A 71,181-nucleotide genomic window follows, 5' to 3' on the forward strand; every position below is an offset into this window, starting at 1 on the left:
GATCTGGGCACTGTCCCTCAGCTCTTCAGCTCAAGGCTAGCGTTCTACCACTTGAGCGACAGTGCCACTTCCGGCTTTTTCTACTTATGTGGTGCTGAGGAATTGAACCTGGGGCCTCATGCATGCAAGGCAAGCACTCTACCACTGAGATACCTTCCCAGCCCCGCATTCCATATTTTTAAGAAGTATAAGGGAGTAAGAGATGAGAAAGTAAGAGGATAAAATGGAGAGTAGACATGATCAAAGCATGATAACATCATGTAAGGAGGTGTAACAACAAAATTCATTAATATTTATAACTAATTTGTGCCAATAAAAATTTATTTTTCAGTTTTTGTTTTCTGGTTGATTTCTCGCTTTTCCTTACTGCCATTTACTATCTCAAGCAGCTGCTATGTTCATTATGAATAATTGTGTTTGATAGTTACCCCTGGGGAAAAAAAGCTTTTCACTCTGTATACATTCTGGCTCAGGTTGTTTTTACACAGAATTACAAATAGTGCTTTTGAATCTTCACTAAACAACTCAAACAATGACAATTTCTGAAACGGGAGAGTTTGAAAGTGTTCTAGCCCCAGCTTGCTCCCTTGGGATGTCCCCTCACCATACTGGCTACCACCCTAAAAATAAAAATAAAGAAGAAGCTGTTCATTCTAAGCATCTGCAAACTTTTGAAGAGTGAGCGTTAGGGAAATTTACATTATACATAGTCATTGACTTAACCAAAATGAGCCACTGTGTTTTCCTTCCCACACTTTTTGCTACCATCAATTTGTTGTACAAAGGGTTTGTTTTTGACATGCTCATATATGGATACAGTGAAACTTGATCAGATTTAACCCTTAATCATTCTCCCTATTCCCACTTCCCCTTTCCTAAACCAATCTCAGCAAGGTTTACTGTTCTTCTGTGTGTGTGTGTGTGTGTGTGTGTGTGTGTGAGAGAGAGAGAGAGAGAGAGAGAGAGAGTATATTCATTGCCACGATTCACACCCCACGCAGGACCTGTTTTCCAATCCTGTCATTAATTTTTAAGTGTATGTTAATTGTTCAGAGATTTCACTATGGCATTCTCTCAGCACATACAATAATTTAATCAGGTGGGCTCCCTTTTTACCCTCATTTTCCCCATCTCTACTACCCCCCCCCTTTCTTTTTAACAAAACAGTGTATTATTTTACAAGTGTTTCTCTAATTAGTTCTGGATTCTCTAATTACTCCTAAATATTCTACTATTGAGTACAAGTAATGCAGATTGCTCTAAGAGGACAGTAGATGTTTAAGGAGTAATAAAAGAGATTAATTTAGTTCATTAACTTAGCTAATTGATTGTTAGGTACAGCTAAACTGCTGAGGCCATGGATCCATATTCTGTTAATTTTATGGAAATTCATGGCTTTCCCATAGTATTTGCTATGGATGAAATTGTATTGAAACTGAAATTCTAAACACAAATCGAACCTTATGGTCTTCAGAGGTAATGGGAGATACTTAGAAGGTAAAGAAATAATGTTAAAAATAACTGAGGTCATAAAAGTATGATTCTAATTCATCAGGACTGTTATAAAGACTGTCCTTATAAAGAAAAGACTTAAATCAGTCACCTCCCAAAGAAAGACCGTGTTCAAAGAGGCCTCTCCAGAAACCCTGCCCACTCTAGACCTGGATGGGAAGCTTCCAGCCTGTGAAAAACACATTTCTTGTGTTTCAGCCATTCAGCCTATGGTATTTGGTTATGGTCACATTGGCCAACTAATATCAGACCCAGTGGAACCAGTGATGGAGACATAGCAACCGGATGGTACAATTTCTTTTTTTTTTATTGTGAAAATACCGTACAGAGGGGTTAAAATTACATGGGCAAGATAATGAGTACATTTCTTATCAAGCATTGTAGCCTCCTCCTTTGTTTACCCTACCCATCCCTTCCCATCTCCCCTTTCACCCGCCCCCCATCCCCACCTGGCCAAAGTTGTAAAGTCCGTTTTTCCACATAATGTCTTGTACATCTCATTGTTGCAATGGGTCCACCTGTATCCCTATTTAAACTATTTGTTTTTTTCCCTTCCCCTCCACAAATTATACCAACATCAAATACAATGAAAACAGGGGTTATACCGTAGGGGAGGGACATACAAAGCAATAAAGAAATCATATTATAAATATGTTAGAAACAATAGCAAGAAAGAAAAAAAAAACATTTGAATCCTTATCTTGGGGTTCATTTCACCTAACATCAACTTATCTGACCTTTTCTGCTTGTCTCAGACGTATACTAGTTATTGCAATTTCTTAGATTAGAAATGATCAACTGCAGACTGATTTCTGACATATGAAATCTGAATTTGCTTTGCTAAGATTGTGATTACAAACATAGTAATAAAAATTCTGCACTTAAAGTTTTACTCTTTATGCACCTTAGTTTTGTCTGCATTGTTCCTTATTAGGCAATTTTAAAAAAGGGGCAATTTCCAATTGTGATTTAAGGGTAGCCTCCTAATGATAAATACAGTAAGCATGAAACTCTATTTAAAAGTGAATGAAATTGAACAGCACACTCTTTAACAATACCTGGGCAACAGAAGAGATCAGAGAAGAAATAAAGCATTTCCTACAACTCAATGAAAATGAAAACACCTCACAAAGAAACTTGTGGGACACAGCAAAAGCAGTCCTGAGGGGCAAATTTATTGCCCTCAGTGCCCACATCAAGAGAATGGAGACAGACCAAGTAAATAATCTCATGTTGCAACTAAAACAGCTAGAAAAACAAGAAAAAATGGGACCTAAAGCTACTAGACGAAGCCAGATAACCAAATTAAGAGCAGAGATTAACCAATTAGAAAATCAGAAAACCATAACCAAAATAAACCAAACAAAAAGCTGGTTCTTTGAAAAAAATAAACAAAATTGATGGCCCGTTGGCAAGATTAATTAAAAAAAGAAGAGAGGAAACCCATATTAATAGGATTAGGGATGCCACCGGGAACATCACAACACGTAACCAAGATATCCAAACAATTCTAACAGACTACTTTCAAAAGCTATACTCTCTAAAGGAAGAAAATCTGGCAGAAATGGATGCATTTTTAGAGAAATACAAGTTACCCAAACTGAGCAAAGAAGAAGTTAACCAATTAAATAAGCCAATATCCTATAATGAGATACAGGAAGCTATCAAAAGTCTTCCAACAAAAAAAAGCCCAGGACCAGATGGATTCACAGCAGAATTCTATAAGACCTTTAAAGAAGAACTAATACCCATAATCCTCAAGCTCTTCAGAGAAACAGAGAAGGAGGGAGCTATCCCAAACTCATTCTACGAAGCCAATATCACACTCATCCCCAAACCAGGCAAAGACCCAACCAAAAAGGAGAATTACAGGCCAATTTCCTTGATGAACACAGATGCAAAGATCCTTAACAAGATTCTAGCTAACAGAATCCAGAAACACATAAAAAAAATAATACACTATGATCAGGTAGGCTTCATCCCAGAGACACAGGGATGGTTTAACATACGTAAATCAATAAATGTAATCCAGCATATCAACAGAGCCAAGGTCAAGAATCACATGATTATCGCCACAGATGCAGAAAAGGCCTTTGATAAAATTCAACATTCATTCATGCTAAAAGCTCTGGAGAAAATAGGAATAGAAGGAACATTTCTAAAAACAATAAAAGCCATTTATGACAGACCAATAGCCAATATTATACTTAATGGGGAAAGGCTACAACCAATCCTCCTAAAAACAGGAACAAGGCAAGGATGCCCACTGTCTCCACTCCTCTTCAACATAGTCCTAGAACCCTTAGCCAGGGCAATAAGGCAAGAAAAAGACATTAAAGGGATCCGCATAGAGAAAGAAGAAGTTAAACTATCCCTTTATGCAGACGACATGATACTATACCTCCACGATCCCAAAAACTCCATCCCCAAACTTTTAGAAATCATAAGTCACTTCAGCAAAATAGCAGGATACAAAATAAACCCACAAAAATCAGTTGCCTTCCTATACACTGATAACGTACAGGAAGAGAGGGAAATAAAGGGAGCAACCCCATTCACAATAACCTCCCCAAAAATAAAATATTTAGGAATTAACCTAACCAAAGATGTAAAAGAACTATTTAATGAGAACTATAAAAAGTTAAAGAAAGAAATTGCAGAAGACACTAGGAAATGGAAAGACCTCCCATGCTCCTGGATAGGCCAACTTAATATAGTAAAGATGGTAATACTTCCAAAACTAATATACAAATTCAATGCAATTCCTATTAAAATCCCAATGACGTACATCACTGAAATACAGAAAACAGTCCAAAAATTTATAAGGAACAACAAAAGACCTAGAATAGCCAAAACAATTCTAGGGGATAAAGACAATATGGGAGGGCTATCCATGCCGAACTTCAAACTCTACTACAGAGCTATAATAACAAAGACAGCATGGTACTGGCACAAAAACAGACCCAAAGACCAATGGAACAGAATAGAAGATCCAGAAATAAATCCACAGGCCTACAGCCAGCTGATATTCGACAAAGGAGCCAAAGACATACAATGGAAGAAACACAGCCTCTTCAACCGCTGGTGCTGGGAAAACTGGGCAGCCACATGCAGAAAACTAAAAGTGGACCCCAGCCTATCACCATGCACCAACATCAACTCAAAATGGATTAAAGACCTTAACATTAAACCTGAATCTCTGAAACTACTGCAGGACAGAGTAGGAGAGACACTTGAACTAATAGGCACAGGAAGGAACTTCCTGAACAGAGTCCCAGGGTCACAACAAGTTGGAGAGAGACTTGACAAATGGGACTCCCTTAAAATAAAAAGCTTCTGCACAGCTAAATCTATCGCAACTAAGCTAGAAAGACAACCAACTAATTGGGAAAAAATATTTACCAGCAATATATCAGACAAGGGGTTAACATCCTGTATATACAGGGAACTCAAGAAACTAATCCCTCCCAAACCTAACAAACCAATTACTAAATGGGCAAGGGAACTAAAGAGGGACTTCTCAAATGAAGAAATAAAAATGGCAAAGAAACACATGAGGAAATGTTCATCATCCCTGGTGGTGAAGGAAATGCAAATAAAGACAACCCTGAGATACCACCTTACCCCAGTCAGAATGTCCCACATCCACAAATCAGCCAACGACAAATGCTGGAGGGGATGTGGAGAAAGAGGAACCCTATTACACTGCTGGTGGGAATGTACACTTATACAACCACTTTGGAAAGCAGTCTAGAGGGTCCTTAGAAAGCTAAAGATTGCCCTCCCTTACGACCCAGTCATACCACTTCTAGGCATCTACCCTGAACAACAGGAACCAATATACAAGGACACGTGCACCTCCATGTTTATTGCAGCACTGTTCACAATAGCTAGGATATGGAAGCAACCTAGATGCCCCACCACAGATGAATGTATCCAAAAAATGTGGTATCTATACACAATGGAATATTATGCAGCCATTAGAAATGACAAAATAATGGCATTTGCAGGGAAATGGATGGAGCTAGAAGGAATCATGTTGAGCGAGGTAAGCCAAGAACGAAGAGACAAACGGTACATGGTCTCCCTGATAAGTGGATGCTAAATCCAAAATGTTAGGTGATACGATAAAACTAACAGGACTTAAGAAACAAAGAACTCCTGCTCATCTGGTTGAACCACTACTAAATATCCCCATGCTGCTGATCACAAATATGGTGTATAACATGTGAACACTGTTATATATTACAGACTGTGGTAGACAATTTGCTCCAGGGAAGTTAGAATGAACTTGTGACTTTGAAATTATGTAATCACTTAATCACAATCAAAAAAAAAAAAAGAACCTCGGGGAAGGGAGGGAGGGAGGGGATGGTGGGGGGAAAACAATGGAGGGGGTAACAATGTTCAAGAGGAAGTGTACTCATTACCTCACTCATGTAACTGTAACCCTCTGTATAGTATCTTTACAATAAAAAAAAAAAAAAAAGTGAATGAGTCCAAGCCCTAGGACTGGCTTGAGTAAAATAAAACTTTAAAAAATCTCCAAAGCCAAACATCAAGCATTAATGAAAACAAAAAAGTGCTAGAGCATGGAATTCTATGCCTCCATCAGAAAGTATGGCTCAAAAAAAATGGCTCAAGTAGTATTTACCAAATGAGTGCAAGTCCCTGAGTTCAAAGCCCAGGACTGCCAAAAAACATTTATTAATAATAAAAATATTGTATCAAATGGTTTTTGAGATATTTTAATTATACCCAATATTTGTGCAATTTAATCATATAAAATGTTTCCTTACTGATACAGTTATCTTTTTATTTATTTATTTAATTTTTTGGGTTGGTCCTGAGGTGTAAAGTCAGAGTCTGGGAGCAGCTGCCCCTGAGCTTTTTTCTGCTCAAGGTTAGCATGCTACCACTTGAGCCACAGCTCATTCTGCTGTAATTGGAGATTTTATTTAGATAATCGGATACAAACTTTCTTCAGATCTCAGATCTCAGCTTCCTGAGTAGGTGGAGTGCAGCTGTGAGCCATCGGTGCCCAGCTTAGTTTTCTCTTTTAGTAAATAAGGAAATATATTGAGAACTTTAACAACACATTCATTTTTTTTCATTTTTTAATGTTTTTTATTGTAAAAAAAATAGTGTGCAAAGGGGTTAAGTTACATGAGTAAGGTAATGAGTGCATTTCCTATCGAGCATTGTTACCTCCTCCTTTATTTTTCCCCTACTGTCCCTTTCTTCCCCACCTTCCCAATCCCTCCCTTCCCCCCCCCCACCCCTCTGCAAAGTTGTAAAGTTCATTTTCGACATACTGTCTTGTATGTATCATTGTTACAATGGGTCATTTTGTATCCTTATTTCAGCATTTTGTTTTTCCCTTCTCCTCCCCAAATTAGAAAAATGTATGTATATGATGCAGGGCACCAACATCAAATACAGTGAAAACAGGTGTTGTACCATGGAGGAAGATCACATAGGACATTATAAGTACATTAAAAACAATAGCAAGAAATAAAACAATTGTGTCCCTAAATTGGGGCTCATTTCACTTAACATCATCTTATATGGTCATATGTATATAGCTTTTGACCTTTTCTGCTTGTCCTCAACTTATACTAGTTATTGCAAATAAGGGACACCATGGGACCTATGTTTCTTTGGGCCTGGCTTACTTCACTAAATATAATTTTTCCAAGTCTTTCCATTTCCTAACAAATAGGGCAATGTCATACTTTCTGATGGAGGCATAGAATTCCATTGTGTATATATACCACATTTTCTTGATGCATTTATCTACTGAGAGGCATCTGGGTTGGTTCCACATCTTAGCTATGGTAAATAATCCTGCTATAAACATAGTTGTGCTGGTAGCTTTAGTGTAGCCTTGTTTGTGATCATTTGGGTAAATGCCCAAAAGTGGGATTGCTGGGTCATAGAACACGTTCATTTTTAACAAAATGATTTATTTTTGATTTTCATAAATGATTTGTATTTACTTATCCCAAAATACAATGTCAGTTATAATACACACACATACATATATGTCCAAAAGGATTACTACAAGAATGTTAATGTTCAAGCTCCAAAACTACCCTCCACATTCTGCATTTATAATTGCTCAGGTTGGACTACATTTTACATTTGCCAGCCAAGCTACCTGTTAGAGTCTATCAATAGGAGGAATTAGAAGCAGACTGAAAATTCAAAAGAAGGAAAAATTATGTCCTTTAGCCATTTATTCTTTATGTTTCATATCACTCAAACCGTATTTTGTCCTACCTAACAATCAGTTTATTTCAGCAGCAGTTGCTTTAGTTTGCAGCTTTAATGTATCTATTATTTCCAACCAATATCTTCAAGTCCCTCAGATTTACCAAGAGAACATGCTGGGAACTTCTGCCCAGAGGTCTGGGTCCAATTAAATCAGTAGCCTCCTTGAAACTTCGGACAACCAGAATCTTCTTCCCAGGAGTGTCTCTTAATCTCAATTATGGCCTAAATTCGAAGGTTATTCTGAAAGAAAGGTTATTCTGAAAGCAATTATTCATGGATCTAGGTTCTTAGACCTTCCATTTTTAATAGTTGAAATTAGGAATAACTGAATATAAACATAATCTCATTGCATCAACATTATCTTAAGGATACATGAAGACATCCGAAGGAAGAAAATAAAAGTCCTATCACTGTCATTAATAAAATTATTTCCAAATATTTTTAATAATTTATGAAATTTATAGATCTTTTCATTGCTTATTATTTATATATCTTGGTAACATAATATTGCAATATCTGGAGTTTACTGTTACAGGAAACAAAACTAGCAATTCCAATTTATATACATATTATGAGTTATCATAATGACATATTTAAGCAAAAATAAACAAATAAAGATGTAAGAAAATGGGCCAACTTCAAAAAATAAAGCAACAATATTAAATTCTGAAAGTTCGAACTAACATGTTGGTGTGTGTCTAGCCTTTGCTCATGGATGCTTAAATGAATAATTGTAAGGTAGGTAGAAATTTCTGAATATAAAATTCCATTGGGTATATTTAAAAATACTTATATGAATGTTTAACTTCTAAATTTCAGTAGTCACAATATAAGGAAAGTCACATCCCTGTTGTTCTGTTTAAATTTTTTTCAATTATAATTTCTAGATATAAAGCTTTTGAAGGATTATATAGCAGGTTAATATTTCTTCTAGAAATTTTATCCCTGAATGTGTACTTTGTAAGTGAAGTTCTGCATTTATTCCTGAACCTGTGTGTATTTTATAAGTGAAGTCTGATTCTCCATATCCAGGACAATAACATCATTTGCAACACCACTCACACAGAATTCTGATGACCGACAACAGGTGAGAATTTAAGAAGACTCACAGAAGAGAAGGAAGCAAAAGGAAACAGAAAGAAGAAAGAAAGTACTAGACCAGGATGGAGAATCAGACAACTGCACTAGACATTTAATATACATTTTTTTTGAAAAGTTACTGGAAATGTTTCCTTACTCATTTCTTCCTCATTGATGAACTACAAATTTTCTTTGTCTTTCACAACAGATATACCACAAGTCAAGTCCCTCAGGGAAAGACACTTAAGTTTCCACACCTGAGCTTGACAGACACTCAATAAATAACTGCATTTCCCAAGCCCCTTGACCAAAGGGGAGGAATAGAGAGAGCTGAGCTAAAGACATTCGGTGAGCTCAGAAAACTGAGAAAGGAGCAGATGACTCTAATAGTTTACACACTGAGTCCTTCTGCTGGCTCAACATGTTTTGATTCTCTCTACAAGGATACACAGCACTCATTCGCTTCCCTAAACTAAGCTCTGCATTTAGGCACAGAGCTGCTACCATTGTACCAGCATGCTCCTCTCCCATACAGCTCTGTGCCATACAATAGCGCTTTCCCTGGAGCAGCTTTGCATCTAGATTATACAGCTTAACTTGGGGGCGGCCCCTAACTCAGCAAACACCACAGAAGATGCATGTCTTTCACACAGGTAAGTTCTTAAAATCATGTTCTCTATCATTTGAGTTCAACTAACTCAGAGTTCAGTTATGTATTGAAGTTGAGGGCCAACAGTGAGACCTCAAAAACTCAATCATTATAATAACTAAGAGATGCTGAGAGAAGTTTGGGAGGGGTGCCACCATTGGGAAATAGTGGTATTCAATACACTTTTCCCACTGTTCCCAAAAATGAAGAAGAAGAACTTGAAACCTACTCTTACAGCAATTATTCTGTTCTTTCTAGCTCTGGAGATGCTGACAGCGTAGCTGGTATCTTATGACACTGGTGTTATCTGACAAATCTTGAAGCAAATAAGACGGGGCTCTCTATCTCTGTTTATCTCTCTCGAGTTCAGATAATGAATAATATTGTATGTAGCTTTAGAAATAGATACTAAATAAAATGGATGGTTTGGAAGAGATAAAATTTCAAATCTTGGCCCTATTGATAGACAGTGGGGTGAGATGAAATACTAAACTCTGAATCTGAGCCTATGAGACCCAGTTTTAGGTTTTCCAGTAACATGCTTGGGGACTTATAACTGCATCAAGACACTGAATCCAGCCACAGGGATTTTTCTAAAGAAATGAAAAAATAAAATAAAGATCTCTATGGAAAAGGACAGAAAGAATACCTGCCCTAAAATAGAAAGAGTAAACAAATAATAAAGCAGGGAGAAACAAACAAAAGAGATTCCAAAACACATGGGAAAAGTCGTTTAGTGGAAGAAGGAGGGAGAAGGTAGTCTGAAGGCCAGTTGGTGGTGTGTGAGGTACAGATGACAAAAAGGATCAGACAAGGAAATACTTAGCTTGATCAGATGAGCAAATACTCAGCTGGATGTGTTAGGTGTGGAACTCTAAACATTATTGTTGAATAATAAAAAAATTTATATCTTGATTATATACTGATTATATACAATAAAACTCTTTTCAGGTGCTTGAACAAGTGAAAAATATTTGTCTCCATCTACAAAGATTATTTCCTAGAAAGTCAGTCATTCTATGTACATCAATTAGACGACTAATGTCACAGGGTAAGCACGCCATCACCTGCTAGACAGAGACCTTCATCTGTGAAGACAGATGTCAGGCTCTAACGTCAGTGAGTATGGTCTCCCAGCCACAGTCTTCCTGACAGGGATCCCAGGCCTGGAGTTTGCCCACTTCTGGATTGCCTTCCCATTCTGTGTCATGTATCTTGTAGCCCTCATGGGCAATGCTGCCCTCATTCTGGTCATTGGGACTGACAGCACTCTTCATGCTCCTATGTATCTCTTCCTTTGCCTGCTCTCACTCACTGACTTGGCTCTCAGCTCTACCACTGTGCCCAAAATGTTAGCCATTCTGTGGTTCCATGCTAGCGAGATTTCCTTTGGCGGATGTCTGGCCCAGATGTTCTGTGTGCACGCAATCTATGCTCTAGAGTCCTCGGTTCTTCTCGCCATGGCCTTCGATCGGTATGTGGCTATCTGCAACCCACTGAGATACACAACCATCCTCAACCATACTGTCATCGGCCAAATTGTCTCTGTGGGGCTATTCCGTAGTATAGCTATTGTCTCCCCCTTCATCTTTTTACTGAGGCGGCTGCCCTACTGTGGCCACCGTGTCATGGCTCACACATACTGTGAGCATATGGGCATTGCCCGGCTGGCCTGTGCCAACATCACTGTCAATATTATCTATGGGCTGACTGTGGCTCTGCTGGTTGTGGGTATGGACTCCATCCTCATTGCCATTTCCTATAGATTTATCCTCCGTGCTGTCTTCCGCCTGCCATCTCAAGATGCCAGGCTCAAAGCTCTAAGTACTTGTGGCTCTCACCTGGGTGTCATCCTTGTCTTCTATTTCCCCGCCTTCTTCTCCTTCCTCACCCACCGCTTTGGCCACAACCGAGTTCCCAAGCACGTGCACATCTTCCTGGCTAACCTCTATGTGCTGGTACCTCCTGTACTCAACCCTGTCATCTATGGGGCCAGGACCAAAGAGATTCGGAGTCGACTTCTGAGACTACTTCACTTTGGGAAGGCTTCAGTGTAAACTCAAGTTGAAGATAAGAAAAATAAAGGGTACAATGGGAGCCAGCTAGATTCATTTACCTGCACGGAAACCTATGATCTGAAAAGGCAGGGTTAACTGGTCTAAAGCTCTGGGAGGAAGAGCATTGGCCAGAGTGAATGGAGAAAGGAATGATCTTGTATAACATTATTTTTCTGAGGCATGATTTACTAAGGAGCCAATCAGGTGCTGATCAAGAGAAGACTGAATGTCATTATGGAAATGCTTTGCTGAGGGTCCAATGGGAAGAAAAAAAGTGTTGGGAGTGAATTTGAATCTGAATTACACAAACTCAGGTAGCAGTTAAGAACCCAAAACATGGAGTCAGAGTGCCTAGATTTGAGTCTTACTTTGTTCACCACTACTTTTTTAACCTTGAGCATATCACTGTTTTTATACCTCATTTTTACCAAATTGTTCAATGGGGATCATCATAATGTCTATCTCTTTTTTAAATTGTATTTTTGTTATCTTTAAGTAGCTGTATAAAGGGGTACTTAACTCTTCATGTTGTGGTACGGAACACGTAAGTTAGTAAGTGCAGAAAACCTAAGACAGAGCCTTACATATCAATTATTTAATAAACAAAATGAGAATGCAAGGTGACCTCTCTAAGCCTTATTATGCAAGTTACCTAACTTTCTTAAAACTTTTAGAATATTATCTTGTATCACAAGGTTATTGTGCTAACTACCTTACTTAATAAAACTGTGTAATGAGTGTTTAGTAAAAATGTATTTCCTCCCATTCTTCTACTCACGCATTTAGAGTTCCTTTCCTTTTAACCAAAAAGTTATTCTTTAATGGTGGACAAATAGAGTCATAATACTCAATGTACATGTGCAAAAAAGGATGTGGAGAGCTTGATGTGACTGGTGGAGAAGGGCAGGTGGGAAGGGAAAGGAGAGTGATGGAAGGGGTAAGTCCAAGCAAAAGTCATTTTATTTCTTTTCATTTTGTTAAGAGCCCATAATTCAGAGACACTGAGAGTCTAAAATGATAAAAGTCTACAAAAGAAGAGGGAAGGGAAATAGAAAAATACTGAATGAAATAAGGACACAGGTTGACCCATTCTAACAATGAGATGTAGGAGACAGCATGTTGAAAAACAAACTTTGCAGGGGGAGGGAGGAGTTGGGGAGGTGGGGAGAGAAGGGATGATAGGGGAAAAACAAAGGAGGAGGTAACAATGCTCAATAGGAAATGTACTCATTACCTTACTCATGTAACTGTAGCCCTTCTGTGCAGTATCCTTACAATAAAAATATATATTAAAAAGCTCCCCTCTGGGTATTTATATATTTTTTTTTAATTTTATTTTATTTGAGAACATACTGTGTACAGAGGGGTCCTCTGGGTATTTATAAAAGAAGAGAAAATAAAGTAAAAAAAAAAGAAGAAAAGATACTACTAGTCTAAGGTTATTCCCTTGAATAGACAACATTTGGCATAAATACCCTGCCTTTTAAAGTGGAAATGACAGAAGATCTGGATCCAAATGTCCTTGGGCTTCAGTATCATCTTTCTTATCTACTAGCTTCATGAATTAGGGCATTCCACTTAACCATCCCCAGCCTTGGCAAAGTGCTTATTGTAAGTATTTGAAACAAAGTCAATTCTCAGTACAGTGATAGTTGACAACATTTAGGTAATGAACATTGAATTCATAAAGTATATGATATGTCTTATGTCTTATTGTGTCTAACTTAATGTATACTATTTGTTGACTTTCTGATTGGCTCATTTGTATTCTAAAACTGTCACAGCAGGTATTTGATTGGTGGCTTACACATAATTAGTAAACACATAGTAAATATTATGAAAAAGTGCTATGGATCAAATCGGTATGTATCATATTGTTTATTGGTTTAATAAATGGTGTCTTTATTATGCTACTTTGATGAGTAATGAAAATGTATGTCCAGAATAGTGGCTAGTACTTAGTAACTTGGTTATTTCTTACTCTGAGACAATTCATCTAGATGCACATCCATAAACTCAGGATAGTTTTACCCGGGTTTAAAAAAAATAAAAACAGGAAGGGGAAAAACAAAAGGGGAGGCAACAATGCTTGATAAGAAATGTACTCATTACCTTGCTCATGTGATTGTAACCCCTCTGTACAGTATTTTCATAATAAAAAACTTATTAATAAAGCAGGAAAGTAACTAGAAGAAAAATGATCACAAATTCCACAAGGGACACAAAAAGTATCAACTTTGGCTGTGCCAGCTCCAAGTCATGCTGGAGGGGCAAATTCATGATACGAAGTCCTCAGGAACCAGGAGTCTTCATACAGAAAATCTCAGAGCAGAAAGACCATAAGAGGAAACAGTAACTGGTTTGAACAAGACCTAGTCAAACTACATTATATCCATGTATAGAAATATCACAATTATACGAGTAAAACGTGCCCTTAAAAAAGAAAATATCTTACGTGTGCATTCAAAAGAAATGTTCTAAGGAAGTTGTCCTTAAGGATAGACAAAGTCATTAGTCCTAGAATGTATGAAAAGGATTTATGATTACTCTCTCTCTTCCTCCCACTCTGCAAATGTATTGTTCTATTTTTCTCTGGCATGTGAATGACAATTCTTATTACCTTATAAACATTAGATGATTTCCTCATTATGGCTTAGATTATTCTCTTTCAAGCACAGAAAGAGCTGAAAACATAACCCATCCCTCCCCTGTATTATGGTAAGGCAAAACACACTCTCTGCTTGCTAATTCCATGAAAAGGGATCCACTGTGGCTGGGAAAACAGCATAAATCGAAGAGCTAGTCCCTACATTCAGTATGAGACCCACAATCCTGCCTGCCATCTGTCATAGCTTATTCCATCCTCCTGTCTCATTGAGGGATCAGACTGCATCGCTGTTCCTATTTTAATTTTAGGTTTCGATTTTAGTTTTATATCCTGCAGAAAAAGTCACTTTATCATTATATTTAGTGATTTTCCTTTAGTTTTTGCATTTCTGTGTGATGAGAGATGTGTGTCTTCTGTGATTAAAATCATGTAGTGCCTCATTGTTGTGTTATACATCATCACAATGTATATTTCAACAGTAGTCATTATTACATTCTCTTAATTAATCCACATTATAAAAATCACGTGACTGAAGAAGGGTCCAATAGATGTTTTAGGTAGCAGAATGATAGCTGGTTTACTAATAGAGAGCTGGAATTGGTTTGTGGGGGTTATTCAGAAATGTTAAAACAAATCTTTAGCAGGTGCTGGTAGATCACACTTATAATCCTAGTTATTTAGGAGTCTGAGATCTCAGAATTGCAGTTTGAAGCCAGCTCAGGCAGAAAGGTCATGAGACTCTTATAACTGATTAACCAGCAAAGGAAAAAGAACTGGAAGTGATGCAGTGGCTCACGTGGTAAGGTACTAGCCTTGAGGATAAAACCTCAGAGACAGTACCCAAGCCCTGAGTTCAGCCTCAGGACCAGCACAGGGGGAAAAAATACAGTGCTGTGTTTACTTTTTTATCACCCTGAAGCTAGAATAAATCTTGTGATGTGGAGAATGATATGTGGAAATTAGTATGCTAGCAGGTTTTAGCAGGATCTAGTGCACAGTGAGACCACTAACAGTGATGGTAATATGATCCTACTTGGAGTCTAGCCACTGGGGCCTGAAGAAGAAGATGAAGATCTGGAAGTATTTCCTTCTACCTGTTTTACGAGTAACATTGCTAAAAGACCTGAAGTGTACAGAAGAGAATTGGTAGGCTGGGACACTACAGATGACTTTCACTGAGACACAGAAAATATAAGATGTGGAGTAGAAATGGATGAGGGAAAAAGTGATGGACTGACTATATTTGGAAATTCTGGACCAGAGACACCCCTAGGTGTCTTCCCAGAGAGAAGGCCAGTGTGCTAGGAAAAGTACTAAAGTACAATGACATTAAGGGATTTACAAAGTATAGAACTGTAGAAGAGCTGTGACTAGAAGTAAATGTGTCTAAACTCTCTGAGAGATTAATAGTCTAATATACCAACTACTACTAGGTATAGTATATACCATACTACTAAATATATACTGGTATATACTAATATGTAATATGCTACTAAGTATAATATACTAAGCACTACTCTATTAGGGAATGAGTTAACTCAAGGGAAACATCACTAAGAAACATAAGCCTGTAAATAAAATTTGGTAGAATGTTATGTTTGGAAGATGAGGAATGAGAACAGAAGAACATTTATGATAGAAAAGGAAATACTTGCAAGAAATCAGAGACTAAAAATCAGAAATAATTTTCAAGTTTTTAGATACTCATAAGGCAGCAGAATCAAGCTGTGTGCATTCTAGTAGTGGGGCTTGAACTCAGGGCCCCACACTTTTTGACTTTTTCACTCAAGGCTGGAGCTCTATTAGGTTAAGCTACTTTCCCACTTCTGGCTTATGTTTTGTTGCTGTTTTTCATTGGAAATAAGAATCTCATGGAATAAGGCACTATGCTCAAAAATGATCTTTACCATGTCAGCGGGGATGAGTTAGGGAGGTGGGGAAGGAAAGGATAGTAGGGAAAAAAACAAAGGAGGGAGTAACAATGTTCAACAAGAAATGTACTCATTACCTTACTCATGTAACTGTAACCCCTATGTACAACATCTTTACAATAAAATAAAATAATCCCATGGATTTGTCTGCCTGGGCTGGCTTCGAATCACAATCCTCAAATCTCAATTTCCTGAGTAGCTGGAATTACAGAAGTATGCCACTGGTACCTGGCAGAATAAAGTATTTTACAGGATTTAAAAAAAAAAAACTTAAATAGAAGGGGAGAGTGATCTTCAGAGGATGGAAGCTAACCTCGCAGACCAGGATTCTTACATAGAACCAAAGAAGAACTCTAGTTCCGAGATTGGCCCTATAACCAGAGAAACCCAAACACAAAACTGTGCCTTTAAGAGGCCGTAAGGAAAGCACGGCCTTGGGGGGTGATCAACAGCTAGGATTCTTTCATGGCTACTCTGGAAGAAAGTAGGACTGACTCATGGTGGGTTGCTGATTGAACAGGAGTAATAATAACAAGTTTCTGTTGGTAGGGATAGGAGAATAGGCAGAGACCATTTCTAAAACCACATAACCTGATCAATACCTCCCCATCATCTACTCACCCTCAAATTGACCACACACATGAGGATTCCAAGCAATCTTTTTTTAATGTAGAACAGTCTTGGGCATTGACAGAGGGAGGAATTCCTAAATAAGTGAATTCTCCCTCCTCCCTTTCCCCTCTCTCTTCATGGATTGGTGCACTGTGAGCACAGCCCTAAACCAGTGGCACCCTTAGAAGCCTCTCCATGGCAGCATGGATGTCTCCGTCTGTGGCGATGAGGGCCTGCAGGTTCGCATCATGATCAGCAAAACCCAGGGCCTTCAGCTGCTCCAGTTCTTGTTGGTAGCGACTTTCAGTAAAGAGGGATGGAGGGGATGAAGATTGGGTAGACTGGGAACAGGCATTGGCCAGTGCATGGAGGAGCTGGAGAACCGCCAGTGTGGGTTGTGCATGGTCTTCTCCATGACCTTGTCTTCTACCCCTGGTTTCTGGGACTCCTCTAGCCACACGTGGTCTAGCTGGGTCTCGGAAGAATGGTCCCAGTCCCGGTACCTCCTTGGACAGTATCTGTAGGCCTTGCTCTATCTGTATCAATGCCTGCAGTGCTCGTGGGTTGGTGAGAATAGGAAGAAGCGGAATATGACATAGCAGGGGGCTGCCGGTGGCCAGCTGGTGTAACAGAGATGGATTCCGCTGCAGGACATGCAAGGCTCGGCGCAGAACAGAGGGTGAAAGTTTCTGCTGACTGGCTTTCTCTATGGGTTGCTGGCTGTCCTGGGAGGGAAAATCTTGCCCTGGGTGTAAGTCTGGCATACCAATTTTGCACCCCGAACTGACCTGATTTGGGGCTATGTCCCTGACATGGGCACCTCCTCCTGTACTGACCTCTTGTACCAATGGCTTGGTAGGTGCAAAGGTGGTGGTGGTGGTGGTGGTGGTAGTATCCGAATTGCTTTGACCATTGGCTTCTCCTCTGTAAGATTCAGAACCTGAAACGTAGCCTTTGGAGGCAACCAATAGGGCCAGAGGGGAGAACATGAGCTGCTGGATGTCAGAGCAGATTGGGTGCATAGCATTATCACCACCTGGCACTGCCTTTAAAGAGTCCAGGGTCTGCTTTTCTTCCTGCAGTAGCTCGTGTTGTCTGACTGGCTTCTGAAAGGTTTCCAGAGTCTTGAGAGCTGGGTCACGTTTCTGCACAGGTCTTGAAGGTTCAGGAACGTGGCTGCCATTGGCCAGTTTCTCACCTGCCAGGCCTTGAATTAAAGGGTCTTCCAAGAACTGCACCAAAGACTCTGGTGCCATCATCAGCAAAGGAGCCAGCTGGCAGAAGACATCAGCTAGATCGGGGAAATTCCGGGCCAGCCGGCCCAGCCTTGTTGGAATCCCCGCACTCTCAGAGGCTGATGGTTCAGAACGATGGGCGCAGTGGGCTGTAGGGCCTGGCAGAGTTCCCGGACAGGATGGCCCTTTCAAACGAGACCTCACCACTAGGTGAACTGTAGAGCCATCCAGGATGCCACGCTGGCTCAGGATGTCTTGATCACGGAGGATCTTTCCAGTGAAGATGAGAACCAGTCGGTCAGGGTCACAGTGTAAGCGTTTGGCAATCTGCTTCTTAAAGTGGCAAACATTGCTGTTTTCTGCCAGCAAAAAATCCTGATAGTCCTGTGGGGTCTTGACAGACACTCGGATGGTACGTGATGATGTCTCCCGACCAGATACCAGCTGGCTGTCCCCTGCTTCTTCCCTAGCCCGTGCCATCCTTCCTTGCAAACAGAAGGCTGGGTTATCTGAGGGGTACTGTGGAGCACAAACCTGTAGAAGCCTAGCTGTGGCACTGAGCACACCTGGGTGCAGGGACCCGTGGGTTTCCAACGATGTCTTTTCACCCACGTCCCGCAGATGCCACCTCCCAGTGTAGCCCTGCAGCCAGCTGGCTCCCATAAGAGGGAGCAGCTTGCTCCTGCCTTAGACCAGCCTTTGGGGGTATGATGTCAGTAGTGAGGTCATAGTTAGGAGTCAGGCCTGAATGGGGGGAAGGGCAGAAGTTTTACCACCTGCTTGGGGTTAGGCTGTCTTCATGATTTGGTTTAAGCAACAGTAGAAAAATGTTGCCACTGTCTTAGAAACCTTTTGCATACCAGTTTGTTCCACCAGTTGAAAATCCTCATGTTCGTGTTTGATAAATGTTTGAACATGGTGGAGTCGGAAAGGGACTAATCTGAGCATTCAGAAGTACTGATGCCAGTCACGCAGCATTCAATAAATCACTGTAGACTGAACTACAGTTCAGCCAAATCGTCGAGTCCCTGGTTCTGTAGAACAGCATGTAGATGTGTATAATTAGTCCATACAGTCTCAAAGGGGTCTATAGGTAGCTTGTACCCTGAGGTCCTCCTGGCTGAATAATCTACCTCCATAGTTTTAAAATATCATCATATTCCCAAAGAACTTGCCAGCCAGGTTGCTCTCAGAGGGATTCTATCATCTCAGCTCAGAGGAAGAAGACTCAGACCAGAGAAATCAGAAGAAGGTAACCGTTTAAATCTAGGCCAGTATGATTTAACAGCTCCTAAAGAGGGTAACATCTTTAGGAAGAAGACATCACTTGGTAGGAGATAAATTTTTCATTGTAAAAAATAGTCTCTAAAGCACTGTTCAGGCAACTGAAGCCCTGGGCTAATTATTTCTCACAGTGAGAATGGACGCATCAGGCTATCGAGGTTTGTATCCACTTATGATTGCTGTTAAGGTACTTGATCCTTTTATTCTGATTCTGAAAGTTCCAAAGATTATAAAATCTGAATTTTGATGTTTAGAATGCCACCTCAAACAACACAAACAAAACATGAGTGTCACAAGCATCTAGATCTTTCTATGCTATTACACACTGATACATGTTCTTAAACTTTGATTTGTTTGCATGAGTATTTCCAGTGTCCAGCCTACATCAAGACTGGCCAAGTTGTCATTTCTAAGGTGGAAGTTCCCACTCCCCGGAACTTTTGTAGCTGGGCCCCTCCTTATATACAGACCTGAGGGCAGCATCTTCCAGGTAAGTATTCCTGCATAACCAGCGCTTTTAGAGGTTCTCTTTGGATGGCCCTCCACAGAATCAAATACTCAAATTAGTATCTGGCTTTCTTTCAGGAAGTACAATAACAGGTGTCAAGTTCAGGAATAGTCTAGGTCTTTGTTTATGATATAGAGTGTCTTTGTTCATGACATATATTGTTTTACAATTTCCTTTCTGAAAATATTTTTTACTGATTTTGTTATTAAACTTATTCTGGCTTCATAGAGTGAAAAAAAAGATTTTGTTCACCTTGTTACAGCTAGTAATTGTTCTTAAAAGCAAAACAAAAAATATAATCACCTTTTAATTTTTCTAGGTATTATTTGTCCCTTTTAATAAACTCTAAGGTGAACCATCCATCAGGCGCCTTTGCTAAATGGCTGTGTTGTCAGAGCCTGAATAACTAAAAAGGAGCAGGTGATCTGATAGAAATGAATAATACCATCTTGATCATCTTTAATTTGATGTCCCTGTTAGATTTCATGGATGCCTGTTCAAGCTGTAGATGCAGACCTGCTGTTCCTTAGCATGGACAGACCTTGCAGACCTTGTAGAAAACCACAGAATCACAGCAACTAGGGCCACAGCCTAGCCAAATTTATTAATTTCATATTATAAATTCATAAAAACAGAATTACTCTTGAATCGATGAGCAGTTTCAGGCTTATTTAACATCTTAAAGTGTCTTTGGAGTGACTCTGGATCTTATCTCTACATTAAAGCAAAACAGAAAGCTGGACACAGTGGCTCTCACCTGTAATCCTAGATACATAGGAGGCTGAGAGCTGAGGACTATGGTTCCAAGCCAGCCCAGGCAGGAAAAGCCTGTGAGACTCTCATCCCCAATTAACCACCAAAAAGCCATAAGTGGAGCTGTGGTCCAAGTGGTAGAGTGCTAGCCTTGAGCAAAATAGCTCAGGGACAGATGCTAAGGCCCTGAGTTCAAGTCTCAGGACCAGCACACACAGGTACACAAACAAAAAGCAGAATAGAAAGGCACTGGGGACAATGTCATACACAGAAACTAAGGAGGCTTCATTCAGAAGGCCTACAATTTGCACAGTTGTGCCTTCTTAGCACCTAACCTAATATTGAATTTTCAATATCCTATTCTATCCTTTCAATAGAGCACTTTCTTGAGAAGTTCAAATTCTACTATGTCCCATGGCACATGAGCAAGTTTAAAAGATTTTTTTTTAATGGAGGTGGAATGGGACTAATTACCCTTTGCTTAAGGAAACTGTCCCAGGGGTTCCCTTCCTCCTCCCACTTTTTTCTTATCAGTCAGAAACAGAAACTAAATGCCACAGTTTGAAGAGGCTAAAAGTCTAAAATAGGAAGGAAAAAAAGTTGGTGAAGTCATGCATGGGAGGACATTTGCTTTGGCTGATTGTAAATGATAAGAAGAATGATAAGATCTACACAGAGTGAGGGAAGAGGTAACACTGTCATAAAGAAATGTGCTCTTTACCTGACTTATGCAACTGTAACCCCTCTGTACATCACCTTTATGGTAACAATAAAAAATTTAAGAAAGAAGAAAAAGCAAATCTTATAATACCTAGAAAATGCCTAGCATAGGGCTGGGAAGGTGGCTCAGTGGTAGAGTGCTTGCCTTGCATGCATGAGGCCCTGGGTTCGATTCCTCAGCACCACATAAACAGAAAAGCCGGAAGTGGTGCTGTGGCTCAAGTGATAGAGTGCTAGCTTTGAGGTAAAGAGCTGAGGGACAGCGCCCAGGCCCAGAGTTCAGGCCCCATGACTGACCAAAAAACAAAAAAGAAAAAAGAAAAGAAAATGCCTAGCATAGCAAGCGTAATACATTATTACTTAGTGACATTAACTCCTAGTTTTGGGAAGAAAATCAAAGGTGAATAAATTATGTGTGAATGTGTGGTGCCTTAAAACAAACATATAATAAATTGCGCAAATGTACACATAATGCATAACTAAACTAAAACAAAGTCTTCAGCATTGAACAGAACATGGTAGCCAACTCTGTAAGAGTTAAATATATACTAGTTGCTGCCTAAATATACTTGGTAGCTTCTTTTAAAAAAAAAGATTTTTTTATTAGCATGAACTAGTTATACAAGGGAGGTGGTTGCTATGACATTTCCATATATGTGTACAATGTACTTACATCCAACTTATCCCATATAGCATTCTTCCTAGTCTCCTTCCTCTATCTTAAAGCAATTTCAACAAGTTACATTGTTCTATTTTCATAGGTGCATATACAACACTACAGTCCTATTTATCCTCACTCCCCTTCCAAAATTGGTAGTTTTAATTAACATCAGGCATCAAGTATAAGAGCCTTAGTGGATAGAGAACCAGAATTATGAGTATAACAATCCATCTGAAAGTGGCTCATCAGTTTTATTTAGGGCTAAGAACAGGCAAACATTTTCTGTCAAATGAAGAAGCCGTGAGGACAATCACCCCTTCATTAGTTAAATTTTATCTTTCAATCACTTGAAACACCTGTTTCATATTACGTCTGTTAATTATTTTAACTGAGGGCTAACAGAATTTTATCTGATTTAGTCAGTTTGTAAATTGCCAAATTGACTTTAATCTCTATTTTGTATTGCATCAACCAGAAATATTTTGGTGTAAGGGGCTCTATGACCGTGCAAAATTTAGGCAGGGCTACAGTTTGTGTGAGGCATACATATTTTTCCTTTTTTATGTCTACTTACCCACGTAGGATTATAATAGACACAAACTTTAAATTTATATCCATCTAAAAAAAGCAAATTTACCTCCATCTTATTGACTAATACTGACTAATTCTTATTGACTAAGACCTTGAAGTTTGTCAATTGGTCCAGTTTAGCAAACATTAAAGTTAACTTATAACCTATGTTATAAAAGCTAGTTGGTGCCTCTTTTGTCATTTTTTATCATGCAAAATCCTTTTGTATATAAATTTACAATATGAGGTTTGAATTCCCAGTTGCATCAAATTATGAAACTGTTTTTCTTTTTTTTTTTTTTTTTTTGTCAGTAGTGGGGCTTGAACTCGGCCTGGGTGCTGTCCCTCAGCTCTTCAGCTCAAGGCGAGCGCTCTACCGCTTGAGCTACAGCGCCACTTCCGGTTTTCTGGTGGTTTATTGGAGATAGGAGTCTCATGGTCTCTCCTGCCCGGGCTGGCTTTGAACCGCGATCCTCAGATCTCAGCCTCCTGAGTAGCTAGGATTACAGGCGTGAGCCACCAGCGCCCGGCCCCGAAACTGTTTTTCTCACAGTTCTCCTATTGCACTTAATTTTATAATCAATACAGTTCCTGTCAAGACCAAATCTCAAATTTGCTTTCCTCTCAAGCCCTCTCTCTCAGTTGTTCAAGCTGGAAACCAGCAATTGTCTCCATTCTGTGCTTTTCCTTGGGCCTCAAAAGAAATCCTGAATCTACCCACCTCCATTCTGTCTACACAGAATCAAAACAAGATCTGTCTGATATAAGGACTCTTGCTGTTAATGGTAACAACATGACTGACTGACCACAACAGTATCCACTCAGAATACACAGGTTTTTTTTTAAATCTACTCAAGGGCTGGGAAGGTGGCTCAGCGGTAGAGTGCTTGTCTCTCATGCATAAGGCCCTGGGTTCAATTCCTCAGCACCACATAAACAGCTGGAAGTGGCACTGTGGTTCAAGAGGTAGAGCGCTAGCCTTGAGCTGAAGAGCTGAGGGACAGCACCCAGGCCCACAGTACAAGACCCATGACAGACAAAAAAAATCTACTGAAAATAGTAACCATTAAAATGAAATTTTCCAATATAGCCAAATAGGTAGTTACAACACTTCATAGAGAACAAAAGAAACTGGAATAAATGACAACATTCCCTGTCCAAAGAGGAAGAACTTGTAATTACTCTTCAAGTCTTCTCAAATCTGTACGTGTAATGGAAAGGCAATCAAAACCTCACTTAACCTTTTTCTGAAATTTAACATCTACTATACAGTGAGTAAAATGAAGTGACAAAATTAGTCGTTGATCAGTGGCATTCTGCAAACAGATAATGGGGCAGGATTTGTATTTTTTGTCATTGTTTGGAAGTTGAAATAATTAAGATGTTGTCATTAATAAATGAGATATAAAAAAGAAAACCAAGGAAATAGAAATACACATATACCCAAGTAAGATGTGGTAAAGAAGATATTCTTGATGACAACATTGGAGAGTCAGGGTTGCAAAGATTCCAGCTAAATGCCACGAATCTTGCTCTGCTCCACATTTTTTGTGAATAAGAATTGAAGCATAAATTAGTTAGGATGAGGTAGTTAGGAGGTAAGGTTTCTGGAAGTGGGCTGTGGCATCTCAAATGTGGGGCTTAACCAAAAAAAAAAGCTTCATAATTTCAAGCAAGGCACTTCCCCTCTTCAGATGCCTAACTTGCCTCTTCTGTAGGTTGTGAATAGCTTCCCTGCCTGTCCTCAGGGACCACAGTAGGGAATCAGCTACTTTGTAGACAGCCTGGAACAGAGCTTGACCCGTAATAGACCTTCAATGTGTGTTCTCTCTCACTATAATTATATACTGGGTGATACCTAAAATGACTAAGGGGCATGGGAGATATGCAAGAACAATTTTACAAAGAAAAAAAAAAGATGCATAATTATTTTTCACTGTTTAGAAAAGAAAACCTGTATCTTCAACTGCTGCCTACCTCCCTGTTACCCACAGGAAGTTGGATGAATACCCCAAAAATTCTTTCTGTAAGCCTACAGACTGGGAGAAGATCTTCACTAGCCATACAACGGACAAAGGTCACATATCTAAAATATACTTGCAACTCAAAAAACTAAATCCCCCTACAACAAATCCTCAAAGAAACAACTGCCTAATAAATAAGTGGGCTAAAGACTTAAAGAGAAACTCCTCTGAAGAGGACATAAGAATGGCCAATGGACACATGAAGAAATGCTCAACTTCTCTAGCCATAAAAGAATGCAAATCAAAATAACATTGAGATTCCACCTCACCCCAGTTAGAATGGCTATAATCAAGAACTCTAATAACAGATGCTAGAGGGGATGTGGACAGAAGGGAACTCTACTGCACTGTTGGTGGGGGTGTAAACTTGTTCAACCACTTTGGAAAGTAGTATGGAGGTTCCTCAAAAGACTCTACATAGAGCTCCCCTATGACCCAACAATCCCACTTTTGGGCATTTACCCAAACGATCACAAACAAGGCTACACTAAAGCTACCAGCACAACTATGTTTATTGCAGCATTATTACCATAGCTAGGATGTGGAACCAACCCAGATGCCCCTCAGTAGATGAATGGACCAAGAAAATGTGGTATATACAAGTATACATACATATATACACACATATATACATATACACACACACACAAACACACACACACACACACACACACACACACACACACACAATGGAATTCTATGCCTCTATAAGAATGAATGACACCGCCCCATTTGTTAGGAAATGGAAAGACCTGGAAAAAATTATATAAAGTAAGCCAGACCCAAAGAAACATAGGTCCCATGATTTCCTTTATTTGCAATAACTAGGACAAGCCGAAAAGGTCAAAATCTATGTACATATGATCATATAAGATAATGTTAACTGAAATGAACCCCAAGATAGGGACACACTGGTTTTTTTTTCTTGCTTGCTAGTTTTCAATGTATTTAAAATATATGATTTTTTTGTTTCTTTTGTATGTTCTTCCTCCATGGTATAACCCCTGTTTTCACTGTATTTGATTCCAGTGTCCTGCATCTTGTATATACATTTTTCTAATTTGGGGATGGGAAGGGAAAAACAAAATGCTGAAATAAGGATACAGGTTGACCCATTGTAACAACGAGATGTACAAGACACTATGTTGAAAACGAACTTTGCAACTTGGGGGAATGGTGGGGAGAAAAAAAGGAAGAGGTGACAATGTTTGATAGGAAATGTACTCATTGCCTTACTCATGTAATTGTAACCCCTCTGTACAGTATTTCTACAATAAAAACATACAAAAATTCTTTCTGTAATTTTTTTTTGCAGATCTACCTGGACATGCACTTATTTTATATAGCCTTCAGTTAGAGGCAGCTCTAGAACACTAATCTTAGGAGTTGCAAGAAATGGAGATGTAATACCAGTCTTTCTTCTTCTTATACCACCCCAAACAGTTCAATGAACATTTTCCATTTACAAATGGAGAACAGAGTGGGGACATGAAGCAGAAGGCCCAAAGGCCCAAATGCCTCATGAACTAAGATCTCTGGGATAAAAGTGAGCCTAAAATTTTGTCTCATTGTTAAGCCACAAGCTAATAGCTTGAAGGTAGACAGATACCCTATGTGTCCTGGGGGTCAAGGCAGAGGTTTAGTTTTTGTCTCTGCCAAACACACACCTAATCACAGTGACATTTAAACAAGCACTACAGGCAACACCCAGCATACTCACCACCTTAGGATACTCTATGAAGGCCTTTTCCTTCCTTGACAGATTTAGTAGAAATGCTTCCTGTGTTTACACTATGTTAAAACTCTGCTTTAACATGCTATAGTTTAAGTGTATGCATGAACATGTGCATAGAGTATGCCCATGGAATGGTATGTTAATAACAATGCATTAATGCATCATCGAGTATTTATGCATTTCTTACTTGTGTGTGCACATTTTGGGGTGGGGGGTCAGTCATGGGGCTTGAACTCAGAGACCTGCCTTGAGCTGAAGAGCTCAAGGACAGCGCCCAGGCCCAACCACTTAAGCCAAAGCACCACTTCCATTTTTTTCTGTTTATATGGTACTAAGGAATCAAACCCTGGGCTTCAGGCCTGCTAGGCAAGCACTCTACCACTTGGCCACATTCCCAGCCCCGTGTGTGCACATTTCTGTGCATACCTTCTGGAAAACATGCCTTGCTCGATTTAAGAATCACAACATTTCAAGTCCCATGACCAACAAAAAAAAAATCATAACATGTTTAGCCTGGAAGGACACAAGTGATGGAAAGCGTCCCTGAATGCAAACAAGAATGTAATCTGAAAATGTGATGTATATATTATATATAATACTTGTATATGTATATTGTATAGATGGTAGGAATTTTATTCATCAAGAAGCATAATGTGGAAGTGGCGCTGTAGCTCATGTGGTAGAGCACTTGCCTTGAGTTGAAGAGCTGAGGGACAACGCCCAGGCCCAGAGTTCAAGCCCCACGACCGACAAAAAGAAGCATAATGTGTCATTTGCTAGGGAATGGATAGGCCTGGAAAAAATTATATTGAGTGAAATATCAGGTTTGGAGAGTTATAGTGCATGTTTTCTCTCATAAGTAGAAGTTACACTCAAAATATAAATGTAGTTGAAAATATATATAGAACCATATGCACGCACACACACACACACACACACACACACACACACACACACACACACACACACACACACACACAATTAAGCTGACCGAAGTATGGTATCTTTAGGAATATGATTCCATGGTGTAACCCCTGTGAACAAGAGTTTAGTAAAATAAAACTAATAAAATAAAACCAGGAAGCTGGAGTAGATCTTCATGAGGAAGAGACAAAAGGAGAGGGTAGATGAATGGAAAGAGAAATGATGGGTGAATAGGTCATTATACTCTATGTACATATGTGAAAACAGAACTAGAAACCTTAAGGTACAGATGGGGGAGACTGATGGGAGGGGTGATTCTGATCAAGGGGCATTATATGTATAAATGGAGATCTTAAGTCTAAACCCTTTTGTACAACTACTTGGAGATACTAAAAAAGGGAGGGAGAATCTCCTTGAGATGCTGGAAACACTTCCTGTATATTACATGCCTCCTACCTCAGTGTCTCTTACTTAATGGTTCTGCTAGATAAAGTCTTCTTTCCCTCTTCAAACCTTTATCTAGTCACTGCTGACATTCTTCAAGTGTTATCCTGCAAACACTCTCAGAGAAGCTTCTTCTATCTCCCCAGGTGAGTCTAGCAACAACCTGTTTATACTATATGGGGCTTTCCATATTTTCCATCCATTTTCCATATTTATAGTTTGTCATTGTGTATAATGAATGTCCTCATACATTCAGTTTGAATAGCTCTTGCTACCCTATCATAAATTTCTGAAGTAGGATTGTGTGTCTCATTGACATGAAATTCCTAATAGCTCACATATGCTGAGCAGGAGAGGGGCAAGGGATTTTTGAGCTTGAAGTTGCAAGGAATCAACTCTCTGAATCCTGCTAACAGGGCTATTTTAAACCAGGTGAGGTTTGGAAAATTAGAAGGCAGTCTGAGTCCTTCAGCCATGTGTCTACACATGCAGAAATCAGCATGCAATCCTGAAAAGGACAGCCTTTAGAGGAAACAACTATAAGAAACTGTGTCAATTATTCATTAAGGGAACCCCCAAATTATGAAAAACTGAACACAGACTACATGATCACTATTTCTTCAGGATGCAAAGTCTAGAAGATGTCTAGTAAGATCACCAATAATTGCAGCAAAACACCTTTCCTCCTCTGTCTCTGTCTCTGTCTCTCTGTCTCTCTGTCTCTCTGTCTGTCTATCTTTGTCTCTGTCTCTGTCTCTGTCTCTGTCTCTTTCTCTCTGTCTCTCTGTCTCTCTGTCTGTCTGTCTATCTTTGTCTCTGTCTCTGTCTCTGTCTCTCTCTCTCTCTCTCTCTCTCTCTCAGTGTCTGTGTCTCTGTCTCACTCAACTGCCTCTCTGACCTGTGTATTTATGTATGGGTTTTTCTCTGTCTCACTCGGCTGTCTCTTTGACTCTGTGTGTGTTCCCTGTGTTTGTGTGTCTTACTCGGCTCTGACTCTGTAGGTGTGTATGTGTGTGAGCATGTGAGGGTGCTTGTGTATTTCCCTCTGTGTTTCTATCTGTCTCTCCCGGCTCACTCGGTCTGACTCTTTGTCTCTTTGTGTCTTTATCTTCTGACTGTAAACATTTTAGTCCCCCACCCTGCCCCAAGCTCTCCCTCTATAGAAATAGTCCTTATCACCAGGTCTTCTCCCACATTCTCTCTTTTGTGTGCCTATCAGTATTGGGGCTTGAACACAGGGTCTGCATGCTGTCCTTTAACTTTTTGCCTCAAGGCTAGTGCTCTATCACTGGAGCCACAGTTCTACTTCCAGCTTTTTGCTGATTATAGAGAAGAGTCTCGCGGACTTCACTGCCAAGGCTGGCCTCTTACTACCATCCTCAGATCTCAGCCTCCTGAGTAGCTAGGATTACAGACGTGAACCACCATCATTTGGCACTCTCCCCGTTTTTGTGTAGCCCATAAGAATGAAACTCAGGCAGCAGGTGACACTGGAGAATGGATGTAATTGCATCTCAAGGTAAACATACACAGAGCTCAGACAGGGGCCCTATGGCAGGAACGTAGAAGAAGTGATTGGGTCACACACAGTACCCCTACCCTATTTCTGGCTCTTTAGTCTTCCTCAATGACTCTGGACCAACATTGTCTCCTCAGTAAAGAGCATTATAGTAAATTTGGTTTATAGTGCAGCTGTATTCAAGAGCAGGAGCGCTAGGTAATAGGCTATGGGGGAAAGGCACAGAGGACTCCTATGACTGCCTCAGTTTCTCCACAGCAGCATCCACGTCACCCCCGGTAGCAATGAGAGCCTGAAGATTGGCTTCAGAATTCAGAAAGCCCATGGCTCTCAGTTGCTCAAGTTGCACCTGGAAATGAGCCTCGGGTTGCAGCTGCTGAGGATTGGTAGTAGATAAGGCTTGGAACATTTGGAGGAAGGGAGAGGAATGGAGATCTTGCTCTGCAGACCCCTGTACTGGGGAAACCTGAGGATCTGGGGCTGAGTGGAGATCCTCTGATAGAAGGGTATCTTCTCTAGACTCTGTACCTCCTGCTGTACCACCGAGTCCTACTAGCCAAGGCATGAACCAGAGTAAGAGGCGAGGTGATTCGGTAGCCAGGACCTGCAGACCCTGCTCTATCTGCAGCAGGGCTTGCATGGCCCGAGGGTTTTCCATGGCTGTCTGCAGGTGCAGCAGTAATGGAAGCTGTTGGTGCATCTCATCCTCCAACTGCGGGGCCTGATGCATGCCATCTGTCCTCAGAGATCTTGAATAACCTGATGAAGACAGCCAGGGAGATTCAGGGACTCTAGGAATAGCTGTCATAGGGGAAGATGGTGAAGGAACAAATGGGGACCTGTTGCCAGAATCTCCAGACACCAGATCTGGCATGCTAGGGCTATGGCCAATAGAGTCATCCCCTAGGCCATTTTGGCCTCCACCTTGTCCAGTGCTGCTCTCCGGGGGATATCTCAGAAAAGATGGGCAGGAGGACTTGCCCTTGACTGCTACTGACTCTGTGGGGAGAGGCTGTCCTGCCCCAGATTCCTGGGTGGATGGTGACACTGGGGGACCTCTGTTAACTGGTGGTGGTAGTTGTCCTTGGCTTGGATTGGAGGAAGATACAGACCCCTGAAAATAGGACCCCAGGGATGGGCCTGTCTCATGCAATTGCTGGAAATAATCAAACAGCCCTATATTACCCAGAAAGCTTGGAACCCTGTTTCTAATTTCAGATGTATCTTGGTCCTCAGGCTGCCTTCCTTGCCTGCCACCTGGGCCTCCTCTGTGTGTGGAAGTCCAGGGGTTTGGGAGAGGATCACAGTTCTCTGTCCTTGAAGGTTGGCTGCTACTGGTGGCAGCATTAGCATTCGTGGTAGCAAATGGATTGCCACCAAACTGCTCCTGGACTGCATTCAGCATTGGGTCCATAATATCTGTGTACATGGTACGAAGCACATTGTAGCCACCGGGGATGCTCTCCAGGTTACTGAGTGCCCGGTCCTGGCTACGCATCATCTCTTGCATCATGGCAGGGTTACGTAAAAACTCCAGCGTCTGCCGCATGATTTCAGGGTTGTTGAGAATATGCCCAATCTCAGGGTTGTGCTGGATCAGCTGCTGTATATGGGGATTGTCTAGAACCAACTGGCGCACCAGACCTGTGTTGGACAGCAGGCCTTGGATGAAGGGATCATCAATGAGCTGAGCCACAAACTCGGGCACTGATACATGCTGCCACATCAGTGAGCTTGGCTGGTCAGGAAAACTGCCAGAGGTCAGGCCCAACCCATTGAGGCCTGTGAGGACACCTAAGCTGAAGGTGGTTGTCCCATCTGTTGGGTAAATGGAGGTTGGCTGAGCGAGTGATCCGGGACTTGGGCCTGGGGCAGGAACTACAGCAGCTGGGCATTCGGTGCCAATGGTGCGGCGCTGCATCTTGATGACCAGGTGAACGGTGAGACCATCTCGTACTCCACACTGTGCCAGTGAGTCCGCGTCCTTGAGGATCTTTCCAGCAAATATTAGGACCAGCTGATCTGGATGGGCCTTAAAGCGCTGTGATATCTCTTGCTTCAGCTGCCAGATGGTGCATGTGTCTGTCACTGAGAAATCTTCCTTGTCCTTGGGCGTCTTCACTGTCACCTTGATGAGGTGGGGATCCTGGGCCGGTGCTGAGCTGTCCTGTGGCAGAGCCTCTCCACTTTTGGCCATGATGGGCAGCAGGAGGCCCAGATCTGTGGGGACACAGCTAGGGGAGGGGGGATGGAAGACTAAGATCAACCCTTGGGGCAGTAGTGAGAGTAGGAAAAATTGAGCATGAAGAGCATCCTGACTCCTGGGGTTGGGGAAGATGGCAGGGCCACATGGAGAGGGCCAGGTGGGTCCAAGGACAGGTTGTTTAGGTGTATGATGGGATTGAGAGATTCGGGGATGATAGAAAAAATGGGGGCAAAGCCTTGAGTTGATAAATGAGGGGGTAAAGGTATAAAGAAGGGCATGGTCCTGGGGATACATACCAGTCAGCTGTGGCCCCGTCCTTCCCCTTACGCAGGGCTCCAAACTGCCCTCATCTTGCTGCACAGCCACCCCTTAGGCCTTCTGGGCCGGAAGCCCCTCCATCAAGTCGCCTCTGTGACCTCAGGACTGACATCACAGCCTCCTTCAATGGATTCTGGAAATGCCTGCAAGGTGTTCTGGATCCCTGGGAACTCCTACCCCTTTCTCTGACCTATTCTGTTTCTATTTCCTCAATTGCCTTCTTTAGAGAGGGCCCTGGGCTGAGCATTCCTCAGTCCTCAAGACCTGACTTCACTCCAGCGTGGTATATGGAGACTGTTACTAGGGTTGGATGACTATAAAAAGCTGCTGGTGGCTACGTCTCTATGAAGAGCTGAGTTCAGCTCCTTCCTGTTTTAAAGTTTCCGCCTGGAATCCTGTGTCCCTGGTTTTGTTTTGTTTAGGGGATTTTGTTGTTGTTGTTGTTGTTGTTGTTGTTGTTGTCAGTCCTGGGGCTTCAATCAGAGCCTGGACACTGTCCCTGAGCTTTTGTGCTCAAGGTTACTGCTCCACCACTTTGAGCCACAGTTCTACTTCTGGTTTTCTGGTAGTTAATTTGAGAAAACAGTCTCATGGACTTTCCTGCCCAGGCTGGCTTTGAACTGGAATCATCAGATCTCAGCTCCCTGTGTCCCTGTTTTCTGTCTCAGTCAATATTAACCATAACTTCTTTTTTGAATAAGCAAAGGAACCAGACATTTATTAAATGGAAAAATTTATGTTTGAGAAAGAGGGGGAGGTAGGTGCAATGAGAAACTAGTTTTCACAATCTTTACCGAGCCATCTCCTGTGATTACTCATGAACATGGCACCCTATGATCCTTTTTTTTTAATTAAAAGAAAGACATATGAAAAAAGTAGTTTATGAATACAATGCATCTTGATCAGTGAAGTAAGAGAGACCCAGAGAAACACAGGTTGCCAGGTTTCCTTCATTTGTGGTAGATAGAATGTACCTATGAATGTAGAAGTAAACATGTTGGGATGGACCTTATGCAAGTGGTTACAAATGAATTGCCTTTAGTATAATAGACTATGGAGAGCTCAAACAGTATAATCTTTTAGAAAGACTAGTCAAAAGCTAACAAAATCAACACCAGGAAATGGTACATTTAGTTGGGGATGGGGCCAAGAGGAGAAGGGTAAACAAATAAAGGGGGAGGGGCAAATGCAATCTACCACAAAGTTAATGGGGGGGGGGGGAAGGAAGGAATGGCAGGGGAAAAACAAAGGAGGAGGTAACAATGCTCGATAGGAAATGAACTCCTTACCTCACTCATGTAACTGTAACCCCTCTGTACAGTATTTTTACAATTAAAAACATATTTTTAAAAAGAACAGGAAAATAAAGTTAAGTAGGGAAAGGGTGAGTGGAAGGGCAGTAAGAATGTTGAAGGGGATGGTCGAGATGCATGAACTCTTTATATGTTTTCAACATATTGATTTGCTGATGAATACAATTTGGGGGATCAAAGAGGGGTCAAGGATGATAGTATTTTTGGCCTTTAATAAAATACTGTTTCGAGCAATGGCAGGACAGAGAGCCTAATTGGAATGTGTTTAAGAGCGAATGAGTGAAAAGCAAGTGGCTATGAGTATTGTGAATGAGAAAGAGGGTCTGGAGGTTAAGTGGGATATAACTTAAATTGTGTGTGTATATGTGTGTATGTGTGTCTCTGTTTTACGTTTTTCTTTTTTTTGGGGGGGGGGGGTCCGGTTGTGAGGTCTGAACTCTGGGCCTGGGCGCTGTCCCTCAGCTCTTCAGCTTAAGGCTAGCGCTCTACCACTTGAGCCACAGAGCCACTCCCGGCTTTTTTCTTTTTGCTTATGTGGTGCTGAAGAATCGAACCCAGGGCCTCAAGCATGCAAGGCAAGCCCTCTACCACTGAGCCACCTTCCCAGCTCCTGTTTTACGTTTTTCTTAAGGCTAGCATAGTATATTTTAAATTTTTTGAATATTTGTATTATCTTTAAGTAATTGTACAAAGGAGTTGCCATTCACCAAAGCAGTTTAGGAATACCGTGCATCTTGACCAATGTCACCCCTTTCATTATTCTCATCCACTCCTTCCCTTACTTATCTTCATTTTAGGTTATGTATTGAATTTTTTGCCATTTAAAAAATGCACTTTCTGGGCTGGGAATGTGGCTCAGTGATAGAGCGCTTGCCTAGCATGCATGAAGCCGTGGGTTCAATTCCCCAGTACCACATAAACAGAAAAAGCCAGAAGTGGTACTGTAGCTCAAGTGGTAGAGTGTTAGCCTTGAGCAAAAAGAAGCTCAGGGACAGTGCCCAGGCCCTGAGTTCAAGCCCCAGGGCTGGCAAAAAATTAAAAATTAAAGTTAAAATGCCGTTTCTATGTACAATGCATCTTGATCTGTGTCATCACTTCAACATCTTTACCCTTTGATAGGAGCAATCCAATGAGGGGAAACAACTGATGGAGAAAAGGAAAATTTAATTTTAAAAAATGCTTGGGGTTGTGGTTCAGTGGTAGAACACTTGCCTAGCAGGCAGATGGACCTAGGTTCAATCCCCAGTTTAAAATAAAATAAGTCCCTGAGTAAATAGATACCTAAATGAAGAGCTTAACAGCTTGACTTATGGACATGAGTTTATTCATTAAAACAGAACTGAGGGCAAGTATCTAAGGTAAAGATGTTAATTAGTTGGCTACTTAGAAGTGAACACTAGTGGAAGTCCCTTTATATGGTTAAAATAGGCCCCCAAAAAGTCCACTGAGTTGTAGAATAGAAAAGAGGATATCAAAGATTTGAGAGTGGTAAAGATATAAAATGGTCATCTCCAAGGATAAGACAGTGAATTGACTAGGCCAATAAAATGCCATATGTGGGGCTGGGAATGTGGCTTAGTGGTAGAGCGCTTGCCTCGCATGCGTGAAGCCCTGGGTTCGATTCCTCAGTACCACATAAACAGAAAAAGCTGGAAGTGGTGCTGTGGCTCAAGTGGTAGAGTGCTAGCCCTGAGCAAAAGAAGTTCAGGGACAGTGTCCAGTCCCAGAGTTCAAGCCCCAGGACTGGCAAAAAAAAAAAAAAAATGCCATATGTGGTCCCAGAGCAGTAGCAACGACATCACTTGTTAATTTGTTAGAAATATGAGCCCTGCTCTAGCAACTCATCAAGCTACAGTTTACCACTTCCTGGACACTGCTAAAAGTTGATGACTGGATATACTCAGGATATACCAAGTCTTTGAATAATCAATTCAAATAAAATTGACATGTGTGTCAATTTTCTATGCCTACAAAGAGTCTAAGCAGGGTTGAATACAATCATCATAATGTTATAGATTATTCTGCAGAATGATGCATGAGTGAATTAGGGAATAGCCTGAAAGTCAGAGAACTCAAGTCAAGAAGCAGCAAGATGGGTGGCATGGATGGGATTGTGGGAAGAGGTGACACTGATCATGATAGATTGCTGTATCAAATGGAAAGTCCTTTGTACAACTACTTAACCTTAATAATAAAAAGGGGGGGAAAGCGGCAAGAAGAAAGAATGACTCATACTCACTTCTAGATCCACAGAGATTGAAAGAAAGCTGCCACTGTGCTGGAGCTGCAATGCCCTCCGTGGGAAGACCCCAGCTACGGCAAACAGGTAGGGAAAGATATTTATGTACGTAAGGGATTTCATTTTTGCTTTTGCTAAGTTATAAGTTCCAAATAGTAAAAACAGAAGATTGGAAAATTAGCAATGATGTGGTGGAAAATGGAGTCAGATGAGGGATTGTCACAGCAGATAAGAAACGGATGACAATAAGATCACATGATTCTGTGAGTGGGAGCGTACACCTATAATCTCAGCACAAACAACACTGAAGCGGAACTGTGCGTTAGAGGCCAGCTGGACAGTACCGTGAGACCCGAAAGATCTTGTCTTAGAAAAACAAATAGAGGAATAATTTGGGCTTTATTATAAAGTGAATCAAGTAGGGTGCAAGACTTACTCAGAGAAATAAAGGTCATCATTTGGTTTTTGTTAGCCTTCTTGATTTACCTCTTTGTCAACTTGTGGTGGTGCAGCAGGTTCTGTGGTAGTGAGCTTGTTAGCAGCCGTGGACTCCTTTGGTAATTTCAAGGCTGAGAAAGGCGAAGAATGCATAAATCTCTGTGGATTCCCTCGAGTACAGAACCTGTTTCTCACTACTCCTACCTTAGTCCCAGACACTACCATTTCTTACCAGCTCTATTACAAAAGCCCTGGTTTCCTGATTTCCCTGATCCTCTATTACTAATCTATTCTCTACCCAGCAGCCAAACTGAAAAGTTGCATTACAGTACTCCATTCCACTGCATAAAATCTTCCAGCACCTGTTTTTGTTTCAGATTATATTGTTTCTGAGACTTAGAATTTTTAAGGTACAACCTCAATGATTTGATCATCTCATTTTCCTTTGCAACTAAACACAATTTATTTTTAAATTATATTAATATTAATAATAAAATTGCATAACAAACTTCATAATTACATTAAAAGTTGCATACAAATAAAAAGATGCAGAGGGCAGCCAAGAAAGAATATCAGAAGACATTGTTGAGTCCTATGCATATAAAAAATGGTTCATACCTGTTAGCTACTTGGGTAGATGAGATGTGAGGTTCACAGTTCAAAGCCAGCCAAGGCAAGAAAGTCCTTGAGACTTATCTCTGAATAACCAGCAAAAGGCTGGAAGTACAGAAATGGCTCAAATGATAGAACAACAGCCTTGAACAACAAAATCTAGGCAGGTGCGGGTGGCTCACTCCTGTAATCCTAGCTACTCTAGAGGCCAGCCCAGCAGAAAAGTTCATGAGACTCCTCTCCAATAAACTACTCAAAAAACTGGAAGTGGCGCAATGGCTCAAGTGGTAGAGCACTAGCCTTGAGCTGAAGAGTTGAGGGACAGCACCCAGACCCAGAGTTCAAGCCCCAGGACTGACAAAAAAAAAATCTCAGAGTACAAGGCCCTCACACACACACACACACACACACACACAATCAATCAATCAATCAATCAATCAATCAATCAATCAAAAAGAGAAATATTTAATAGCTGCACAGAGAGCAATGAAAAGGAACAGGATAACTAATGCTGGGATTTCATTCTCAGGAAGTGTTTTGATCTTGTGACATCTTTGAATGACTGTAATTAATGTGTCCACCAGTGACTATTGCAGTCACAGGAAAAGGCAAAATTCTCTCCAGATCTACAAAGCTGTACATAATCTCTCTGATCCCCTTGCCCTTTTTATGAATTTTACTTCCACCTCCTAATTATTTTTCAAACACCATGGGAAAACCTCAATCTTGGTGCTTTTCTTGACTCTGGTGCAGCCTTCTCTACTCTACATCCAGGGAACTGTACATGTAGATCACGTGCCCTTCTGAGTTTAGCTCAATTTCAGAGATATTATCAGATCATTCGAATTAGAATCATTTACCCAAGTTCACTTTTCTCCATGACACTTATCATTACCTAATACATTTGTAAGTTAATTTGAACACCATCTATATCTCTACAAAGGAAATGCCCCCCAAATAAAAGATCTTTGTTAAGTCACTATTCTTCCTTCAACTATCAAAAGCACATTGACTTATTAAATTGGGACTCGAGTTGATGAAATTGTTTCTTAGTTGAATAATTGATTGTATACTCTTCCAGGATAGTCTAAGCAAAGTGAAAATAGAAGTGGGGTCTTGGCCATGGTGGACAGGACACGCTACAGACATAAGACACAAGGACATGGAGCTCCTGCCTAAGAATGCAAGAATCTGAATTCAAACCTCAGGACTGCGCAGGAGTGTATGTGTATTTACATATACATATATACATATATATGTACCCATTTGATTGTGTATGTGTATATGTGTGTCTCTATATATGTAGATATATATGTGTGTGTATATATGTAGATATATATGTAGATATATAGAGACACACATATATATCTACATATATACACACACATATATATCTACATATATAGAGACACACATATACACATTCTTCTTCTGTTATAAACCAGTAGGTCATTCTTTTACTTTCAAACAATGTAGATTTGAGAAAATTAGGAAGACATATCAACCTTTATGACTAAATATCTAGGTCTGTATAGAAATTCCCCTCTGACCAACTTCTCCTATACATGGGTCTGTTTATGAGTCTCTAGATATTTATGTGCATCTGTGTGCATGTACTTGTTTTTAGATATGTGAGCATTATATATATATATATGTATATATATTAAACTATGGTTCTTTTTCTGTTAATATGTGAATGTGTGTGTGGATGTGTGTGTGTGTGTGTAAAGTAAGAATATCTAAAACATCTAGTTGCCTTTCTGCAAAAGAAACAAAGCCAAACCTCAGTGAGGGCAAAGTAGGTGTAGCCATTTTATTGACAGATCTTCCAGCCATGACCAGTGTCTAATATTTGATTAAGAAAGCATTGATTGGTTCTCCTGTCCCAGGACTTCTGGATGGAAGTGTTGGGGAAGATGAAAACAACAGATGAGATGATCAAATGAATCAGCAGGTAGATAGAAAACAGACAGGTGGGTGTGGTGGTTAGAATCACTGGGACCTCTTGAGTTGGCGAATAGCAGCATTAGTGTCACCCTTGTTAGCAATAAGTGCTTGTAAGTTGGCATGGTGATTTGCAAATCCCATGGCCTGGAGGATTTCCATCTGCTTTCTGAAATTATTTTCAGGGCCTTGTACAGGATGGGAAGGGTCTCCAGAGAGGGATTGTAGGCTCTGCAGGACTGCTTCATGCCTGGGGCAACACTCAGGATTCTTGGGCTCGGCAGTCTCTGGCACATTCCAAGGCCAGGGCTCTGTGTCTGGGTAGCTACAGCTAGGAGCAGGAAGCCAACCCAGACCCCAAAGGTAAGGTGCAACCCAGGGCAAAAGAATAGGAGTCTCTGTGGCCAGCAGCTGGAGTCCCTGTTCGATCTGTAATATTGCTTGTGATGCCTTAGGGTTTGCTAGAGCTACGAGCAGATTTGAAGTCTGTGACTGTTGCAAGAATGTGGGCAGCTGCTGCCTCCAGAGTTCACTCAGCTGGGGCATACTCAAGAACAGCATCATCTGAGCAGCCAGGTGAGGGTGGTTCATAAGCAACTGTATCATGCCTCCTGTAATCTGGGTCTTGGTCTGGTCATCCAACATCTGGAGCCCTTCTAACTTCTGACCCAAGCCAGAGGCATTTGTGCCAGCTTCCTGGGGCTTCTGGGTAATGGATATGCTTGGTAGGGATGGTATCCTAGCTGAATGCTGGATGCCACTTACATGGCTTTGGTCCTTGATCATACCAGTATTCACCCTAGATGTAGAATGGATCCTGTTAAAGTTGGTTTGGGTTGAAGCAATTGAAGATATACCAGAAGGATTCATATGGTTGATTGGTGTCCTAGGGTCTCGTTGTTCCTGGAATGGTCGAGGTGGTAAGGATGTTGGCTGGACTTGTTCCTGCACTTGGTCTGCTAGGAGAGCTATAAAAGAGTTACCTCCAAAAGGATCTTGTGTGCTGTGGAGCATTTGGTCATGGAAATTAGCATAAGTGGGATCCAGTACGTTGATCCTATTTGGAATTGTCTCTGAGCCCAGGTATGGTGGTAGGTTTAGTGGATGCTGAAGGTTCCGTGCAGGTTGATGAAGCTGCATTACCTCTTGCATCACCGCCAGGTTCCGAGCCAGCCCAAGAGTCTGACCTAGGACCTCAGAATTGTCAAGGACATGGGAGATTTCTGGGTTCTGCTGCATCAGTAGTAGCATGTCTGAGTGGCCTGAGATGAGCTGCTGTATGAACTCCGTATTGGACAGAAGGTACTGGATGCTGGGATTTGCTAGAACCTGTGTTAGATTTTGTGAATTGTCTACTTCCAGATTCTGCACCTTGGATGCATTAGATTCCACAGGGAGAGCTGGTTCTACTGGGATAGATTCCACAGGGAGAGCTGGTTCTACTGGGACTTGACTCACGCCAGCTGGTTGGTTCCCCTCCTTGCTTTTTTCTGTGGTGTTTCTGTCCCGGTGGCAGGGCTCCTTGGTTGGCAAAATCTGAGAGGGATTGGTTAGGGATCTGGAGCCATTCTTGGACTTGATCACCAGGTGGATGGTGTGGCCATCTGCGATGCCCCTCTGACTCAGTGTGTCTTGGTCTTTGAGGAGACGACCCATGAAGACCAGCACTATTTGGTCCGTCCTGCAATTGAAGTGAGCTGACAGCTTCTCCTTGAGCTGCTTTACTGAGGTGTTGTCAGCTAAAGTGAAATCTTTCAGGTTGCCTGCCGTATTCACTTTCACTCGGGAGACACTTGGGCCGATCTTCTTGTTGGCAGGCAAAGCACAAGGTTGCCTGTTCTGGGGCACCCTGGGCGAGCGAATAACAGCATGAGGCATGGACCTTCCTACTGGACAGGCTGATGGCAAGCAGGTAGAAGCAGGGGCAGTGGGATGAGTGGGGACAAATGTTCCTGCAGGCCTTCGCTTTCTTGTTGCCATGGAAAAAGATGAGTGACCAGGCTGGGGGTCAGGAATTTGTGATGTTGTCCCCTCACCCCCAGTTCTCCACATGTGGCCCTGCTGAGACCTGGCGTGGCTACTGATTCATACTTGGCACAGGGTGGACTAAGTGTTGACCTTCTCTGCTCCTGCCCCGCCCGTAAGGGGCAGTGCCTGTTCAGAAAGAGGATATTGTGATGTCAATTTAAGGCTCATAGTCCATCAGGACAAGCCGGGGAGGGAGACAGATTTGAGGAGGAGGTTGAAGTTTCCATGAATAAAATAGGACTGTTTTCCAGTCATCAAAAATAATAAGAATAACCAGATCTTTTCTGTTAATGTGGGATGTGTGTTGCTGTGCCAAGCATAGGCCCTATATAGAAGTGTCAAGCCTATTGCATAAAATGTTGGATCGCTGGCCACCGGTGGCATACATCTGTGAGCCTCGGGAGGCTGAGATCTGAGAATCACGGTTCGAAGCCAGCCTAGACAGGAAAGTCCTGAAACTCTTATCTCCCAATTAAACACCAATAAATAAATAAATAAACAAAAAATAAAGCTGGAAGTGGTAGAGCACTAGACTGGAGGAACAAAAGCTCAAGAACAATGCTCAGGCTGAGTTCAAGCCCTCAAGACCAACACAACACACACACACACACACACACACACACACACATTTCTGAGAGTAAGAATAAAGCCTGTACCACAGAATGGAGTTGGTTTGATCTGCTTGTGGTCTGGAAAAGGTAAATTCTAGAAAATAAATAACAAACGGTCATGTGGAAACCAAAGTCACGTTTTCCTCTGGGTACTAGATTGGTGGATTCTAGACTTCTTTGAGAGTGTTCCCTTGTGTAAGTCCAAACAGGATTAGGGATAGCCAGAGAGGTTCCAAGGGCACCCTGAGTAAAGGTGAGAGAGTTAATTGCAACAACACACATGGGGTGTGTGTGTGTGTGTGTGTGTGTGTGTGTGTGTGTGTGTGTGTGTGTGCAGGTGCACGTGTGTGTATGCCCATACTAGGGTTTGAACTCAGGGCACTCTTGCTTGGCTTTTTCTGCTTAAGGCTGGTACTCTACAACTTGAATACCTCCAATGCTAGACTTTTGCTAGTTCATTGAAGAGTCTTACAGACTTTCCTACCTAAGCTGACTTCCATCAATGATTCTCAGATATCAACCTCCTGAGTAGGGAAGATAACTGGTGTGAGCCACCAGAGCCTAGCTGCAACACTTTTTTTTCTTCACATATTTCACATACAGTGTGGTGTTTTCTGCTTGACATCCTAACAGGACGTTCAGAATTATTTTATTGTTGCAATGTCCCTGTTCAGTCTTAAATGTTCACCTTTATGTCAAAACATTAAAGGGAAGAGACTCTTGTAAATCAAGAGGTAGGAGTGGCAGTGTTACTAGTATAGTTGCGGGGGGGGGGGGGGGGGGGGGGAGGGAGAGGGGGGAGGGGAGGACAGGGGAAGAGGGGGAGGACAACAGAATCAGGAAACTACAAAGTCAGATTGCCAGTACCCTGAAAACTTGAAGCTTGAAGCAAGTGTTTGAAGCTGGTGGGAAGCTGATGACTTATTAATAGTATGTTAATTTATCTGTGTTGATGTTTGTATGAAAACAGAAGAATTGTATGTGCCAGAGAGAGAGAGTATTTGTTTTATTGGGTATTGATTTGTGAATGTGTGTCTCCTTGAGGCATGTGTTCTCTGTGACTGAAAGGATTTCAGGGTCCTTATATATATATATTTCATTTACCTGCTGTTTCTGTTTTCTTTTCTTTTCTTATTTGTACCCATCCTGAAGCTTGAACTTAGGGTCTGAGCACTGCCCCTGAGCTTCTTTTGCTCAAGGCTGGCTCTCTACCACTTGAGCCACAGAGCCACTTCCAGCTTTTTCTGAGTAGTTTGATGGAGATAAGAGTCTCACGGCCTTTCCTGCCTGGGCTGGCTTTGAACGATGATGCTCAGATGTCAGCCTCTTGAGTAACTAGGATAATAGGGAGGAGCCATCAGCATTCAGTTTACCTGCCTTATTAAGGTCAAGAAACCCTGTGCAGACAGAAAAGGGGCATGGCAAACAGTCTGAACCTCTGTGCTCTCAGGGTGTTGAAGAAGAACAACAACAAAAGCAGAAATAGTTTAACAGGAGACTTTCTGCAATCAAACACTGGATTCTTTATTGAGAATGTTTGGGTCCCCTTCCCTCCAGCCCAGTCTATATCCTACTCATACATCCCTGCCTATCAGCCACTAGAAAGGAATTCAGGCTTAAACACTTCCTTCCATTGTACTCAAAGTAGATATTAACTGCAAACTATCAAGCATTGGTCTTCAGACCAAGAAGATCTCCAGGAACTCCATAAGAAAGTGAGGAGTGAAGAGGAAACATCCATGCCCCATGCTAGTGATCAGTGCTCACAGATCAGATGCAATGCTCTCAACTTGACACAGAATTTTTATGGATATGACCCTAGAATCCTAGAAAACATGTTGAAAGCTTTAAAGGAGAGAAATATGAGTTGCCAAAAATGTCCAAAAGAAAGGGGAACATTTCCCTAGCTTACTTTGTCATTTTGGTGTTGGATAATTTCTTCTCCTACCCCCTGGGCTGGGGGTGCATAACCTTGTATTTCTCAATCAAATCCTCCCAGGTGATTTTTTTTTTTTTTGTCAGTCGTGGGGCCTGAACTCTGGGCCTAGGAGCTGTCCCTCAGCTCTTCAGCTCAAGGCTAGCGCTCTACCACCTGAGCCGCAGTGCCACTTCCAGCTTTTTCTGTTTATGTGATGCTGAGGATTCGAACCTAGGGCCTAATGCATGCAAGACAAGCACTCTACCACTGAGCCACCTTCCCGGCCCCCCAGGTGATTATTAAAGAGAACCTTAATATGAGAGTTGAGATAGTAATGACCTAAGGAGCTAACTAGAGAGAATCAGTGTCTCACAATCATTAAGGTTCATGGCCATTTGCAGGAGTGATCCTCATAGAAATGAGGGAAAGGACACACTTCTGTCAAGGCCCTGTCCCAGCCCTGGAATCTCAGGGCCTGGAGGGCCTACTGGGTCTGATAGATTTTTGTGGAGCATGAGCCCCAGACAGCCTTTTGGCTGCTGCTCTTATGGGCAGCTGGTACTTCGTAGTCAGGAAGATGAGGTCATAAGTTACTAGGAAGCCATCGTTGTAGACATAGAGCTTGTGGTCCCAGGGGCAGTAATTGATGCCATGCAGCGTTTCCAACATCTTGTCCAACAGGATGCTGAGAGTGCGCTCCTGCCCTGTGGTGGTGTCAAATGCATAGAAGATCTCCTCCTGGCGAGTGCTCAGTGAGCGTAAGGCATACAGCACCCCACAGGCCATGAAGGCCCCTGACAAGCCTGGCTTGTACTGGCTGGTGTGCCATGTTTTCTCTACTTCCAGGGTGCTGGCATTGAGACGACTTATTACAAGGTTGCCTTTGCTGTGCTCAGTGGCATAGATCACCCATAGCCCTTCCTCATCACCAGCAAAATTTAAGCCCGTCCAGGGCACACTAGCATAGGAGAAGCGGTTATTGTAGGTGGCACCAGGCAATGGACGCCTCAGCACCAGGGTGTTGGAGGACAGATCCACCTTGGCCATGTCATTGGTGCCATAGTAGTTAAAATACATGAAGTTATTGTACACTGTATTGCCACTGCCATCGCCATAACCCATCTTCCACTGCTCGTAGTTCTTCAGGAGCATCAGGTCATCGTAGAATTTGTACAGCCGATAGAAGTCGAAGTACCTAAGCCAACACGTGCATTGGAATCATTAAATGACAGCACAAACCAGGGTAACTGAAGTGCTATACAAATGGGCAGTTGAATGTGTCCGATAAGAACAAGGACTTTACCCATTGCAACAATGAGTCGTTATGTCGAAAATGAACTTTACAACTTTGGTGGGGGTGGGGGGGGATAGGGAGGATTAGGTGGGGGGGCGGGGAAGGATGGGAAGGGATGGGAAGGGGAAACAAAGGAGGAGGCAACAATGCTTAAAAAAACAAGGACTTTAGAATCTGACAAAATTGAGTTTAAATCTAACTGCTTTTTTACCACTAGATACCACAAGAAAATAAAGTGTTGTTGAAAATGATAGTAGCAAAGACAGTGGTGCCGTTCAGTTGGTAGAATGCTTGCCTAGTAAACATGAGACTGAGTTCAAATCTCAGTACCCTCATCACTAGAAAATACCCAAAATAATGTAAATAATAAATAATAACAGGAGGAGGGTTGGGTGGGGGAGCGGGGGAGGGGGAGGATGGGATGTGAAGGGTAAACAAAGGAGGAGGCTACAATGCTTGATAAGAAATGTACTCATTATCTTGCTCATGTAATTGTAACCCCTCTGTACAGTATTGTCACAATAAAAAATAAATAAATAATAATAACAGTTGCAGTAACAGTAAAAATACCAACAGCTGCATTGTCTGTTGAGCCTTGTAAATAATTCTGTCATTGAATCATAGTTTAAAAAACGTAATAAAGATTTTAGCTTGTAGACTATGGGCTAGATCTCAGAGAGGTTAAGTACTCAGCTCAAGGTCACAAGATTGTTAGATGAATCTGTAAAGGCATCAGTGGCTCATGCCTGTAGTTCTAGTTACTCAAGAGGCTGAGATTTAAGTATCTCAGTTCAAAGCCATCCCAGGCAAATATATCTATGAGACACACACAAAAGAAATAATAAAAGAATACACTTCATTGATTGTCAGGAATGAACAAGATAATGCAGAGAAACCATTTGGTACAGTATATTATCCCAAAGCAAGCACTCAACAATAGTAGCTAGTATATTTTCTTCTTTATGGACACTTTTCCCAATTTAGACTCTATTGTCTTCCATCTGCCTTAACATGCAGGTGTCCCATAGTGGGACACAATTTTGGAATTGAATTCAAAGTCAAGGTCCACTCAGTCACTCTGGAAATGACTTAAGTTCACTAAATTATAAGTATTCTTTTTTTCCTTCCTTCCTTTCTTCCTTCCTTCCTTTCTGTCTTTCTCTCTTTCTTTCTTTCTTTTCCTTCCTTCCTTCCTTCCTTCCCTCCTTCCTTCCCTCCTTCCTTTCTTCCTTTCCTTCCTTCCTTCCTTCCTTCCTTCCTTCCCTTCCTTCCTTCCTTCCTTCCTTCCTTCCTTCCTTCCTTCCTTCCTTCCTTCCTTCCTTCCTTCCCTTCCTTCCTTCCTTCCTTCCTTCTTTCTTTCCTTCTTTCTTTCTTTCTTTCTTTCTTTCTTTCTTTCTTTTTTCTTTCGTCCTGAAGCTTGAACTCAGGGCCTGGGCACTATCCTTGAGCTTTTCTGCTCAAGGCTAGTGCTCTGCCACTTGAGCCACAGCTCCATTTTCGGCTTTGGGGGTTTTTTGTCATTGTTTTGTTTTGCTTTGCTTTTTAGTAGTTTATTAGAGATGAGTCTCACAGACTTTCCAGCCCAGACTGTGGCTTCAAACCACAATCGTCAGAGCTCAGTCTCCCAAGTTGCTAAGCAATACAGGCATGAGCCAACAGAACCCTACAATACTTTCTTTTCTTAATACTGTGTTGTCTTAAATTAATAACTACAACTTTGAGAGAATTCAAAGTGCAAGAGTATACTGAAGTGTTTCATATTCTATAGAGTGCTTACAGGAACTGAGGTGCATTGTAACCATTAATATTAACCTTTTTGAGATGAGCGTCATTTCAGAATCTGAGTGTCTGGTTCTACCCATCTTCATCCCTTCTTCCTGTGACCTTCTGCTTAGTTGGGTCCATCCCATACTATCATGGAAACACTGTATAAAGTACACCGACTTTCCTAGCCAGGTTGGAATTGAAGGGCTACTTGTCTACCCACTGAATCATTCAGCCATTCTTTTAGCCAATAAATATTTGTCAGCACTTGCTATGTTCATCTATGCTTTTCTGTGTATGTTGTGCAATCTTCTCATAGATTTAATCATCCTCACCTCACAGATGACTAAGAACAGGTCCTTTTCTCTTGACTTAAGTGAGACTCAAACTTAAATCAACTTAACTCCAAGTCTCAAACTGAGCTAGGATCATTCTCTAAACATCTTCTCAGTAGGAAGTTAGGCGATTCCGTGGAAAAGTTTGTCCTTGAGATAGGATTAAACTAGAAACAGAACCATGACCTTGCTCATAATAATTAAATTTTTCAAGCATTAGATTTTGGAGGAACTCGGGGGCATCTAGGTCATGCAGATCCCATTAGAAGAATGTTAGGAAGAGACCTATTAGCTACAGGTTAGATTGGCCTTGGGAACATGCATAAAATGGGAAGAGGAACCTGGGTTGGTGCTACAAAGAAAATGGCTGGACTAAGGGAGGGCACATGTAGAATGAATCTGGATATAGATAAAAAGACATCTGGGACTCACCTGCCATCTGCACGGAGAGGGGCTACCCAGTAAAGAGAAGAGGCTGGTTTGGGCGCTGAGTCTCGGCCCCAGGCACCTGCCTTGTAGGAAATGCCCCTCCAATTGAGGTTCAACACAAAGGGTCTGCTAACTTTCTGGAGTCCTCCATGGGCACAAGAACCTTCAGGGGAGAACAGGCAAGGTCTGAGCATGTTGCAAAGCATACAAGTCACAGAGAGCAGAGTATGAAGTCCAATAAGGTATGTTAGAGAGATGTCCATGTCCATGAGCACATACAACAATATACAAACAAGGTGCATGCACAGAGATTAGTGTCCATGTGTATGAAATGTTCCTACGTCTATATGTGAGACTATGACAGCTGGGGTGTGTATTTCTTAGTGACACAAAAGCTAAAGAAATTCAAGATGAATCCCTTCCCCCTTCCCCCACCCAAGACCTTTACTCCCCTCTCAGGAGGCTATGGCCCATTCTGCACCCACCCAGGTAGTGGGGAAATACAGTCTGTGACTTCACCTGGTGCTAGGGGAAGGCCAGAGTCTCTGGAGGCCTGGTCCTGCTCCTTTTCCCTCTCACACTGGCTTAGCTGGCCCTCCAGGACATCCACCTCCTGCTGGAGAGCATTGAAGCTACGCTGCTCAGTGTCAGCCAGGAGCTTCAGGGTGAGACTGGCATTTGTCACCTAAGGAAAAAGAGCTATGGGTGAGATGAGGGTGCTAGAATATTCTCAAGAACTGATCTCTGGTGTTTGATTTCTTCGTTCAGGATCGTCTTCTACCTGAAGAAGTGATTTGGGAGTGTATCAACTACGTGAGGTTGGCTAGGACAGAAGACAGAGGGTTCTTTCATCTATCCGTGTACCTTTCCTTGGAGTTGGTGGAGAAGGTCCGCAGCCCCACTAACTCCTCCCTTGACGTTAAGCTGGCTTGCCAAATGCTGTACTCCTTCCAGCTCCACACGTAGCAGGTTGAAGGCTGGACTCTCGTCGTGAGAAGCAACCGTGCTAGGATTTCTGAACTCCGGGATGTGGTTCATTTCTAGGACCTGGTTGTCTTGTTCTTCAATGGCACGTGCATAGTCATTGGCCTGGGAGTGGGGGGGATGGACAGACAGTCCTCCACCACAAAGTCTCGTGGCTCTTTCCATCCATTCATACCCTCCCAAGACCACACAGGTTACAAAGCACTCTTATACCCATCATTTCATCTTTCTTTCTAATGGCCCTTGAGGTGAGTTCCCATTTCATCACAAGCTATATATATATATGTCTTTCTTTTCACTAAAGAAAAAAAAATATCTAACACTCATACCATCTCTTTACAAATATTTATAGCCTCTTTCCCCTTGTCTAGTTGGAGCTCTCTTTTTCTCCAGACTGGGAGAATAAATGACTACAAGCCATCAAATTTCTTCAGGCAACTCAACAAGTGGAGATATACCCACCCACCCTTCCACTCAATGCACTGATTTTTTTTTGTCAGTTGTGGGGCTTAAACTTATAGCCCGGGCACTGTCCCTGAGCCTCTTTGTGCTCGAGGCTAGCTAGCACCCCACACTTGAGCCACAGTGCCACTCGTGGTTATTTAATGGTTTTGGAGATAAGATCACAGGGACTTTTCTGCTCCTGTTGGCTTCAAGCCGTGATCTTCAGATCTCAGCCTCCTGAGTAGCTAGGATTACAGGCGTGAGACACTGGTGCCTGGCTAATGCACTGGGTTTTTTTAAGTTTTATTTTATTTTAAAGATTATGTACAGAGGGGTTATAGTTACAGCAAGGTAATGAGTATATTTTTTCAAACAGTGTTACCCCCTCCCTTGTTTTCTCTCTTTCCCCCAGCCTCCTCCCCCGGCAAGTTGTAAGGTTCGTTTCCAGTGTAGTGTCTAGTGAGTATTGCTGTTGTAACTGATTTTAGCTCTTCAATTCAGACACATTCCAGTCACCTTTCCTTCAATTATCACTTTCCAGTCTTTGATTAATTTATATTTATGCCTAAATCCCTTACCACGTCTTTTAATCTCCCATTGGATTCATACCCTTAATTATACAAAGCATCCCTAGCAGTCATAATTCTTTTTTTACTGCTACTACCATTGGGGATCCCAAAAGTAGTACCTAATTTCACCCCACCACCCCATCCTAAGGATTCATCTCAAAGATAAAGGAAGTGCTTCTTTTAGCTTCTGCTCTACTAACGGGACTTGTTTCCATGCTAGATCTGATCAGAGCTGTGCTAAGCTAATACCTGGCCCCATCCCCCAACACAGCCCACAGCTCCAACACTTACCCTGGACATCAGTTGCTCATACTTGCCTGCAAGCTTCTGCACTGCATTTTGCAGCTGTTCCAACTGCTGCAGTAGGGTGGAATTGTTGGGCAGGAAGACCACACAGTGGCATGTGCCACTCTCATCCACCAAGTTTGACATACTTCTCACCAGCTGCAAAAGCATGACCATAGGTACACTAAGATATAAAGATACCTGATGGACCACAACATGCTATTTGCAAACATGAGGCAGAAGAAGAGGCTGACCCTGCTCTGCAGTACGAGAGAAGAGTTCTTTTATTTCACAGGAGCTTGAGCTACTTTTCCCTATGTTAAGGGTTTGAGTTACTTTCCTTGGAATTTCCCAGAATGGAAGCTTCTGTCTCTCTCTCTGGCTCCTATTGGCTGGGCTACCCTCACCTAACTTCATGCATTGATCTAGTTGTAGTTCACATTGTGAAAGCCAACTTTTCCTTCAGGTTCTGCAGAAGAAAGCAAAGCTGGCCTGCTTACAAGCATTTGGGGACATGCCTTTACTTCTCTAGGATGTCCTCACTCTCAGAATTGAGCAGATTCCTACAAATCCATCTGAACCTGAAGGAAGTAGGTAGACAGAGTTCCTAATCAGAAGGCCAAGGAACTGTGACAACATAATGACATGTCATACTCGAAGTTAATACTTAACATCCATAAAACAACATGGCATAAGGTGAGTTGTAATACATAATTTGTTATTTTTTGGGGGGGGGATGCTGGTACTGTGGTTTGTACTCAGGGCTTGGGTGTTGTTCCTTAGCTTTTCTACTCAAGGCTGATACCTGAGCTATATCACTACTTCCAGCATTTTGCTAGTTTTAACTGGAGATAAAAGTCTTGTTGAGCTGGGCATCTGTGGCTCACACCTGTAATCCTAGCTACTCAGGAGGCTGAGATCTAAGTATCAGGGTTCAAAGCCAGCCCAGGCAGGAAAGGCTGTGACACTCTTATCTCCAATAAACCACTCAGAAAACCAGAAGTGGTACTGTGGCTCAAGTGGTACAGTTCTAGCCCTGAACTGAAGACCTGAAGGACAACACCCAGGCCCAGAGTTCAAGCCCCAGGACCGTTAAAAAAAAAAAAAAAAGTCTTGTTGACTTTTCTGCCTGGGCTGGCTTTAAAATGTGGTCCTCGGATCTCGGATACCTGAAGTAGTATTACAGGTATGAGCCACCAGCAAGCAACCTAGTTTTGTTTCCAGACATTGCACAGATTCATCTTTCTGTGCCCTGTGTTTTCAGATAAATACTGGTGGAAATCATGGCCTTATTGTTTTACTTTGAGAAAGAAAGAGGAGGTAAGGGAAAGTAAGAGGGAGAAAGAGAAGAAAAAAGAAAAGAAGAGGGAGAGGAAGAGAGGGGGAGAAGGAAGGAAGGAAAGAAGGAAGGAACGAACGAACGAGCGAAGGAAGGCGGGCGGGCGGGCGGGAGGGAGGGAGGGAGGGAAGGAGGGAGGGAAGGAAGGAAGGAAGGAGGAAAAGAGGGAGGGAGGGAAGAAAAATATTCATAAATTCATAAAGTACTTGGAATTGTGGCTGCTTGCCTATGATAAAGTCACCTATTAATTACAATATTCTAAGTCTATTCTATACTCCCATTTTGGAAGTATATGGAAGTCCATATAAAATTGTCAGGAGGGGCTGGGAAGGTGGCTCAGTGGTAGAGTGCTTGCCTTGCATGCATGACGCCCTGGGTTTGATTCCTCAGCACCACATAAACAGAAAAAGTCAGAAGTGGTGTTGTGGCTCAAATGGTAGAGCGCTAGCCTTGAACTGAAGAGCTGAGGGACAGGGCTCAGGCCCAGAGTTCAGGCCCCACGACTAACAACAACAAAATAAAATGTCAGGAATTCATTACATGGCCTCTGTACTTCTCTGAGAAATTCTCTTCTCCCACTTCTATAGCTTCTCTGGCCCTGGCATACATAAATTACTCTGAATATGTCTTTCACCTGAAACCTCAGTAGTTTAGAATTGGGTGGAAAGTGAAGTAAAAATTCTATAGTGTATAATGCCTTGGGCTGGCCACCCTCAGCTCCAGTATTCTTACCCTGGAAAGAATGTGGCAGAAAATACAGCTTCCTAAATGAGCAAGGTGTGTAACCCAGAGCAATTACTTCTCTCTCTGGCAGTCAAGAGAACTATCAGAGAAAAATGCTTTCCTGTCTTCCTTCCTCCTCTTATTCTCTCTACTATTATTCTCTCCAAGGGCCTGGAATTACTTGAACAGGATCAGAATGGAGAAGGAAGGCAGCAGAACCATCTTCCCAACCTGATAGCAATCCCTCTACCCTCTGCCTGTACCTGAGGCTGGCCTGGGAGCACCAAGGGCAGCCACAGTAGCTTGACCAGAAGAGTTGAAGAAGGCTGCATCTTGTCCCAGCTTCAAGAGTAGAATAAGCCCTTGAGGGTCCTCTGGGCTTTTATCTCTACTGCAAATGTTTTAATCTTCTCTGTAGGAGGGGACACTGATTTCAACATCTGAAAGAGCTGAGAACCTGAGACGTGGGGAGGGTCTGGAGAAGTGAAGAGGATTATGACAAGCTGGTGCCTCCAAACCTGACTTGATGTCGCTTGATCACTACAAAAACAGGGTCATCCTCAGCCATTCCCAGGCCCCTGTTCCAGCTTGCCAGGCCCTCCTATGCAAACAGATTAAAGCAAACCTGAGACCCTTTGGGGTGGATTCTAGTCAAAAGGGATTAGGAGTTTTCATTTGACTTTAAGGGAAGGAAGATTTGAGAAGGAAATGCAATCTTACCTGCTCTGGTAACTTAGAGGACAGAAGCTTAACTGTGTGTTTTTGGATAAGGGCCACGGCATATAGCTGGGGACCTGCCCCAGCAATACTATACTGGATTGCTCTGTCAGTACTCTATCCGGTTGCCCAAATGCTTCCCAAACTACCCTAATCTAGATGCTCACAACCTCCACTACTTGTTCTCCAAGCCCCCATCCAATAGTTTATAGTCTGCCACAGGAAACTATCATGTCTCTGGACTCAAGAGTTTGTGTTCTGAGGCCTAGACCAAAGCTCACTGGCTGTCCAGTGTTCTTAGTTCTGACTGCCCTAAATTATTCTCTCCTCCTCTGCCATCTCATTTGAGTACCAAGCGGTGAGAAGTCACACTTCTACCTAAGTGCATGGGGAATATCACATGTCCTGTGAACATGTGTATCATCCATTTCCTATTAAAAGTATGTCATGTCATTTTTGTGCTGTTTGGTCTCTGTAGCACTACCATCAATACTCTGTTACTTCCCTACATCTCCTGGTGTCCCTGACTTAAGATACTGTGGCCATTTAGTGTAAAGGTCTTCTGCTTACTTGTCTCATTTTTTTGGAGGGAGTGGTGGCTATTCCCTGAAATGTATTGGGAAAGAAAGGCATGGATTTTCCACTTCCACTTCTAGCAAGAGCTTAGGTGAATACAAGTCTCCAAAAAGATATACCTAGGACTCTTTTGGGGATCCATTACCCTTTGATGGGTAAAATCCATAAGATTTTATCCCAATATCTTGCCCATGGCCAGAGACCACGGACTCTTCCACTAACTCTTGTAGCCTGGTCTTGTTATAATCGCAGGATGCAGAGAAGGAGCCTAGAGAAGCTGGTTGGGAAACCTCAGGTGCACAGATTAGGGAAACATCTGGAATCACTGTCCAGGTGGATGTCAGCAAATCTACAGTACTTTGTGGAGAAGGGGTCAGACCAGTGAGAGAATAGGGCAGGCAACATGACAAGTAGTGTTGAATTATCTTCCCTATTTGAACCTGCTAGCCAATGGCAGGCACAAGGTAGAAAAGCAGAAGAAGCCTCAACATCTGACCAAATACATATGGGAAACAGCACCAGTGGGCAATCACAGTATTGTCCAATTCCTTCCCAGGTATCCAGAGCCCCAAATATAAATCACCCAAGGTCAGAAACCAAGTCAGTTTCCAGAGCTGGTTTGTTGTTGTTTAATTCACATTATACCATGTCCCACACTGTCCTGTCTTAACCTTTTGAGTAAACATGGAGTTCCTGCTTAGTGTCAGACATCATGCAAAACGCCCCACACAGGGCTACCTTTACTAGTCTGGCTCTGTCTGGGTGGAATGATGGGGAAAGACGAGATCTTAGCCTCCAGAATGCATCCTGGGCCTCCTGATTGTCATAGTCCAAGTGCAACTTCCTGAATTTGTGTGACTTTGCATGGAAGCCAGAGTCGACTGTGCAGAAAGAAGCGGGCAGGGTTAAGAACTCACTCTGCCCTACTACCTTCAATGAGTCGGGGTGACCATATAAGCACCACCCGGCAGGAGAAGATGGAGATGCCTTGGTCAGCATTCTACCCAGATGAACCCAGTAGTAGCAACCCTTGGCGGGAGAAAACAGTGCCTTCATTTGTGTGAAGAGACCCTCTGGGAGTCCACCTTCCTCCCCGCCCCTGCCCAGATGAGCCGAAGCAAGTGCTGAAGCCTCTGAGCGATCTGCTGGGTCCGTACTCCATAGACCACGGGATTGAGGGCTGGGGGGACCACCACGTAGAGGTTTGCCAACAGGATGTGGATGTGGATGGGTACCGTGTGGCGGCCGAAACGATGAGCCAGGAAAGAGAAGAGCGCAGGTGTGTAGAAGAGCGCAATGACACCGGCGTGCGCCCCGCAGGTGCCCAGGGCCTTGTGGCGGGCACCAGGGGATGGCAGACGGCACACAGCGAGGAGAATGAGGACATAGGAAGCGCCTATGAGCACCAGGTCCAGGGCTGGGGAGAGCAGCGTGGTGGCTAGGCCGTACCAGATGTTGGGGCGTGTGTCCCCACACGCCAGGCGAGCCACGCCCATGTGCTCACAGTAGGTGTGGGGCAAGGCCCTCTGCCCACAGTAAGGCAGTCTCTGGAGCAGGACCACCGGGGGTGTCATAACACAGACACCTCGAATCACAGCGGCTGCAGCCACAATACCCACCACGCGTTGTGTCAGCAAGGCCCCATAGCGCAGAGGCTGGCAGATGGCCACGTAGCGGTCCACCGCCATGGCCAGCAGCACGGACGACTCAGCAATGAAAGCCACGTGGGCAACGAAGAGCTGGGCTAGACAAGCCCTAAAGGAAATCTCATCGGACAAACCCCACAGCACAGCCAGAGCTTTGGGCACGGTAGATGTGGCCAGAATCAAGTCAGCCACCGCCAGGAGCCCCAGAAACTGGTACATGGGAGATCGAAGGGCTTTGTCAGCTGCAATCAGCCCAAGTAGAAGGGTATTCCCCACCAAAGCCACCACGTAGAGCAGGCAGACAGGCACAGAAAGCCAAGAATGTAGGGCCTTCAAGCCTGGCACCCCTAGCAGGACAAAGGGCCCAGGCCCAGAGAGCAGCGAAGTCTGATTGAGAGCAGGCAATGCAGGATCCGGATCCATCTCCAGGTTCCATGGGGCTGCGACTCTGGAGGGCATAAACGAGACCTGTGAGAGGCAGCTACCCAATGTACAGAATGTTTAGCAAGGTCTAGATGAGGATCTGCCATTCAGTTGTTATAGTATTTTCCTAGCACCAAATAGAGCACCTTTGTAGGAATTTATCACATTCTGAATAATGGATTTCCTAAGGGTCTTGTGGGTTTGCTCATATTGTCACCTAAGGGATCGAAGATTTTTGGCTTCTGAGTGGTTAATAGACTCCTAAGTCACACAGCTGGTTCGTAGAAAAGCTAGGGTTTGAGGCAAAAGTTATCAGATGAAACACCTTTCTGAAAGTCCTTCCCTCTAGATAGAAGAACGTCCTTCCATTGACCCAAGGAAGCCATTGTCCTCTAAGCTTAATCTCCAAAGGCAGACAACCCTTGTGTTCCCTCCACCCTAGGAGAAATGTAAGCCAGCTGCAAGGTAGTATGGAATGTCCATTTTCCAGTCCATGAACTGACAGATGCTCCAAGTTCCTGTTCCACTCTACATTTCCCGAAGCATTTTTTTAATTAAGTTCAGGACACACACCCCCCAAACCTTGCCTCTGTGACATTCATCCTCAGTTTGTTCAGTCTGTCCAGCTGGCCATAACATCATTCTCTATCCACCAGAGTTCTAAGCATCTGGTTCAAGGAGCTTAACTTTGTTTTGTTGCCAGTATAGACATCCATCCTCTGACCCAGTTTTGTAGCTCATCTTCCTTTTGTCCATAGAAGGACTCTTTAGGGTCTATAGTACCCCATCTGGGGAAATCCAGTACCCACTAAGGGCATCTATCGCTGTGTCTGTACAGCTGTGTGAGGAATGGGATTGGAGGGCTCAGTGACCATGAAACTGTCCATCCGGTAAAGATGGTCATGGTGGGAGGAGAGAGTGAACTCCACTTACCTGGGTTCAAGTAGATAAAGAACAGTCTGGAAAGGATCTAGGGAAAGGTGAGGGTTCCATGTCCCATCTGAGAACCACAGTTATGTCTTTACATGTCTTGAGAGACAGAGTCTCATCTTCTATTCTGGTGCCAAAGATTGAGGAACCTAGAGCAGATGAGCAAAGACTAGAGCCTCTGACCCTGGGTGGGGGCCAACCAAGCTTCCCATGTGACCCTTGCTTCAACATTGCCTCCTGGGGCCTTCACTCTGGGGCCTACAAAATAGAGACAGAATAAAACCCAGGCTAGACTTTCCCACGTGTGAGTCTTCTTGGTTTATTAGTTTAAGAACCAGAGCTTCCTTCTGAAGGATGAGGCTTTGTAAGTCATGGGGCCTGGCCCTGCTACCCTCCCCATGGGAGCCCCACTTACTCCTCAGAACCCTGGGAACATCCTGACAGGGCCCCACTTACCCCAGGGCAGGCCTAGCCCATACAAGAGAAGGAGGATATCAACAGTAGCTGGGAGTGTCTGTCTCCACATCACAGGGTACACATAATCTGCACCCAAACAAGGGCCTCTTAAGACAGTCTTGTACGCAAGACATGGAGGCCTCTTGATGAAAGTTTGTATTCAAGGTAGGGGCTTTACTAGTACACTTCCTCTTGGCCTGATTCCTCCATATCTGATTCCTTCATATCTATAGCATACAATTCTCCTGAGGAGGGAAGAAGGAAATAGGACCTTCCCCACACTTTGTCTCTCAGCCCTGTTATCTGATTCTCCTCAAACATGGTGACACCTTCTTATCATCCACTTGCCTGCTCTGCTCGGCTGATCCCTCACTCCTCACCCCATCCATAGGCCTCACCCGCTCAGTTGCACGTCACAGTTCAGCAAGGGGCACCGAGAGGGAGAGGGAAAGAGATGTCTCTGGCTCCCTGTGTGTGTTTCCAGGACAAGATTGCCTCTGGGCTGTGACTCAGAGTCCTGAAGCATGATAAAGAACAGTCTGGCCGTGAGACACCCGTGGCTCATGCCTGTAAGCCTAGCTACTCAGGAGACTAAAAGCTGAGGATCCAGGTTCAAATCAGCCTGGGCAGACATATCTCAGAGATACTTATCTCCAATTAACTAGCAAAAAGCTGAATGTGGAAGTCTAGTTCAAGTGGCAGAACACCCGCCTTGTGTGAAAAAGGCTAAGCAAGAATAAAATGTCCTGAGTTCAATCCCCGGTACTGGGGATGGAGTGTGGAGACTGGAAAAGGGAAGGTGGGCTTTTCATGTTCTACCTGAGGTCCACAGTTAAGTCTTTAAATATCTCAAATTAGCTGGGCAGGACGCTGGTGGCTCATCTCTATAATCCTAGCTGAGATCTGAGGTTTGTGGTTCAAAGCCAGCCAGGGCAGGCAAGTCCATGAGACTCTCATCTCCAATAAACCACTCAGAAAACCGGAAGTGGTGCTCAAGTAGTAGAGCATTTGAGCTGAACAGCTCAGGGACCCAGAGTTCATGCCCCACGACTCACATACACACACACACACACACACACACACACACACACACACACGCACACACACACACACACACACACACACACACACACACACACACACACACACACAGTATGTCTTGAAATAGAATCTGATATTCTAACCTGGTGATGCTGCTGATGCAGCCATGTTCATTATCTTGTGCTTCTTTGTAGGATCATGAAAGTCAAGTACAAATAGGATTGTGTCACAAATAGGATCTGGGACCAAGAGCAAGATGGTCTGGGCCCTGATCCAAGACTGTCCTCTCAGATTCTTAACCTTACTCCTCACATAGCAGCCATTTTCTTCTTGGCAGAAGAAGCTGCTTATGCCACACACACACAGATTCTAAAGCTCTGCCTGCTATGCTAAGGCTGTCATTGTTCAGACTCCATTCATACATCACCTCCTTTTACCAACACAGGTTTTGGGGCATGGATGATCCAGAGACGTGCAGGAGCCAGCTGCAAACTGAGGCTTCTCCCCTACTCTCTGTCACTTACTCACTTACTCTGCTACTTACTTGGCTATTCACTGCTTTGTCTCTATCGGACCTTCTCAGAGTCACCCTGGCTCCTGAAGAGCCCTTCCATTCAGCATAGGTCATATACTAAGTTCTGCCAAGAGTCTTGAAGGTCAAAACATTCTCTCTAGTTCAGAATAGAACATCAGACAACATACACAGTAGCCCAGGATGCACTGGGAAGGGGAAGAAGGAAGAATAAAAGAGTTCAAGAAAATAATTTGCACAACCTAGACATATACATATATATGCAATATGTGTGTACATATTTTATATACAGTTTCATTTTTCTTTATGGATTTGGTTGATTGATTGATAACTTGGAACCATAGTTTATTGAGAATTCATGATCCTCATTCATCCTGGTAGCAGTAGAGGTAGAGTGGCAAGATGATAGCAAGTTATATTTTTCTTATTCTTATTCATACAGCAATGAAACCCAGAGTGGGCTCTGAAGTCAGTTTATAGAAGCTTGAATCCTAGCTGGGTTCTGGTGGCTCACACCTGTTATCCTAGCTATCCAGGAGACTGAGATTTGAGGATCACGGTTCAAAGCCAGCCCAGGCAGGAAAGTCCATGAGACTCTTACCTCCAATAAACCACCAGAAAACCAGAAGTGGTACTGTGGCTCAAGGGGTAGAGTATTCACCTTGAGCTGAGGAGCTTAAGGACAGAGCCCAGGCCCAGAGTTCAAGCCCCATGACCAACAACAACAACAACAAAAAAAAGATTATTAAATCTGTTAACATAGCAAATGTCCCAACACATTTGTCAATGTTTTCATCATCATTGATCTTTTTATTATTCTTTGATTTTGTCTTTTCTGAGCCCCTTTTCATCACAGCATTCTTAGCTCTCAGTTTCATAAGCCCTTGAGTATGTCTGAAATATTTTTATAGTAAAAATTGAATTGTGGACTAAGTAAGAATGTTTGGAAGCAAGATGATCCTGAGGTTATTTTGTAATAATTTGCGGAAAGGCCAGGTGCCTGTGTTTCTTGAACTATAATCCAGTTATTCAGGAGGAGGAAATAGGGAGATCTCAGTTCTGAACAAACCCAGATAAAAAATATGCCTGAGACTCTATTTTAACAGAAAAACCTTGTGGTGTGTGCCCATCATCTCAGTTTTAGTAGCAATTATAAATAGCAGGATCACAGTCCAAGTAAGCCCAGGGAAGAACCAAGAACCTATCTCAAAATCATGCACAAAAGGGCCAGAGGGGCTGGGAAGGTGGCTCAGTGGTAGAGCGCGTGCCTTGCATGCCTGAGGCCCTGGGTTCGATTCCTCAGCACCACATAAGCAAAAAAAAAGAAAAAAGCCAGAAGTGGTGCTGTGGCTCAAGTGGTAGAGCGCTAGCCTTGAGCTGAAGAGCTGAGGGACAGCGCCCAGGCCCAGAGTTCAGGCCCCACAACTGGCCCCCCCCCAAAAAAGGGCCAGAGGTCATGGCTCAAACAGGTAGAGCACTTGCCTAGTAAATGCAAAATCCTGGGTTTAAACCCCAATACTGCACTCCCCAAAAAGGACTGAAAAATCACAACAAAAGATTCCAGTTAGATCCAAGAAAGAACTTCCTTTACCATTGGAGCTGGAAGAGCTGTACTGACTATAGAAGCTGGGAAATATGGTGTTATCTTCTTTCTCCACCTTTCCTCATTGTTCTGATCCAAGACCATGAAGACAGAGATTTCATAGAGACACCTGACCATAGTTCTCAAGGGTCATAGCACAGCACCCATTTACATTCAGAAGGATTCTAGAGCCTGTCAAGGCTACACAGAAATGAGTGTTACTCATCCTCTTCTGTTTCGGTTACTCAGTGAGGGTGAAAATGTCTGAGCAACTCATCAGTTCAAAGGGGGCACTTACGGGGTATTGTCTCTTTTGCCCTTCAGTGGTGGACTCCATGTGGAATAAATCCAGGTAGGGAAAAAAGAGGGAAGACTTCTTCAGACCATGTCCCCCAGACATGGTCTGGAGTCTAACTGATCTTGGCTGAGGAGCAGCTGGTGTGAAGGGAGAGGAACTTCTCACCTGCCTGCTGTGGAGATGGGATTAATGGAGAGGACTGACCATCCGGACTCTATGCACCCAGTCCTGCTGCAAGCATGGCTCCTCCAGCATCTCCATGGAGCTGACAGTGTATCTGAGACCTGGGGGACTCTGAAGATTGGGAAAGGCGGGTGAGGGAAAGTAGGATTTATGGACTTCTTCTGTGAGTACCTGGGGGGGGGGGTGGGCAGCAGGGGGAGGGCTGCCCCTGACAGGCTTGACGCTCAGCTGTGAGGTGTTAATGAGGAATTAGCAGAAATCCCAGGCTGTCTCTGGGAGATTTCCTAGGCTCTAGGTTTCTGAGCCTGCTATACTGCCACAGGAGAGTAGAGACTGGGGGTTGGGGGGTGGAATTACTCTCTGCAGAACCCTTAGATGGGAACTGTTAGATGGGAACTGACTTCCTTGCTACACAATGCCCATCCCATTCCCTTCTGGAAACTGACAGCTCTTGTTCCTGAGTGGCTTCCACCCTCAGACCTGCAATAAAACTCTGTTACTCTACAGCTTTGGGCCCACCCTGAAAGCCATATGAGCTTTGTTTTTTCTCTATATAATGAGGATTGTTATACAGCCCTAAAAAGTGGTTATAAACTTAATTGAACAAGCTTCAAGCACTTGGCTAGGTGCCTTGAGCTCAGAAGACATAACATGATATCACAAAAGGTTGTGTGACTTAGAAAGAGCCAGCTTAAGCCAGGTATGGGTGGTTTACACCTGTAATGCAGGTGAGATTTGAAGATCCAAGTTCAAAGCCAGCCTGAGCAGAGAAATCCATGACACACTTATCTATAGTTAACCAGCAAAAAGCAAAAGTGGAGGTATAACTCAAGTAGTAGGGCACAGCATTGAATGAAAAAGCCAAATGAGAGGGGGAGGCTCTGAATTCAAGTCCTAGGACCAGCACAAAAAGAAAGGGGGGAGAAAGGGATGGGAGAGAGAAAGACAGAGACAGAGAGAGAGAGAGAGAGAGAGAGAGAGAGAGAGAGAGCTTGAAAACAAACTAGAGCTACACAGAGAAACTATTGCATAACATCAAGACATCATTTGTTTTGCAACACCTCCCCTGAAAAAATAAAAGACACACACACACACACACACACACACACACACACAACTATCTCCTTTTAGAGCAACATAATAGCTTTCACAATATATTACTCACAGTTGACATTTAGCTTTAGTTCCTGAATTGAAAGAAATTTTGCTGGTATATGAGTTCATAGAATAAATTCATAATTTCTTAATTATGTTTATTATTTTACTTTTCTAGTTTCTTGTATCTTACAAAAGTACTAACCCAGTTTTTATAAAGTTTTCCTCATCAAAAGTTTTTCTTGTGCTAAGTGACACTATATCATGCCTGTAATCCTAACTACTCTGGAAGCTGAGATCTAAAGATCAAGGTTTGAAGTCAGCCCAGGCCAGACCCTAGAAACTCTTATTCTCAAATTAACCATTAAATGCTGAAATTCAAAACTGGTCTTTCGTAAAAAAAAAAAAAAGCTGTGCAAATGTGAGATACCCTGGTATATAGCACAAAAATATGTAAATAAAATAAATCTCATGGTCCTGTTTTGATCTATCTGAATTTTATGCCTGTCTTTCAGTTTCTAAGGGAAAATAAAAAGATATGTGATCAATCATAAACTCTCAGCTACCAATGATGGTATCAAACTGTGAAATTGCTTCTAGTCTATCTATCCATTCGTTCATTTATTTATATGGTACTAGGGTTTAAACTCAGGGCCTTGTACTTGCTAGACAAGCACTTTACTACTTCAACTATTCCTCCATCTGACTGTCCCAAGCCCTCTGAGCAATACTATTATTGATATGTTTGGTTCTTCTGTCCCTGTAGTGTGTAGATTTCTAAATCACCTAAGCTCAAGTAATCCTTTTGCCTGGCATTCCTGTTCTTTTCATTCTTTTTTTTTTTTTTTTGGTCTGTTGTGAGGCCTGAACTCTGGGCCTAGGTGCTGCCCCTCAGCTCTTCAGCTCAAGGCTAGTGCTCTACCACTTGAGCCACAGCACCACTTCCAGCTTTTTCTGTTTATGTGGTACTGAGAAATCGAACCCAGGGCCTCATGTATGCAAGGCAAGCACTGTACCACTGAGCCACCTTCCCAGCCCCTCCTTTTATTCTTGTGGCTCAAATTCACTAAATTTTTCAAGATACATCACAGAAAATGTCTTTTCCAAAGTTTTTCTAGACTCTGAAGGTGAGTGAGTAAATGTCCTTTTTTGTTTCCATAATAGTTTCCAATCATTGCTGTACAAAGGACTAACTTTATCTGCGTAGATTATCTACATATACAGTTTACTGCTAAGGGTGTCTTCTTGATTATAAGCAACAACAGCATGCTCAACTCCATCTCTACTCCCGCTTTGTAAGCATTTTCTTTCAAGTAACAGTGACTTTGGGAAAGTTATTGCATGGAAATTTTAAGAGACAAATAAAATGTAACAAATTTATTTTCATAATCCAGGTCAGAATGGCTGATATAAAGCATAAAACCCTATAACTGCTTTTTTTTCCCCTTTGTCCCTTTTCTTTAGTTTTGCAGTGCTGAAATCAAACTCAAGACTTTTGACATGCTAGACAAACACTACCACTGAGCCACACTCCCAACCCCTTCATTATTCATTTTTAAGAAGTTCTAAGTCAGGCTCCAGAATCCAGAAGCCATATCTAATTGTCACTAATATTTGACAGAAAGTGTATACACAGCTTTTGGTTTAAATACAAATTGCAAATGTCTGAGTTAAGATGGAGCATATGAAATAGAACAGTGTGCTAACAAGATTAAAATCCTAGGGGCCGCAAATATGGAATGACAAAGACATAGAGTATAGTTCAATGTAGGAAGTCTGGAAGAGACTACTAGGAACACATTCATTAATCTCTACTATTTGTAGAAAATTCTACTAGATGCGCAGATAGGCAGATATGTAACAGGTCTTATTCCCCCATTAGTAGAATTGCTAGTATAAGGTTTTGCACAAAGGCAAGGTGTATACACATATAAATATTTGTGTATATATGTATATATACACACATATATGCATGTATATATACATATATATGTATTGTGTATGTACATATATATGTGTGTGTGTGTGTGTATATATATATATATATATATATATATATATATATATATATATATATATATATATGTCCTAAGATATTTTGAGTTCTTGCTTAGCTTCTTCACTCAAGGCTAGTGCTCTGCCACTTGAACCACACCTTCACTTACAACTTTTTGCTGGTTAAATGGAGGTAAGAGTCTTGGGGAATTTTTTCTGCCCAGATTGGGTTTGAACCTCAATTTTCAGATCTCATCCTCCTAAGTAGCAGGACCACAAGCACTAGCTACCAGTGCCTGGCTTGTTATTTTTTTCCAATACAAACCATAACATTCAATTCCATTTGTGGTCTAGTGATAGAACAGAAAGTTTGTAATCTCTCTCATCAGAAAAGCCAGTAGAGGGCCTAGGAAGGGGGCTCAGTGGTACAGTGCTTGCCTTGCACGCATGAAGCCCTGGGTTCAATTCCTCAGCACCACATAAGCAGAAAAAGCTGAAGTGGGGCTGAGGCTCACATGGTAGAGCACTAGTCTACAGCTGAAGAGCTGAAGGACAGCACCCAGGCCCAGAGTTCAGGCCCCACGACTGACAAAAAAAGAAAGAAAGATAAGAAAGAAAGAAAGAAAGAAAGAAAGAAAGAAAGAAAGAAAGAAAGAAAGAAAGAAAGAAAGAAAGAAAGAAAGAAAGAAAGGAAGGAAGGAAGGAAGGAAGGAAGGAAGGAAGGAAGGAAGGAAGGAAGGAAGGAAGGAAGGAAGAAAGGAAAGAAAGAAAGAAAGAAAGAAAGAAAGAAAGAAAGAAAGAAAGAAAGAAAGAAAGGAAGGAAGGAAGGAAGGAAGGAAGGAAGGAAGGAAGGAAGGAAGGAAGGAAGGAAGGAAGGAAGGAAGAGAGAGAGAGAAAGAAAGAAAAGAAAAGAAAAGAAAAAGACAGCTGGATCTGTAAATCTTGACTGAGGGCAAGGAAAAGTTGGCCTGGTCTGCTTTCTCCTCTTATAAAAGGTGAGAAGAAGGGAGAAATACTCAATTTTTTATTTATGTATTTTTTTGGTGGGTTGTATGGGGTCTGAACTCTGGGCCTGGGCACTGTCCCTCAGCTCTTCAGCTCAAGGCTAGCACTCTACCACTTGAGCCACAGCGCCACTTCTGGCTTTTTTCTGCTTATGTGGTGCTGAGGAATACCCAGGGCCTCATGCATGCAAGGCAAGCACCTTGCCACTGAGCCACCTTCCCAGCTCTGATTAGCTCAATTTTAAATATAATGTTGCATTAATAATTAGTCAAGATAAAGGCATGTAAAACATTTTTTAAATTTTATTGCAAAGGTGATTTACAGAGGGGTTTAGTTATTTAAGTAAGGTAATGAGTACATTTCCTTTTGAAATGTAACACAATTTACAGTAGGAAAATCACATTTGTCAACATTTTTCTTTTTTGTTTTTTTTTGTCAGTTGTGGGGCCTGAACTCTGGGCCTGGGCGCTGTCCCTTAGCTCTTCAGCCAAGGCTAGCGCTCTACCACTTGAGCCACAGCTCCACTTCTGGCTTTTGCTGCTTATGTGGTGCTGAGGAATCGAACCCAGGGCCTCATTCATGCAAGGCAAGCACTCTACCACTGAGCCACCTTCCCAGCCCCTCGACATTTTTCTTTTAGTACTAACTCTCTGAGTCCAGATAGCAAACAATAAAATTACCTAAAAGATCAGGTTAAATGAAGTAAGTCAGGCCTAGAGAGACGAAGGGTGCATGTTTTTCCTTATACGTGAAAGCTATAAACGTATATGCTTAAAAACTTATAAGTAAATACGTTGAGTGCTATGTAAGAGTATACAAATGTGTTAACTGAAATATGGAAGATTCAAGGGTGAACTCTGATAGTGTAATTCCTTATAAAGGCAAAGCCAAAGTTGAAAAAAAAAATGAACACCAGGAAGTGGGTACTTGAAAAGGATGGGGCTGGGTCAAGAGGAAAGAGAAGAGGGGGAATTAATTTTAAAAAAATTTTTAAAGATGGTATATTAAAACTATGCTGCATATAGAGTTGCCAGCAAAAAGACCATGTAGGAGGAGAAATAGGAATTGTCATGAGAAGAAGGGTCTGTTATTAGTAAATTGGCAGCAACAAGAATAGGAGGAAGCAAAAGAGACATAATGACAACGGCCCCATCCTGTTTTGTTTTGTCTTGGAGTCCATGAGTCTTTCATGGAAACCATTCATGCATGTCTGTGAATAATCCTGGATTTGAGTTCCTATCAAGATGAATGGAGTATGTCCTTTCAAATGATCTCAGCTCAGAATCTATTTGCTTATTATATCCTCAGTAAGCTTTTAAAACTATCAGCTCTTGGTGTTAACCATGGTCTCAGAAAGATGAAAAATAACAAAAAGAATGAGAATCACCAGAAAACATCATGCTGTCTGTGAACATTTTTGGCAAGCTGGCACAGGAAGTAGATCCTTCATAGAGATGTTGTGGCTCACTTGAAAATGACTGAGGTTCCCACAGAGGAGACTGGAATGTTGGTTGCCAAGCCTGACAGGGCCAAGAGGCGATCTTAGTCAAAGAGTGCATTTTAATTAAGTGGGAAAAATAAATTCTGGTGATCTATTATGACCACAGTGACTATCGTTAATGAATGCATTCTTCAAAATTGCTAACAGTAGATCTTTAGAACATTTTATTAGCACATACTAGTGATATACATTCATTCTATTCATCTCTCTTCCTCCATCCCCTGCCCTGCTTCCCAAAACAATCCTAAAAGTTTTCATTGTTCCATTTTCATACAAAATGCAAAACAATGCTGTTCATGAGGCAGAGATCTGAGGATTATGGTTTAAAACCAGCCCAGCAGCAAAGTCCATTAAAAGTCTTATCTCCAATTAGCTACTAAAAAGCAGAAGTAGATCTATGGCTCAAGTGGTAGAGTGCTAACTTGAAGCAAAAAGAAAAACAAACTCAGAGACAGAGCCCAGACCCTGAGTTCAAGCAGTTAGCCCATATTCATCCTTTCTATTGGCCTCCCCCATCCCACTGGTAGCAGCCCCGGACCTGTTTTTACATTTCTGTTATTCATTCCTTTATGTCATTTTTTTTGGGGGGGTCCGGTCATGGGGCCTGAACTCTGGGCCTGGGTGCTGTCCCCCAGCTCTTCAGCTCAAGGCTAGTGCTCTACCACTTGAGCCACAGCACCACTTCCGGCGTTTTTCTTTTTGCTTATGTGGTGCTGAGGAATTGAACCCAGGGCCTCATGCATGCAAGGCAAGCGCTCTACCACTGAGCCACCTTCCCAGCCCATTTATGTCATTTTTAAAGTGCATTGTCAGCCTTCATAAGCCTAAGTGCTTAGGACAATTTCTAAAATAATTCAGGATTCCATATATCTTCCAGCTAAATGAATTATTATTTTGTGTGTATGTGTGTGTGTGTGTGTGTGTGTGTGTGTGTGTGTGTGTGTGTGTGTGACAGTGCTGGGGTTTGAACTCAGGACCCTATGCTCTTATTCAGGTTTTTACTCAGGGATAGTACTTTACCACTTGAGCCATGACTCTACTTCTAAATTTTTGCTGGTGTATTGGAGATAAGAGTCTCTCAGATTTGTCTGCCCAGGGTTATCTTGGAACCTCGATCTTCAGATCTGAACCTCCTAAGTAGCTAGGATTACAGGTGTGAGCTACTGGCATCCTACACTAAATGGATCATTTTTAAAGTAAGGTTTCTTGAAATAGCTCTATATTTTAAATACAGGATCACCTAAAAACTTGATATACAAGATAGATAATGGAAGATTTATGTGGTTCGGGTTCAAAGAACCAGGACCAAGAAGGTTCTTGTCACATGGTTTGAGATGCACTGTACCGAATTTTTAGAACCCAGGATAGAGTTGAATAGAGTTGGGATAGAGTTGAAAGCCACTGAATCAATCAACTGTATTTTCTAATGCCCTAAAATTATACTCCTCAGAGTTTTCTTTGGTCATGTGTCATGTTTTCTAAATGCTAATGCCTATAAAATTGGGATGTGACTTACTGAAAATGTGTTACTCTATTGTAGAGTTCCCGGTCTTGTTCATCATCCTCACTATTGCTACATCTTGTAATCAATTGTCTCTTATAACCAAGGAATCTCAGTCTGTAGAATAGACCTCCACAAATTCTCCCAACCAATGTGATTTAATTTTCACTTGAATGTCCAAGTCGATTGACTTGAGGGTACTGTGGTAATCCCAGCCCTTTTTCTTTCAGATCTCCAACTGTGTGTAGGGGTTTACATTCTCCTAGTACTACGGCTGCAGTTCACCTTCCCCAGGTCCTTTAGAGCCCAGAAGCTACTCTCCCCTCCCAGAACCACAGCCAGCCCTCCTGGCATTGCCCCCACGTGCTAATGCTCTCACTCCTGTGAGAGCTAGCTGACAGAACGTGTTTATAGCAGACTTGGAAGAAATGGGAGTCACCTTTAAGGGATTTGCACTGAAGCACAAAACATACAATACTCAGCATCAGTTTTTATCATAAATAACCTAAATATCCGTCATCTGATCTCCTAAATTATTTATTTTTCTTTTTTTCTTTTTTTTCTTTTTATTTTTTTGGGTCCGTCGTGGGGCCTGAACTCTGGGCCTGGCCGCTGTCCCTCAGCTCTTCAGCTCAAGGCTAGCGCTCTACCACTTGAGCCACAGCACCACTTCTGGCTCTTTTCTTTTTGCTTATGTGGTGCTGAGGAATCGAACCCAGGGCCTCAGGCATGCAAGGCAAGCGCTCTACCACTGAGCCACCTTCCCAGCCCCTATTTTTCATTTTTTATTCTCTCTTCATCAGTGTCTCTACCTAAGCACATTCTCTCATCACAGCCTTAAACCTTACCATGTTTATGGGTCTTTCCACTTAGAGTACTTCAGCTCTGTTTGCAGTTGTTTCCTCTTGATAGGGGCACCTGTCCAATTCCATGTTGCCAAAGCAAGGACAACCAAGGGTTTTCTTTAATATGTACCCAGAACTATCTCCTTCATGTACATACTTCCACCTTGCTGCAACACAGCTATGGATTTAAAGAGCATCTGCTTTTCATTCTGGCCACATTTACACATACCACAAACAGAGACGGGAATATCATTCTGTACTTTTGAGGGGAAACAACAATAGGATCTTCTCTCTGATCTGCTTGGTCTTCACTCCATAGACAATGGGGTTGAGCGCAGGTGGGATAACAATGTAGAGGTTGGCAAATATGATGTGGAAGGTGCGGGGAACCCTGTGCCCAAGGTGATGGGCAAGCATGGAGAAGAAGGCAGGTGTATGAAACATGAGAATAGCACAGACGTGGGAACCACAGGTGCCCAGGGCCTTCTGGCATGCATCTTGGCAAGGGACGCGAAACACTGCACGGAGGATGAGAGTGTAGGAGACAGCAATCAGGACCACGTCTGAGATCACCGTCATGATGGGAACGCAGAAGCCGTACCAGATGTTGATGGAGATGTCCGCACAGGCCAATCGGGCAGCACCTATGTGCTCACAGTATGTGTGGGGGATGATGCGTGTCCCACAGAACGGGAGGCGTGTCAGCAGGATGCTGCAGAAGCTGCACCAGGAGATACCCACTGCCATCTCGATGATGGTCCTGAGCGTTAAGATCGTGGCAAAGGGGAACAGATGGCCCCGTAGGGATCAAACGCCATGGCCATCAGAATGGCTGAATCCAGGACAAAACTGTCGTGCAGGAAGAACGTTTGCGTCAGGCACCCGGGGAATGTGATTTCTCGAGCGTCTAGCCAGAAGATCCTGAGGGTTTGGGGCACACCAGCTGTAGACAGGATTAGATCAGTTGTGGGCAGCATGGAGAGAAAGAAGAACATGGGCTCGTGAAGGCTGCGCTCCACCACGATGAGGTAGAGAAGACACAACATAGATCAAGCAGAAGGGAATCCCAATCCATACATGGAACTGCTCCAGGCCTGGGATCCACACCAAAATGGAGAGCCCTGGGTTGTGAGCGCTCAAGGTGCAAGACACCATTGCCCCAAAGCCTCTGGTCCTAAGGACAGATGATGGTAAGGATATTTAGGCTTATTAAGGCACTCTCAACCCAATCATGACTGACTCCTGAAGTTAGGGTGGCAGTATAATTTGTCATCCAAGAGGGACTCTCTTTGAAATGAAAGAAGATCGGCATGAATGAGGAAGGCAACAACACGCACACCCATGAAGATACACAGTCACCCTCTCTAAAGAGAAGCTCCTCCCCTTTCCAACCACTTCCCCACAAGTTTAAATGGCCTCTCCAGGTAGCTTTCCAGATAGGCTGTACTCTTTTTATTACCTCTTGTCCACTGACAAATATTAACAAGTGACAGGACACACTTTTGGTCTTACATGACTTTGTAAACATCATTGGTGAAGACCTGCTTGCTCTGCCATTGTACAATATCTACCTCTGGTCCTAAAAGAACCACTTGTCCTCAACTTATTTTTTGTGGTTCCAGTCCTAGAGCTTGAATTTAGGACATGGGTGCTGTTCCTGAGCTCTGTGGCTCAAGATTTATGCTCTACCACTTGAGCCACAGCTCCACTTCTGACTTTTGGATGGTTAATTCAAGATAAAGGTCTCATGGACTTGCTTGCTCAAGCTGCTCTGAACTATGATCCTCAGATCTCAGTCTTTTGAGTAGCTGGGATTATTGGTGTGAGCCACCAGTGCCTGACTCTAGATGCTCCTTTAAAAGCTACCTGAAGTGGTTCTTAGATTTGTTAGATCAACACGGTATGTCATCAACTGATAACTTAATTTAGCCTAGCAAACACTGAATCTTTCACTGTGCTAGGTTAACATAGCTAGGCTCACATTTGTAATCCTAGCTGCTCAGGAGGCTGAGATCTGATGATCACAGTTCAAAGCCACAGTTCAAAGCAAGAAAGTCAGTGAGACTCTGATCTCCAATCAACCACCAAGAGAACAAGAAGTGGAGCTGTGGCTCAAGTGGTAAAGCTTTGAGCTGAAGAACTGAAGTACAGTGCCCAGGCCCAGAGTTAAGCCCCACAACCAAAAATTAAAATAAAATATTTCAATGCACTAAACACAAATGTTTTAATACTTTGGATTTAAAACTAGAGTAACAGGGCCGGGCGCTGGTGGCTCACACCTGTAATCCTAGCTACTCAGGAGGCTGAGATCTGAGGATCACGGTTCAAAGCCAGCCCGGGCAGGAAAGACCGTGAGACTCCTATCTCCAATAAACCACCAGAAAACCGGAAGTGGCGCTGTAGCTCAAGTGGTAGAGCGCTCGCCTTGAGCTGAAGAGCTGAGGGACAGCGCCCAGGCCCAGAGTTCAAGCCCCACGACCGACAAAAAAAAAAAAAAAACTAGAGTAACAGGAGCTGGGAAGGTGGCTCAGTGGTAGAGTGCTTGCCTCGCATGCATGAGGCCCTGTGTTCCATTCCTCAGCACCATATAAGCAGAAAAAGCCGGAAATGGCACTGTGGCTCAGTGATAGAGTGCTAGCCTTGAGCTGAAGAGCTGAGGGACAGTACCCAGGCCCTGAGTTCAGACCCCACGACCAACAACAACAATAACAAAAACTAAAGTAACAATATCTTAACACGGTAAGCTTAATAACACTAATGAAGATTTTTGTCCAAAAGAAGATGCTTCTCTGTGTCCAAATTCTATTCGGTAGACTCACTGAACTGAGTCATGTACTCACTCAGAGAAACATATGCAATTAATATTAATATTTATGGGCATACACTGACCTATACTTAGATATTTTGCCATCATACGTTCATATATACCATCTTACAGTTTTAAATACTCGTTCCTTGATTTACTAATCTATTTCTCTCCCTTCTTCCTTCCCTCTCTCCCCACTCACATACACACACACACACACACACACACACACACACACACACAAGTGAAAGGATATTAAAATAAGTATTTCATGGTTACATTTTGTTACTGCCATATTCGTTATAAACTCATAAAAGCTTTTCTTTCTTTTTTTTTTTCTTTTGTCAGTTGTGGGGCCTGAACTCAGGGCCTGCGCACTGTCCCTAAACTCTTCAACTCAAGGCTAGTGCTCTACCACTGGAGCCACAGCACCACTTCCAGCTTTTTCTGCTTATGTGGTGCTGAGGAATCGAACCCAGGGCCTCATGCATGCAAGGCAAGCACTCTACCACTGAGCCACCTTCCCAGCCCCTCCTAAAAGCTTTACTTTGAGAATGTGTCTTTTAAAGAGTAGGTTCTGTGCCTTCTTCCTTCTCCAACCTGTCCACAGCTAGAAAGCTTCCTTTTTTTTTTGGTGGTCATAGGGCTTGAACTCAAGGTCTAGGTGCTATCCCTGGGATCTTCAGCTCAAGGGGAGTGCTCTACCACTTGAGCCACAGTGCTACTTCTGGTTTTCTGGTGGTCTATTGGAGTTAAGCGTCTCATGGATTTTCTTTGAACTGCAATCCTCAGATCTCAGCCTCCTGAGTAGCTAGGATTACAGGCGTGAGCCACCAGTGCCCAGCTAGAAAGCTTCTTATGCTCTAGGGGACCAGAGGTGCAGCAAGGCCAGGGACTCCCAAGGTCACGACTATGATGCAGCTTGTGATATCCAGACATGTCATGCTTTTAACATCACAAGGGAAGAATCACATTCAACCTGATCCTTACCCCTACTTTTATGTTAGCATAAATTAATTGTGCAATGGTAACAGATCTATACATGCGTTTAATGTATTTTGATCAAATTTGCCTTCCATTACTCTTTCCTAACATCCCCTCCTTTCTTTCCTATTTCTGTTTAGTTTCTAATGGGTTTTGTTATACTATTTTCA

General features: G+C 42.5%; 7 protein-coding genes across 7 annotated transcripts; 1 reads left to right on the forward strand and 6 right to left on the reverse strand.

The window, feature by feature from the left end:
- The first annotated feature begins 10,605 nt into the window (after positions 1-10,605).
- On the forward strand, positions 10,606-11,574 carry LOC122115423 (olfactory receptor 52D1). Its single transcript, XM_042688892.1, has one exon. It carries the CDS (start codon positions 10,618-10,620, stop codon positions 11,572-11,574), a length of 957 nt encoding a protein of 318 aa, XP_042544826.1. The 5' UTR covers positions 10,606-10,617.
- A 5,315-nt stretch (positions 11,575-16,889) lies between these two features.
- Positions 16,890-18,440, reverse strand: LOC122114009 (ubiquilin-3-like). Its single transcript, XM_042687134.1, has one exon. The coding sequence runs from the start codon at positions 18,438-18,440 to the stop codon at positions 16,890-16,892; it is 1,551 nt and encodes a 516-aa protein (XP_042543068.1).
- Positions 18,441-29,334: 10,894 nt separating this feature from the next.
- On the reverse strand, positions 29,335-31,362 carry LOC122116472 (ubiquilin-3-like). Its single transcript, XM_042690112.1, has one exon. The coding sequence runs from the start codon at positions 31,297-31,299 to the stop codon at positions 29,335-29,337; it is 1,965 nt and encodes a 654-aa protein (XP_042546046.1). The 5' UTR covers positions 31,300-31,362.
- Positions 31,363-38,220: 6,858 nt separating this feature from the next.
- On the reverse strand, positions 38,221-40,050 carry Ubqlnl (ubiquilin like). Its single transcript, XM_042687222.1, has one exon. The coding sequence runs from the start codon at positions 40,048-40,050 to the stop codon at positions 38,221-38,223; it is 1,830 nt and encodes a 609-aa protein (XP_042543156.1).
- A 3,147-nt stretch (positions 40,051-43,197) lies between these two features.
- On the reverse strand, positions 43,198-51,227 carry LOC122114023 (olfactomedin-4-like). The gene is made up of 6 exons (XM_042687136.1): positions 51,159-51,227; positions 48,840-48,992; positions 47,416-47,640; positions 47,071-47,236; positions 46,555-46,714; positions 43,198-43,924 (listed from the first exon to the last, which is right to left on the reverse strand). Exons 1-6 carry the CDS (start codon positions 51,225-51,227, stop codon positions 43,198-43,200), a joined length of 1,500 nt encoding a protein of 499 aa, XP_042543070.1.
- Positions 51,228-53,240: 2,013 nt separating this feature from the next.
- LOC122114034 (olfactory receptor 52D1-like) lies at positions 53,241-54,293 on the reverse strand. Its single transcript, XM_042687148.1, has one exon. It carries the CDS (start codon positions 54,291-54,293, stop codon positions 53,241-53,243), a length of 1,053 nt encoding a protein of 350 aa, XP_042543082.1.
- A 13,177-nt stretch (positions 54,294-67,470) lies between these two features.
- LOC122116233 (olfactory receptor 52H1-like) lies at positions 67,471-68,376 on the reverse strand. The gene is given in 3 exon segments (XM_042689892.1): positions 67,471-68,000; positions 68,003-68,259; positions 68,261-68,376. Coding segments are annotated over 3 exon segments (903 nt in total).
- Positions 68,377-71,181: the final 2,805 nt, after the last annotated feature.

The sequence above is a fragment of the Dipodomys spectabilis genome, unplaced genomic scaffold, assembly GCF_019054845.1.
Source record: "Dipodomys spectabilis isolate Male_0828 unplaced genomic scaffold, ASM1905484v1 ptg000003l, whole genome shotgun sequence".
Taxonomy (NCBI): Eukaryota; Metazoa; Chordata; class Mammalia; order Rodentia; family Heteromyidae; genus Dipodomys; species Dipodomys spectabilis.

Excerpts from the sequence above, each read along its gene's own strand:
- LOC122115423 (XM_042688892.1), top strand. The coding sequence starts at position 10,618 with ATGTCAGGCTCTAACGTCAGTGAGTATGGTCTCCCAGCCACAGTCTTC.
- LOC122114023 (XM_042687136.1), bottom strand. The coding sequence starts at position 51,227 with ATGCAGCCTTCTTCAACTCTTCTGGTCAAGCTACTGTGGCTGCCCTTG. Across the intron at positions 46,715-47,070 it reads TGGCCTTCCCCTAGCACCAG|GTTCTTGTGCCCATGGAGGA; the intron begins GTGAAGTCACAG and ends TCTCCCCTGAAG. Across the intron at positions 43,925-46,554 it reads CCTCTCCGTGCAGATGGCAG|GTACTTCGACTTCTATCGGC; the intron begins GTGAGTCCCAGA and ends GTGTTGGCTTAG.
- LOC122114009 (XM_042687134.1), bottom strand. The coding sequence starts at position 18,440 with ATGGCACGGGCTAGGGAAGAAGCAGGGGACAGCCAGCTGGTATCTGGT.
- Ubqlnl (XM_042687222.1), bottom strand. The coding sequence starts at position 40,050 with ATGCCTCATGCTGTTATTCGCTCGCCCAGGGTGCCCCAGAACAGGCAA.
- LOC122116472 (XM_042690112.1), bottom strand. The coding sequence starts at position 31,299 with ATGGCCAAAAGTGGAGAGGCTCTGCCACAGGACAGCTCAGCACCGGCC.
- LOC122114034 (XM_042687148.1), bottom strand. The coding sequence starts at position 54,293 with ATGCCCTCCAGAGTCGCAGCCCCATGGAACCTGGAGATGGATCCGGAT.